Below are 71065 nucleotides of genomic sequence, written 5' to 3' on the forward strand. Positions count from 1 at the left end.
TCTCAGATTTAAAATTACCTTTGAAAAATCGGTTTCAAGATGTGTTATGGAAATAAATTTTAGGTGTAGAAAAAGTTTATTTTTAGAGTATTAATTAAATTAAATTTTATGTTATTTTTATTGAATTTTTCAAATTTTTATTTAATTAAGGATTTTATAAGTTTTTATTATGATTTTGTAGTTTTTATTAATTAATTTTTATTGAATTTTTAGTTTTTTATTTAATCTACGTAAATATTATATAATTAGGGTAATTTTAATATTTTATGAAAAAGTTTCTTAGATTTAAAATTACCTTTAAAAAATCGGTTTCAAGATTTGTTATGGAAATAAATTTTAGGTACATTATATGCTCTAATTTAATCTAATATAATAGGTCAAGATTGATAAAAATCTAGCAAATCACAATAAAAACTCATAAAATCCTGGATTAATTAAAAATCTGAAAATTCAATCAAAATACCATAAAAATTAATTATTACTCTAAAAATAAATAATAAGATAAATTAAGATAAAATCATGAAATAAACAACCTAAATCATAATCAAATCTAAAATTTAAAACAGTACTAAATAAATATAGATAAAAACTATCAAAATCTAGCAAATCACAATAAAAGCTCATAAAATCCTGAATTAATTAAAAATCCGAAAATTCAATAAAAATACCATAAAAATTAATTAATACTCTAAAAATAAATTAAGATAAAATCAAGAAATAAACAACCTAAATCCTAATCAAATCTAAAATTTAAAAATGTATTTTTTTTTTAGAATTAACGTGAGAATGACACGTGGATTTTTTTTATGAGAGTTAACGTGAGAATGACACGTCACTAAGAATTAACGTGAGAATGACATGTCACTAAATCAGCCTGAGTGAAGTTCTTCTTTTCTAATATATACGAGGATTATCCCCGTGTGATGCACGGTTTGATCAATCTACGGATCAATCTACGGATTGATACTACTATTTAACATTAAATTAGGTCCCGTTTGGAAGAGCTTATTTGAGCTTATCTGATAGCATAAGCTCTTATGCCAGTGTTTGGGAGAGTTTATGCAAACATTTATGAGACTTATTTTCATAAGCTACTTAGGATAACTTATGAAAAAGAGCTTATGCTTATATATAGCTTATTTTCGATTTATTTCAATAAATATTTTAAAATAGCGAATGAATAAACACTTATGTCATAAGCACTTATGACCATAAACACTTAATTAAGCTGTGTTTCCAAATAGGGCCTTGATTGATATCGCACACTTTTATATAACTACTAATATCAATTGAATGTCATATATATATATATATATATAAGTTACCTATGGTGCGAGAAAAATGTTCTTAATCGTAATAAATCATGCTCATTAAATTTAATTATGAATGATTATGATTAAATTATATAATAGTAACATGACACCTTTAAAATATCATGTAAATTTTTTTAAAAGTCACATGACTTAATCTTTGTAATAGTCCTGATTTATTGCAACAATTCTCATCTATAATCTGATAGCAGCTATGTAGGGCTTTGAAAATGTATATGTAACCTCTACATAAGACCTTTTGGATTACGATTGGAACACAGAAGATTCACCTCTCTTCGATCTCAAACCATCACAGAGCACTAAACTCGATTGGGTTGGAACTGAGAAGCGGTCAGAATCAGATTTATCAGGTTTTCAGTTTCCTCTATCGATCTTATTGTTGGCCCTTTCTTTTTAATCTTAATGTTTATTGCTTGCCAGGGTTTGCGATTTAAGTTTCCTTCTTGTGCTACTGAATGATATCTCGCTCGCTGCATAACATCTATGTATGAATTTCTTTGTTGCAGCGTTTTGGTTCTATTCTAGGATACGTATTTCTTTGAAGGTAATTTTGTTTCCTTTCCCTTCATTTTTCTGCAATAATCCTTATTCAGAAAGCCTACGGATGATTCATGATTGTTTTAGGAGTGAATGTTTTTCTTTTCTCAATCCAGCTCTAGAGAATGAGATGGGTCTATTAGTTGTTGCCACCAACAGAGGCATCACAGATTTTAAGAAGGACAATTGCAAGTACTGGGGTATGAAAGTATTTAGGAGCGAATGTATGTTTGTTATTTTGTTTAATTTAGAGATTTTTTTATGATTCCTTTTTTTTTTATATCAAAATGGGCACGAAAATTGAAATTTAACCGACCATTATCCAAAAATGTTCAATTTTGCCATGATTTGTGGGTCTAATAAAGCATGGTCTACAACCACCTAAGGCATTGTGTGTCAGACATGGCATCCTGATGACATTACAGCCTTGACTGAATCAGAAACAATGCATAAAAGACCCAAGGATATGGAATCATAACAGATTTGTGGGTCTCACAAAGCATAACCTAAGGTATATGATCGTCTCCATGATATTATTACAGGTTGATAAAAGACCATAGTTATCTAATAGTCAGAATATACATAAACACAACTCATACATTACAGTTTTGAAGGATCCAAAGCAAATGCAAAAATCCTTTACTGAAACTACATTCTGGATCTGCATCAAGTAGTTGGTGGGCGAGGCAGTCTTTTCGCAATTTCCTCAAATAGTTCATTTATATTATCTGCAGTCTTTGCAGATGTCTCTATAAAAAACATTCCATTCTTCTCTGCATAGTCAATGCCATCCTGAACAGCCATAGAAGCCATATTTTGAGATATTTCTATACATGGGGCATGACATTAATATGGCAAAGTTTTCAGTTATCTATTGCTCTTCAACAGCTTCAAGAGACACGCACACTTTGTATAACAATCCAAAGTGTAACACATCTGATATATCTGATTCTACAGGTGAAATTAGCCCTATAATAATTTCACACACCATGTGTATACAAGACACCAACAAGGAGAAATTAAACGTATTATATCAGTTCTTATATACCATTTTTTTGTGTCCATTTTTATTTCTTATTCACTACTTCTCCTCCAATGCTGATATGTGGATGTCCCTGATGGTGGATCAAGGTTGAGCACACTGCAAGAGTGAAGATGGGATAGATAAGATGGTTATGGATGCAGGAGATTAATTTTCGATGCAACTATTTGTGATGGGGTTGGAACTGGCTATGATGCAATTCATAGAGACCAGGAAGGGCATTTTATTGCAGCAGCGACTTAGCTGCAACAATGTGTTTATGAGCCAAAGATTGCAGAAGCACTTGAGACACGTTGGGCTTTGACTTGGGCAAGAGGTATGAATTCAATGGACTTTGAATTAGAAGCAGATTGTTTGCTACTTTTTCATTGTTTGCAAATTTTGATTCTAACTTTTTCATTTTTCATTTTTATCTGTTTTTACCTTTTCATTCAACCTTTTGCCTTTGCTCCTATTTTTTATATTTATATATGATAAAAGAAATTGGGTGGAGAATTGTTACATAACTATCGAAAGGGCTTGCAAGACATTGGAGTTTAGCCACTCATCTCTCTTTCTCATTCTATGTTTGGATTATGGTTTTGCTATTAATTAGGGCTAATAAATCTTTCTTAGCTGACAGATTGTTCTCAAATGTTCTTATAGATGATGGTTTGTGGGACTTATTGTTGATTTGTTATTAATATACATGAGAAAGTGTATGGTAGTATGGTACTATGTTTTTAAAACGACTTACTAACCACCCTCCTCTTCTGCATTCTTATTTTGGTATTGAATTTCTTCATCTGCAGTGCATGATTGACTTTGGAATAAAGATTGGCAAGCTTTCTGTTGTTAACGACACATGAGCAGGAATAGCAGTGCATGATTGACTTTGGAATAAAGATTGGCAAGCTTTCTATTGTTAACGACACATGAGCAGGAATAGAAACTCATCAAAATTTAACTTTGTCTTCAAGAGCTACTATTCTAAGGTTAATTTTTCAGCTTTTGTGGACTCATTTAAAAAGGTTCTTAGATAGATATAAGATTACCATTTTCTGCTTTTTCTTGAACTATTCATAAGTTGATGTATCAGTCTTTGTATGTTAGCTTATACCTGATGTATTCTCTTCCATTGGGGCCTTAATAATGCTCATTTTACCTGAAATCCATGTATGTTGTAGGCGTTGGGGCTTGGGATTTTCCTTCTACATATTTTCAAAATGGAGAACTATCTTTCTATTCTTTCTCTTCTTGATTGATATAAATTTACAAAGTCCAAGTGTCACCAAAATCTACAAATATTCAAAGTGGAGAGCTATCTTTCTCTCCTTGATTGATTTAAATTTTAAAAAATAAGGTAAATTGAACACGAGCACACCTACTATGTTTTCATTGATTTTTTTTTATCTACACAAAATTGTATATCCATTTACAAAACAAAAAGAAATCGAAACAACAAATAGATAAGTTTTTTTTATCATTACCTATTATTTATTGTCTCACCATTTTTTATACATCGGAAAGAAAAATTCCATCCTCCAGGGATTGATCTATCACTTGAGCTATCATTTGCTTATCTAAAAGAAAAACTTGAGCAATCATTTGAGGACATTTATTTTCTCACTTTAAAAAGCAATTTAATTTTAATTCATTAAATGTAAATAATAAATTCTTGACATAGATAGTGCCAGCTAAAGCCTTTTTGGAATCCAAGTGTTTTTGTCTTTTATTGATTCTCCAATGGATTGAGCATATACAAAATGGACTGGGCGAGCCCCTAGAGGGCCTACTCCCAAGGGTTACCCGCCAATTGGTGGTCGCCCAGCCTGGAAATTGGAGCCTCCTCTAGCAAGGCCCAACTGGCCCACCAGAGACTTAGGGGTATGAATCATCTGACATATAAATAGCTCAAAATTGTTATTTTATTTCTATGTGAGACTTATTCACATTTGATAGTCCTTTTATAATTATTTGAATAAACATAATAAAATTAACACAAACTTTTTAAAAAATAACACACGAAAAACAAAATGAATATCCCCGTGCATCGCACGGGTAAAAAATACTAGTTTTTGCATATTTACAGAGATTTAAGATAATGATCATGATTTCCTTAACAAACATAATTAATATTGGGTGAATTAACAATTCAGTCCTTAACCATCAAATATATTTACCAAATCCATCCTATTTCAGCTGGTAACTCCCATGGTTTTACTGAAGAAAATTGGGTGCTTATAATTTCAATCAGCAAATAGGTATGATTACTATAACTATAATTATTATACTTACAGTAATCAACTCTTCTGCGGGACTGTGGTGAATTGAAATTTGTTGATGAACATCTATTTCTAACTCTCTTTGTGGTTTTTCCTGGCATTGAAATGTTGTAACCAACTCTCCTGCGGGACCGTGGTGCATTTGAATCCGTGGTGCATTTGAATTTGTTGATGAACCTCTATTTCTAACTCTCTTATAGAAATGTAGTAAACAATTTAAAAATTAACCTATATATTTTATTTATGTCATTATAGCTATAAATTAAAACTTGAATGATAAATCTAAATCCCTAGGAGGTAACCTGATTTTTTGTTGGCTAACTGGCCGTATAAACAGTCTAGTTGATTGGTAACCTCTGTATAAATAAGAAGAAACAACAAAATATTAGACACATACACATACATTGATTTATGCTAAAGTTTAATTTGAAACTTGAAGTGCTAGATGAAAGATATTCTACTTGTCTTCAACAAATTAAATAAGGTACTGCACTGTAGGAGAACTCATAGAGGAAAAAAATAAATCAAACAAACCTCTCAATTTTGAAAACATCTCAGAAAGGGTACCCACGAATGGTGAAGGGAAGTGGATTCAGATCAGATTTTATGTGGGGAATTAATGGACAGAAATGGTTGGCATCACAACACTTATATACAAATCAGTGGTTAGGCCTTAAGAAATAGCACAATGTGGGCTAATAGATAGGTAGGGATATAAAATTATGTAGGTTTTTTTTTGGTATTGTAGGAATGAGCTGGAAATGAATTACATAATTGTACAATTGAGTTATAGGTGTCATTATGAATAGATAGCACAATGCTATGCTATAAATGCAGAAATTGAGCAGCAGGTTTTGTGGATCAAGTACATGTGGTATGGTCATTACTATTATAAATGAGCGTGAATAAACAATAGCTTAATCAATGACATAACTTATAAAAGGTAGAGAGACTGATGATTTAAACTGGAAGCTGAACATAAACTTTTGAACATGGAAGTTATTTAATTAATACATATGGTTGCATTACAGCATTTTCAGGATACATCCAATGCAAACTACATATACCTAAGTACACAACATCAAATTGGAGTGTGTAACTATGCTGGTAGCACAGTGGGAAGTTCTAATTCACCCATCAAAAAGACCTAATAGTAGTAGATGATAATAGTAGGAAAATAGAAAGCCCTTGGTGGCAGTTGTCTTAGAAGACAGTCTTCATCTTTTATAGCAAGAGAGGACAACTAACGTCCTCCATCTTCCATGTAGATAATAAGCTAAGATATGCATCAAGCACCAACATCATCCTCATCATCTGATATGACAATTATGTGAGAATCATCAACCATCTTGTTAAGAACTTCTTCAACTTCAACGTGGGAAACTTCAATCTTCAGATTCTTCTTAGTAGAATTCATAGTCAAGGGAGCCTCTATGCTTTCTTCTCCAAATAATGGCATAGATTTCAGACTAGAGTTGCAATTAGCTCCCTCATGAGGGACTGCGCCAGCATCAGCAGTTGCCTCAATCTTAACTGCTAACAGACATTTGTTGTTCTTGGTAGTCAATTCAACTCCAAACATAGGTGGTTTAGGTTCATGAACCACACAAGAAGTTATGCCGGTCTCTACTGCAGAATTCACAGGCCTCTAGCATCGGTTTGAGACCGAATGGCATCTGGCATATTACCTTCCCCATTAGCATCACGGGCCATATTAGAGAGAGGACTAATCTTTGCAAAAGTACCATCATCCCTACCAGCAAGTCCAGCATCATCTTCTTCATCTGGTTCAAAGTCTATCAGCAACTTCTTGCGTAAATGGTGAGGTCCTTTGTCCTTTGCATTGCTACCAGCCAATGCACTTTTTTCACCAGTCACATTAAGGCTAATCTCACCATCCTCTTCAGTTATGTCCATCTCACTAAAGGGGGAGAGAACTTTGCCTGCAGTTGAAGTGGAAATATATATATCAGTGTAGTTAAATGAATGTAAAAGTTTTCATATTCAATGGATAAAATTGAAACCTCTATAATCATCTAAAATGAAATAAATCCTAGCTATATCATGTAAAATTATAGAATAATAAATTGGATTAGATGAACAATGGGAAGTGAAAATATAAAAACCTGTTTGGGAGTAACTAAGACATCATGTTCATGGAACATTGCAATGATACCAAGGTTAGTACATATCCTAAGAATTTGGAAGCAATCATCTCGGTCATGCTTAACCCTAGAATTGTTGCACACTTTGAATAGCATTTCTTTGCCAGCTAGGCGTTCTTCAATGTCATCTGGGTAATCACCATCAGGAATGACTTTATTCTCAATCTATTACATAAGGAGGCCAAAGTTAGTAATGAACAGTAACATATGTATTGGCTTAACTCATATCAAATATCCTAACAAAATAATATCAGCCCTTAGAGGTCTACATGTGTGTTAGCTTACTTCAATAGTGTTCAGAAGCTTTTCACATGAAAAGCCCGTTAAAAGCTCTGCCTCAAGATCAAATAGCAAGAAGACAGCACTATCTCGCCCATCAAAAACCTCCACTTTAAATCGAAACCTGTTTAGTATAACAATAGCACAATGTTAGTAGTTTTTGATGCTCAATTGAGAAGCATTAATAAGTGTTTGCCGATGAGAAGAAAACTAACTGAAACGTGTTCAACATAAACATATAATGAGCAATAGCTGTGTAAACATTACACAATAAATCAGTATGACTACTCAAGAAACTGATTATTGGTTTAATCACAATACCAGTTTGATAGTTGCATTCACCACAAATAGCCAAAATCTCAGCTGAATTATTGAAAGAAAATACATTCAACAGAATCCTGGGAGCTTCTTCAATTACAACCCTTGATCTATCATTTTCAACCACGCATATATTACCTTATCTTTAGGAGCCTTTCCAATAGCATGTGAGAATATTTGAACGGCTTAGTTAGTGAAAGAAAATAAAGAAAGTGAGGAACAAAATAAAGTGGAAGAAATGGAAGATCTGCAATTGCCATAAAGTCTAGAAATAAATGCTTAGTAAGAGATGATTACAGTAGCAGTAGCATATGTTGGTTCAAAACCTTCTAAAGTATCAAATTCTCCTCAACTGGACAGAGAGACAGAGAAAGAAAGAAGGAAAAGAGTAAATGACAGGGTATTGGCGTGGTGGATATCAACAAAAAAATTCAATTAAAAGCTAATGACAACAATCTAAAACCAATGTCAAAACAGAACAGAACTTGGAAGAAGCAACTTATGAACATCAAGGTACCTGTTTGTTACATTTATACCAACAAATGGAGCCTTGGAAATACTGCGAATCAAATCAAACAACAAATAACAGGCTGTAATCACACATCAAACAGGTTGTAAATGTGTAAATTTACATTAGATCATAGCATAGGTGATAGGAAAACAACCTATAAAGCTTGCTCCACAGCTGTTTGGTAATGTAGATGCAGGTCAATAGTAGCTGCGTCATGTGAACAATAGATAGGATAGGTCAGAGATAACGATGGAGCAGAGAGAGTGATGGCGCCAGAATTCGCGGGTTGAAGATGGAAGTACTCAGTTATCCTAACCCTAGGTGAGTACAACGAAGGAATCCAGCACATAGGGATTGGGCATCGATGCACAAACGCTGGTACAGCTGGCCGGTGAGAGGGGGAAGCTCCTACATCTGTGACTGACGACGCTCCTTCATTGATGCAGTGGCGACGACGGCGGCCGGAAAACACGTGAAGTGGCAAGGAGGTTATGAGTATCCAAATTCCTAACCCTACATGAACAGTAACCTATCATTGAACCAAAGGAGCCCAAATAAGAAATAGGCCCAACAATCAAGCATCTGCAACCAAAAAAAAAATGGTGCACATGAACAGTGCAATTGAACCTTGCATTTTAAGTTAGTAGATTGATTCAGTCTAAGCATAAGCATGCTAAAAAAAATTATTAAAATATTACAAAAAATTAAAGTAAAATATAGTTTTTCTATTTTATTGTTAGATGGAGGGAAAATATTCATTTTACCACAGTTATTGGAAATATGGATTACAATATTCATTCTACATTGTTTACGTGATTGCCCACATTCATTGGAAATATGGATTAGAATGGGGGCTCTAGCTTGGCCAAATTTCATGTCCCACGACCTGAGGAGCTGGATTCAGGAGCAATCGCAGGGTGGATACAATAGTAAATTCATGACGGGAGTTTGGAGCACTTGGCGGTGGAGAAATAGTGTAGTGCTCGAACGCACTAGTCCGTCGACAAGGTTTGGCAGAGAGCTTGTCACTTCCATGATGAATTTACCAAATTTTTTGGACCCAGGGTTATTCACGAATGATGGCAGCAGGTTGTGTAAGGTTTGAATCCCTCCTAGAAATGGTGTTGTCAAGATTAACACCAATGGCAGTTTCAATGAAGTAAATATGTCCATGGGATTTGGGGTTGTGGCTCGTGATGTGGGTGGTGGGTGGTTGTTTGGCATGGAGGGCACGCTCTTGGTGGTAGCCCCTTTGTGGCGGAAGCACTGGCGTTGAAGAATGGTCTAGAGCAAGTGTGATCACGTGGGTACCGCAAGGTGGAAGGCGAGACAGATTCTGGGACCTTGCAGCAACGTTAGAGGAGGTGCAGGCAGATAGATTTGATGAGAATCTAAGAGCTATAAAGCGTTTTTTGAACTATGATTGGGAGGTGACTGTTCGTTGGATCCCTAGAGACTCAAACTCCTTTGCGGATTGCTTTGCTCAAGCAGGGGATGGACTATTCACTCCTTGTGTTAGAGTGCTTGAGGTGTCGTCGTATGAGTTAGAGACTCTCATTTTGAGAGACTCGTTGTTTATTCCTTAATTTCTTTTTTTTTGGACAAAATTCCTTAATTTTTTTGTAGTATGTAATTTTCTGATGAAAAAAAAAACGCAATTAAAAAAAAATGATTCATGGGTCAACCCTTTGATACCGCAACCCATTGAAGAAGACTGAATTAGAAAACTTGAATTTTAGCTTGACCAAAAAAAAAAATTTAGCTTGACCCAATTGCCCCATAAAAGTGGCTTGCTGCGAGCGAGCTGTCTTAAATGGGCCCGACCAGCCCAAATAATAGATCTTGGCTCTACCTCAGTATTGAATATTTATGCAATATTTCTTCAAAAAAATAATATATATATTTATGCAATATGTTGTTGTTGACAAAAAAAATACAATATTTTGTATTGACAAAAATCATACAGTACATTTTCAAATTAATTTATTATTCTGCATACGAGACCAAAAAAAAAAAGATTAATTCAACATAAAATAAATCCTTATGAACGTCATAATTCATAGGGAGTAGTAGTAGTTATACTAGTGATGCATATATTAAAAAGGGTACATCCATAGATAGATAATGTGTGTTTCACAGTTAGTGTGCAATATACCTTTTTCTAAGATGGTATCATTTTTCATTTGTAAAGGCTACGCATCAATAAAATATAAACTTTACTTACTAATTCTCTCTATTCCTTAATATCTGTCATTTTAAGATTGTGCATATGCATTAAGGAATAATATTTAATGTTCTTGTTTTATTAAAATTCTTGGGACAAAGGTGTTTGATGGCTAGAGTGTGATATTGATAGCTTGGACCTGGAGGAGGCAATGAAAGGCTCTGACCTGGGGAGATTTGAGCCACTCTGACCTGGGGAGATTTGTCCCATAAGTGGCTCAAATCCAGGGGATGCTTCATTTGCAGTGGAAGGTCTCGCTGAAAGGTGTTCACAAGGACAGTAACAAAGTTGTTGATATGTTGGCAAAAACAGCTTCTATGGCAGTGGCCTTCTGTGTTATTGATGTCCCTGACCATGAGATGGAATTGCTTTTGCTAAGGGATTCTCTTGGAGTGTTTTAGTTTATTTCTTTGTTTAGTTTTCCGATGTATCGAAAAAAAAAATTATTTAGCTCTCATATCAATTCTAACATTTCAATGTACTTACCTTCATTAAGTTAAGGGTAGAATTGGTAAAACGTAATTAATGGTCCTTTGAAATTGTAAAAAGTGATAATGGCTCTCCTAGGGTTTGGTTGCAAGTCGACGTCTATAGCCTGCATGCCGCGCCGCCGCTGACATCCGGTCGTCTGCCACCGCAATTCCCGAGTCCACGTTCCTATTTCCCCACCTGTGTTCACCAAGGTTTTGGGGTTTCCAGTTTCTGGTTTTCGTTTCAAACCAGTTTTTCATCTCCTGTTTTCGTTTCTGGTTTTCATTTTCTCTGTTTGCAGCCTCTCGTATGCAAGTTTCAAACCAGTTTTTCATCTCATGTTTTAGCAACCTACGGTTGTACGTTGTGTTTCCAGATTGCTCGTCGTTCCACGTCAAGGGCTTGCATGTGGCGCCGCCTCTGACTTCCTGGTCACACCGCCGCAATTCCGAGTCAACGCTACTACTTCCCCACCACGGGTTTGGGGGTTCCAGTCTAGTTTTCTTCTTTTCTTTCACGGTGTTCTGTTTGCACCCTGCTTTCCTCCAGTTTTAGCAACCTCTGCTGTGAGTAGTTGTGTTGTTGTTCCTGATCAATGGAGAACGAATTTGATATTGTGCTTGAAGGTGATGAGAATGAAGTGCTTAACATTGGGGATATCGTGGTCGATCCTCTGCTGGGTGAGGACGTGTGGCTCCTTGGCAAAGTCCTCACCCGTTCCATGGTTGGATTCGGTCCTCTCAGGGCCATGATGATAGGGCTATGGACTTCTCGAAACTGTTTGGAGATGCGGCACGTCGGCACCAATCTATTCTCTTTCCGCTTCAAATCCACTAAGGACCGTGACCTGGTCCTCAAATCTGGACCATGGTTTTTTAATCGATATATGTTGGCGCTGAACAAGTTTGATGCTACTAGTAATCCAATGGAGGTTCCAATGACCCAGGTCCCATTCTGGGTGCAGGTTCACGGCCTGCCTTCGACGTTCAGAACAGAAAAAGTGGCCCGATCACTGGCGAAAGGTTTTGAAGGCTTCCTCGATTGGGATAGACGTCGTGATGGGGAATGCCTTAGAGTCCGAGTTTGGGTGAATATTGGAAAACCTTTACGAAAGGGTCAGATGGTTGCGGTTGCCGGCCGTGCACCTTACAAAGAAATTTTCAAGTATGAAAAACTGTATGATTTCTGCTTCCGGTGTGGACATTTAGATCACCTTATCAAGGACTGTGTGGTGCCGCATGCTTAGGGTGGTATCCCGCATCGGTTTGGGGCTTGGCTTCGTGCTCAATCGAAAAAAGTTGTGAGACCGCGAGGTGGAATCAACAGGCCTGCTGGTGGACCAAGTAGGGTGACCAGGGAGGATGGAAGCAAAAACCGAGAGGGTGTGCAAGACTTGGATGTTGCGCAAAAGATGGCCAAGGAAACTGAGGTGCCAAACGACCCGATTGTTGATCATAAGAAGAAAGCTGTGATGGAGGATGAGGAGTACTACTCGGATGGGAATAAAGAAAATGAGGAACCGAAGGAGAAGCTGATAGGAGTTGCCTTTAAAAGTGCCACTACCTTTGATAAGGAAAACAAGGATTCTTTGTTGGTGAACCAAAGGAAGAGAGCAAGTGTTTTTTCTTCAGCACTTGGCTTGAGCAACACGGGGGTCTCTCCCCCTTTGAAGAAACTTAACTCTGATGGATTGGGATTGGCGGAGACCGTGGAGCGGTCCCGCCCACCTCAATGAGGATCTTGTCGTGGAACTGCCGCGGGCTTGGGAACCTGGAGGCAGAACGGGCTTTGCGTAAGCTCATCCACTCAGAAGCTCTCGACATAACGTTTCTCATGGAAATGAAACTGTATACTTCAGAGATGTTACGTCATCGTGGTATTGGAGGTCTTTCTAACATTTTCCCGGTTTAATGTGGGGGCTGCGGAAGGTCAAGAGTTGGTGGACTTTGTCTCTTGTGGCGATCGGAGGTTGAGGTAACTGTTATTAATGCTTCTTTACATCATATCCTTTTTACTGTAGTCCATTCAGACCATTTGGATGTACCTATGCAGGTTAATGCTATTTATGGTTTCCCTGAGGCTATTAATAAGCCAAGAACGTGGGAGTTCATTCGCCATGCACGCCCCATGGGACTCCAACCATGGTTGTGCCTTGGAGATTTTAATGATATTCTTTCCCTGTCTGACAAGCTTGGTGGTGATCCACCCAATCTGGGGCAGCTTCAGATTGCTAACCAAGCTTGTGTAGATTGTGGGCTTCATCAGGTTCCCTCTACGGGCTATACATTTACTTGGTCCAATAACAAGGTAGGGCCAGGACGGGTGGAGGAGCGATTGGATTATGCTGTAGTGAATCCGGCTTGGTCTGAATTATGGCCGATAAATAAAGTGTCTCATCTTATAAGACATCAATCGGATCATAGCCCAATCGTGTTTCATTGTGGATCTCGTAGCTCTAAGATCCATAGACACAGAACGAGGATGTTCAGATTTGAGGATGTTTGGCTTGAGAGTAGTGAAGAATGCGCAGAAATTGTTACTAAGGGTTGGGATAATCAAGGCCTATCAGCTCTCTCAAAAATTGAGCTAGTGGGGCGTTCCCTTGATGCATGGGGTCGAGAAACGTTTGGGGACTTGCCAAAGAAAATTGCAGATGCAAAGGCTTTACTTCAAAGATTGCAGCAGCAGGTTCAAACTGAGCAAGTGGTGTTGGCATACAGGGAGGCAGAGAAGGCGTTAGATGACTTATTGAGACAAGAGGAGATTGCTTGGAGCCAGAGATCGAGAGCCAATTGGTTGAAGCATGGGGACAGAAACACCAGGTTCTTTCATACAAAAGCGACTCAGCGAAAGAAGAGAAACCTAATTGAGGAAATTCATGATGATCAGGGAAGAAAGTTTGTGAGAGAAGCAAATATCGCTTGTGTGCTGAAGGGGTATTTCCAGAATATTTTTTCAACCTCTGATCCAGTTGGGATTGAGGATGTTGCCTCTCTGGTGGATGGAAGGGTAACTGACGCCCATAGGAGAGTACTATCATTACCGTTCTCTAGAGATGAGGAGGAAGAGGCGTTTTTTCAGATGCACCCAACTAAGGCCCCGGGAGTGGATGGATTTCCTGCGTTCTTCTATCAGAAGTTCTGACCTATTCTAGGTGATGATGTTTCTGAATTCTGTCTCAAGGTGCTTAATGGTGAGACATCGCCAGAGTGCGTTTGTCCCAAGAAGGTTAATCACGGGTAACGCTTTAATAGCATTTGAATGTTTTCACTATATGAAGAAGCATATTTTAGGCAGGAGTGGTATGATGGCTCTTAAGCTAGATATGTCAAAGGCTTATGATCGAGTGGAGTGGCCTTTTTTTGATGAGTATTCTCACTCATATGGGGTTTCCTATGCATTGGGTTAATTTAATTATGGATTGTGTGAGTTATGTTAATTTTTCTATCATGTTAAATGGGAAACCGCAACCAACTTTCGCACCCCAGCGGGGTTTGCGACAGGGAGATCCTCTCTCTCCATATTTGTTTATACTTTGTGGTGAAGTTTTTTCAGCTTTGATCCAAAAATCCATTTTGAGTTCTTCATTGCATGGAATTAAAGTTGCTCGTTCTGCACCTGTAATTTCTCATCTTTTGTTTGCAGATGATAGTGTTCTTTTTGCCCGGGCTAATGTTCAGGAAGCAGAATGTATCAAATCCATTCTGGCAACCTACGAACGAGCTTCTGGGCAGGTAATCAATTTAGATAAGTCTATGTTGTCAGTTAGCCGGAATGTGCCAGAGAATTGTTTTATTGATTTGCAACAGCTGTTGGGAGTAAAAGCGGTAGACAGCTATGACAAATATCTGGGGTTACCCATTATTATTGGGAAATCGAAGAGTAGAATTTTCAGTTTTGTGAAGGAACGAGTGTGGAAAAAACTTAAGGGGTGGAAAGAAAAAACTTTGTCTCGTGCAGGTCGGGAGGTGTTAATTAAAGCTGTGGCGCAAGCCATCCCATCCTATGTGATGAGATTGAGGGTATGATATCTCGTTTTTATTGGGGTGGGGATGTTACTCGTCGTGGTATTCATTGGACTAATTGGAAAACTTTGTGCCAACCCAAACGTATGGGGGGTCTTGGCTTTAGGGATTTTAAATCTTTTAATATGGCTCTTGTGGCTAAGAATTGGTGGCGTATTCAGAATTGCCCGGAATCACTGTTGGGGCGGGTTTTTAAAGCTGTTTATTTCCCTTCTGATAACTTAATTAATGCTAAGAAGGGTTATCGCCCGAGTTATGCTTGGAGTAGCATTCTTAAAACATCATCCATGATCCATGAAGGTAGTTGTTGGAGGATTGGTGATGGTAAACAGGTTCGAATATGGGATGATAATTAGTTGCCTAGCGGACCTCCCATTAATTTTCGTCAAGAGGTTGTTGATGAGCAACAGCTGGTTAAGGTGGCAGATTTACTCCTCCCGAACCATGGTGGATGGAATATTCCTCTTGTTGAGTGGACTTTTTGTCCTACTACAACTGCTCGAATTTTGGCTATACCTATTCGACATCAGGATGCGGCTGATTGTCTTTTCTGGTTGGGCACTGTTGATGGTGTGTACACAGTTAAAACAGGTTATGAGTGGCTTCAACAGTTGGTTAACCATAATTGTTCATCTTCATCACATGAGGTGGGACTTGAACCGGCTCAATGGGAAAAGTTTTGGAAAGCACCGAGTTTACCAAGAGTAAGAGAAGTAGCGTGGAGAGTGTGCACGGAGGCAGTCCCCCGGTGCGTGTAAAGCTTCGCCGGCGTGGTGTTGATGTGGATCCGAGCTGTCCTCTATGAGGTCTAGAGGATGAGACGGTGGAGCATCTTTTTCTGAGTTGTAATGCGAGTCGTGGTTGCTGGTTCGCTAGCAATTTGGGCTTCAGATCTTTAGCAGGTATGAAGATGGCTGAGTTTATGGGTTGGGTTGTGACGGAGATGGAGCTACAAGTGGTGGCTGATGTGCAACGGATATTGTTTTCTATGTGGGAGGCCAGGAATAAACTGATTTTTGAGGAGAAACCTTTGTCTATGGCCTCGATTTTGGCTCGGGCGACTACCCTAGTTTGCCCCCCCCCCCCCCCGTCATCGTTCTTCTTGGCGAATGGTGGGCAGGGTCAAGGGCCAGGGAAGTGGGTCCGTCCTGCGGTTGACATTGTGAAGGTCAACGTGGATGCTGCAGTGGGGAGGGACAAGATGGCGGGGTTTGGTATGGTGGCGAGGGACAACGCCGGTGAGGTGCTCGCGGCTGCTGCAAAATTTGCAACACTTGCTCTTTCTCCAACGGTGGCTGAAGCTTTGTGTCTTAGGTGGGCTATGGAGTTGTCTGTGCATCTTGGCTTCAGACGCGTTCAGTTTGAGACAGATTACTTACCTCTTTTTCAGGCTTGGAAGAAGGCGAATGGAACTTCTTATTTATTTTCAATTATTTATGATTGTCGTAGTTTACTTTCAGCCATTGATTATGTTGATTTTTCTTTTGTTCGCCGCCAAGGGAAATTTTGTGCTGACTATCTTGCCCGACATGCCTTTACCTTTCAGGATGTTGTTTGGATAGAGGAGGGCCCGCCAGGACTTTCTAGTTTTTTGTGTTCCGATATATTGGCATCTATGCCGGATTCTACTTGATTTATAAGATGTTAATTTGTTGAGTTCAAAAAAAATATTAAAATAGTGACAGATATATAGGAACAGAACGAAGAAATATCATTTCTAATATTCCAATTGCAATAGATGGATTATGGAAAATGTTATTAAACCTTCCTGCACTTCAGATTATTGTCCTAAGGACATACTTATAATAAGACAAAGATTGTTCATATAACAATCGTATTGCCATTGCCATATATATACTTATACATTCACAGATCACAAGCCTTCACCAAGGTGGATCATTGAACAAGAGGATACAAGGCTTTCATAATAACATTACCAGAAAGAGCATCTTACAACAAAAGATGTATTAAGGAGTGGTGGTTATAGGATAGGGTTCATTGTATATATATGGAAAATATAGTTTCACATGATTTAATATGTCACAATTTTTTAGGAAAATTAAGCAATTCAGTGTTGGGAGAGCCATATTATGTCTTGGACAGCTGACGTGGCAAGCAAAAAACAACTGATGAAAGTGAAGACTATTGATATGGCAACATGGTCACAGAACTTGTGCAAAGGTTTGCAAAAATTTGGCAGTGCTGTGTGTCTAATTCCTGTGCGATTCAGGTTGGTCACTCCAGATGAAGCCGATCCAGCACTCATCAATGCATAAGCAAATACCTGCAATTTTAATTGCAGTTATTAACAATGAGGCCCACTTACCTTGAAGAAGACAATGTTCATGATTAACCCTCAAGTCCTAAATTTACAGTAATTAATGCCACAAGCTCACAATGATAGCAAGAACAGATACTGAAGGTGAAAGGTAACATAAATAAATGGTGCATGTAATACATTTATGTTAGGTAAGAGCTACTTCTCCTCATCACTATACATTCCACCTAATGCATTGTGTCTGGTTTACTATGTTTGTTTGGATGCACACAATTCAAAGCGAAATAACTTAAGAAGCTCAACTTTACAGCTTCTCCAGAGAAGTGATTATCATTTGGATAGATATCAAAAGAACACTTATTAAAGATTATTTAGTAAATAAGTTCTAATAAGTGTTTTTTGTCAGTATCAAAACGAGCTCTACCACATAACCAAACAAACTACTATATTAACTGATCAACAATTTAGTGTATGTTGGTTTTCAATTGAAAATTACGTTTGGTGCATATGAATGCCCAATCTCAAATTCCAAGGACTTCAATATGAAAGAGGCTTCTAACCTCTGTTGGCATTCAGTTGGGGTCAACTGAAAACTATACATATTGTACCGTTGTTGGCATAATTATAGACAGAATAGACCTCATTTTCCATACTGATTGACTCTAGAAAATTTTGCATGTTACTTCTAACCTTATGTTTTGATACTCCTATATATTGACACTAGTGTAAAAGTACATCAAAATGCACTTCAAGACAAAAGTAAACAACATTCTTCTTGTGGATTGTGATGAAAACTCGTTCATTTACACTATTCAACTGATATTCAAACACACACTTAATTGACAGCTTTGGAACCGAATGAGTAAGTAAGTCTAAAGATGTGATCTTACTCCTCCACTTTTCATCACCAATATCACATTTTGTATTTTATTTATGAATTAAATTTGAGCACAAGAACCTTAAAAATATATGTGCTATATATACCTGATCCCCAGCAAAAATAAGCCATGCATGATTTCTGGAAGGAATCAAAGAAGACATCCTGAGAAATCTTGATGAGCCAATGAGTAGTTGCAGGAAGGAGTGAGCCGCAACTGCAGCAGAAACCCCAACAAGATATCTGCCCAAGATAAAAAATCAATAAACCTACTTACTAATTTATAAAATTAAATTGATTAAAAAAGTTTAGATCATTCACACAAAGAGTTTATACTGTATAGTTTCCACTTCAAGTTGTAAACTACTAAACATGAAATTTAAGTGTATATAATATACAAGCTATGTAAATGTACCAGCAGTCAAAACCCAAATTCCAAAAGCTACAAAACTGAAGAGAATAATATTACATCATGATAATACAAAACAATAGCTATAGTTTATAAAATTTACTAAAATCTAAAAAGACATCGGTGGAAAAGGGACAAAAACAAACATAAAGAAAAGTGTAAAACCAAATGAAAAGAATCAAAAGATAGAAAAAAAGGAGGATAACGCCATCACGGGCCTGACACTGTTCACTCAAAGACAAACAAACACCGCCAATGACCCATAAATTACGGTCAATTTTGTCCACAACCCCAGTTACCAAAGAATGTAAGAATATTCAATAACAAATGCAAACTGTGATGACCATGAACATTGATCTGTTTGGTTACCGAGAAAATGCAGCAAAAGAAAGGAACATGCAAGAAAATGTAGCAGCAACATTTTTCTTAATATGAATATGATCAAAACCCCATATTCAGAATTTAAATCGACCTTTTCTTAATGAAGTTATAATTTTCTTCAGATTATTCTCACTTTAAGAAACAGAATTTTGGTTAGTTCAGAAACACAATAGACATTGCTTCTTTTTTTTTCCTTTTTCTCTCTCCTAGAAAAACAAACTGAGTGGAAAAAAATCATTCAAAAAAAAAGAGGAAGAAATTAACAAACCCATTTGTCCAGAAACATTCACTCATGCTAGCATAACAAGAAGAAAAAAACTAAAAAGAAAAATTTTCATCCAGTTTCAACATCAAAATGAGAAGGAAGCAGATCATGAGAGAAAATGGAAGAAGCTTACTCGTAAGACTCAGAGAAGGACCATTTGGAGTGAACAGGTAAGCGAAAGCCATAGATGGAAACTGAGCTAGCTTGCTTAGCTGTCACCATTAACGAGAGAGAAACCACAGAGGTGGCCATGCAGAGCGCCCTCAGGGACAACTGTATCGCCTCTGCCCTCCGGCGCCGGCGAATCTCAGCGGCGGCTCCGACGAGGGAGCCGCTTATTGTACCACTGTTCTCTATAGCTACCACCTTTGAGTCCTGTAGGGCCTCCTCTGGTGTTTTCTGCTCGCTCACCATCTTTCCAAGCTTCTGCTCTGTTTTCTCTTTTTCTATTTTTTAATGGAAATGGTGTTTTCTATGTTGAAGGTTACACTGTGTGTGTGTGAGAGAGAGAGAGAGATAGAGAGAGAGAGATGAAGGTTGTGGGGATGTGTGAATGAATGAGCTTTAGGTGATGCAGGTTGTTGTTATATGTTATGTTGAGAGAGTGAGACAGAAGGTGAAATTTGTGTGTGTTGTGCAATCCCATGGGAGCTTACCTACGATCGATTTGTAGCTGTACATTTATACATGTATATACTATATAGTATATATTATATTCCTAAGTTGGTCATGTATACATTTTTTATTTTCTAAATCATATGATTCAGTTTTTGTCTTCTCTTATAAAATTAAGCTCTTGTTGCACATTTGATTTATGTGAGCTTACATATGGACAAATGAAAAGAGACTGTATATTAGATGTTCAGCGTTACTACATATAACTGAACAAAAGTGCAAGAAACACAAGAATAGGACATTTAAAATTTTGTAAAGGAATCAATGATTCACAACTTTTGTCTCGTAACAAAGAGAATTTTTATGAGATGATTTGAAAGGTGGGATACGGCATGAAGTTTTGGTTGAAATCTTTAAATAATTCTAAGAATTATGAAAATATATATATATATATATATTCATTCATCTCCCTTTTTAAGTAGATATGGTAATAGAAATGAGAGATGTAATCTTTAAAGATTTAATATGTACCAAGTTTTTACTAGTGTAACTTTGAACTCCTAAAACTCAAACTCATGTGCATAGCAAGTAGCATATGGTGATGAAATCCTTTCATGCCAATTGTCCAAAGCTATGAAGCACAGACACCGTACACGACACGACAATGGCACCGCGGCACAATTAAAATCCAAAAAACAAGACACGAGTATATATATATATATATATATATATATATATATAAATTCCTTGGTATTTTTTTATGAAGCTCTTGTCATAAAGCTTAGAAAATTGCTTTGATGTTTTCTTTGTAAAAATGCTAATTATCTACAATAGGAGCTAATCTATCAACTGGTTTTCACTCCTTTATTGATCATCATCATTGAAAATGTCTTTGAATCTGGTTCTTCAAGTAATAAATTAACAATTTATTTCATGCTTCACTCTTAAAAATTATATACTCTGGAATATTTTTTAAAAAATAAAAGTATTCTAGAGGTGTCTAACTAAGAAGAGGTGTCAGCTCAAGTGTCTGAGCCGAAAAAAAATATTTTTTTAATCAGACACTGCAAGGAAGTGTCTGACACGTGTCGTGTAGATGTCGTATGAGTGTCAATGTCCGACACCGGGACACGACATATGTGATAGGTGTCTGTGCTTCATATGTCCAAAGCAATAAGGGTAAGTGGGTAACTAAAAAAATTGAAAATCGTGGTGTTTTGTTGCAGTTTTAGTATCAAGCGTTAGCGTAATTGCGTCCGCCATTACAATTAGCGGTTTTCAGTTAAGTGTTGTTACACCTGTCGTAATTTACTACTTGTATAAAACAGACAAAAGTGCAAGAAACACAAGAATAGGACTTTAAAATTTTGTAAAGGTAATCAATGATCCACAACTTTTGTCTCGTAACAAAGAGTATTTTTATTAGATGATTTGAAAATGTGGGATAGGACATGAAGTTTTAGTAGAAATTTTTAAATAATTCTAAGAATTATGAAAGAAAGAAAAATGTATACACATTCATTCATCTCCCCTTTTAAATAGAGATGGAAATAGAAATGAGAGCTGTGATTTTTAGGGATTTTACCTAATATGTACTATTTATATAAAATGATAGTTATACTGTAGTAAGAGCATCTCCAACGGGGGTTGCTTAAATCCAGTTGGCAACTTAAGCAACGTTGCTTATTTTGGAGCACCACTGGAGCAACATGACGTGGTAGTTGGGTTGCTTAAATTTAAGCAACGGTTGCTTATTTTCTCACTCCTTACTTTTTGATTAAAAAATCATATTTTCTCTTTCATTCATGTACTTGTATAGTGTCATTACCTTGAAATAATATAAATATAAGAGGTATAATGGGACCCAACTAAAAGTAAACTAAGCAACCGTGGTTGAAGCGAATTCTGCTTGGGTTGCTTAAATCCTATGTGTCAGTCTGGACCCACCGAAATAGTTTTTAAGCAACCCAACTAGCAACTATGCATTGGAGATGCTCTAACTCACATTGTATAAAATGTATTTGCAAAAAATGGCAGTTTAAACCGCCATAATGATAAAGGTTATTTTGAGACTTGGGGTCAGAGACCTATTAGAATACTAGTGTGAGGACTCTATAAATAGGGAACTCATTGTAACATCTCAGTATTTTTTCATTATGATTGACTATTCAAATCAATATTCTAATTCCTCTGTTTGTTATGTTTGGGATCCTCTGCAGGATATGTATGTTGCTTACAAGACCACCATAAATGTTATCTTTGGCAAAAATATCGTGATGAATTGTTGTCTTATCAGCTAAAAAACATAACACCACACTCAATAGCATTTGCAATGTCCATTTCTAAGAACTAATTAACACAAAGCATCTTCTTTTGATTATTTTTACTGAAAATATTGAGCAAGAAAACTAAAAGAAAATGGAACCATGACTTCTCTCTCCATACAAAGATTAAATGTGACTTCTTAACTAGTAAAATTGAGTATTCTATCCTTTGAAGATATACAAGGAACTGGACATTTGATACTAGCTAGAGCAGCGAGGACAAAAAATAATTTCAACATTAACCTTATATTTCATAAGTTTTTGTCCATGCTCTCTTTCTTCGTCACTTGATTCCTTAATGAACATGTTTTCCACCTAACAGCACACCAAAATGAAAACTCAATTGAGCAATGAATGAAACAACAGGGGAGAGGAAGCATGTGGGATTAGCACTGCAACTTATGTTAGCAATTGAGCAATGAATGTTAGTTTTGATCTCTTAGCGCTCCGAATCAACTCCATTGGTTTCTTTCATACAGCCGAAATTGGCTGTTTTCAACTTTTTGCATTCTGATTAGCTCTTGGTCTGGTTGATCATGTGGCCTTCATTTGCTAGTTTTCACCTTTTGCCGATTATCCATCAACATTTCCTTTTCTCGACAAAATTATATATTTCCACCAACAATTGCAAGGAACAAAAAAAAAAACTGACTGCTGGGATAGTGTACTCTTTTGAGTTTTGACATTCATCCATCATGGAAGCACACTTGCCTAGTAAAAATTCTATGCCCCTTGACTGATTGTAGTTTGGTAGTATATCTGAATTCTGATTATGGACTATTATGGACTGTTATGGACTATTATGGACTGTTATGGTCTTATGGATACTACTTACTAGGGAAATCTTTGCTTTTATTTTTGTTGATTGTGGTCTTTAAGTCAAGAAATTTAGTATCTGTTTGAGGGGTAGAAATGGAAGGTACTTGAAAACTGCTACTTAAGGTCACTTTGGAAGAAATGACCCTGACTTTATATATTTACCTAGGAGGTCTTGAAGTGTTATTTAAGTTAACACTGTTTCAATACAGTAGCTGTTGCCTTGAATATTCTGCTTGAAAGTCAATTATCATTATTGAATGATTTCATCAGTTATCTTGTGATTTAGTGTTGCTTACTGGTGTTTGTGCTGTGACTTGCTCTGGTGTATGTATTGGGTCGCAACTAATGAAGATTATAGAAATCATTGTTGGTTTTACATGTGATCATATATATGTGGTATTATCTCCGGTGATGAAGTTAGTTATGAATTGTAATTTGGAAATGCTAATTTAGGTGATGAGTTAGATCCTTTGTTGGTTTCTTGAGACTCTTGACTTGAGTTGTTGAGTATCATACTGGCTTGACAATACCTTTGACATCGTGTTGCTATGCATTTTGGGATGGATCAAAGACACTCCTAGCAGTCCTTATCCATTCCAAAATGCACAATATATGGGATGTACTACCAAGCCTACACGATAGCCACAAAGATAGTCACCAAGTCAGACCCTCAAGGAACAAGCAAAGAACTCTAACTCATAGCCAAAATTAGCATTGTCATAATTCGAAACTTGAAATATTAGCGTCGGTTGTTCGAACAATGTGAATATCGTAGTGTCTGACCTACATGACCAACACTAAGATACTAGCTTCGAGTCATTTAATGTGGGACATGATGTTGACACTAAATTGGTTTAGTGTCCGCTTTTAGCTCCTTAGCATTGGCTTTTAGCCAAACTGAGGCTAATAGAACTTATTCTTGTTGTAGATTGTCATTAATCCTTCAACCCCTACAAGGAGGAAGAGGAGTTCTTAAGCTTCTTCTTTTTTTCCCTTTATGTTGATGTTTTTTAGTTTTTATATGTGCAGATATCATAGGAAGATTGGCCTACTAGTTGTACATGCTAACACCAAGGCAATCCCATTATCCATTGAGTCATGAAGTTGTGCAGACACAGAGTCATGCCTTTCACAAAAAATGAAAAGCATTATGCATGTGGTTAACATATGAGACTTGAATGGAAATCACTTCTGACCAAATGACTAGTGTTCCCCCACATCCCTTAAATCCCACCCAATCCTTCACCCCCAAATTAAACTCCTACCCTTATAAAAAATAAAGAAAAGGTAAAAATTTATTGCAATGTCACCAATGTGCATTCGATCAGTAATTAATTTGCAGTTACATTATTAGCAACATTGGTATTACAACATCACTTAAGTCTTTGAAAAAGAGGGACAAATTTACAAGGATATAACGCAAAATCAAAATGGTGCAGAAAGGGGCTCTTTTAGGCTAACATGAAAATGGTTTTCAACAGAGCACGAGCATTGGCAATGGCAGACTTTCTCATCAGCCACAGCCTCAGACTTCTCTGTGCAATCTATTAGCTTCTCAACAGGGCCTCCATTTTCATCCATATGCGACGTCACCTCCATTATTGGATGTACAAGCCCCTTCATTAACAAGTGTTATTCCATTCATAACAAAAGTCGTCAATAAGAGGAAAATGTTGGGTAAACACTTAACATGTCATAGACACACATAGTGAGAAATGAAGAGAAATAATTGATGTGATGGTATGGGGTCTGCATTGTATAAATGTGTAAAAATCATAAGTGACATTTAAAAAATTCTCCTAATTAAGCATGTACTATACGTCCTCCTAGCTTGGGAAAATATACCTCAACAAATACAGCTGAAGCTTCACTTGGTTCCAACTTCTGAACTACCTCTGCAGCTACTTCCTGTTTTAAGCAAGAGAAATTATCAACATAAAACTTGATCGATGTCTTTTTTATGTACATGTTAACGAAAATGATTGCTGAACATGCTCATATATACAACAGACATAAGAATTAGCGGCGGTGCGCTAATGCATATGTTTGATGTATGTATGCAAAATCTGAATGTCTACCTATAATTAGCTCATATGTTAATTCACTTCTGTTATTGATCAGTGATGAATAGTGAAGGGAGAAATTACATACCCTTGCTTGGGTGAGCTGCACTTGACTTAGAGTCTTAGGCTCCAGTTCAATGATGCAAGAGGCATTTGCCATAGGTAACAAAGAAACAAAGATCAAATCACAAGATTCCAGAGTAAAAAATTCGATAAGCAATTGCAGCTAGCCCATTACCAAAAAGCTATGTCTCTTCACTTAGGCTGTTTCCAGATTAGCCAATATATTTATAACCAATGAGAAGTATGGTGTTTTCAATACATTCACGGGGTCTTTTGGTTTGGGGAAAAAAGTTTGTGGCCATAACCAAAGTAAACTTAGATGGACCCTTTCACATCCCGTGCATGGCACGGTTAAGGACAAAGTTTCAACCTCGATTGTGATATCACTGTTGGGAAAGCCGAAGAAAAAATAAAATACAATCACAACACAATAAAATTACGTGGAAACTCTAAAATTGGAGAAAAAACCACGACCGTTGCCTAAATCGGCAACCAGTACAACCACACTCTCACAAAGCAAATATTTAAACTAAGTCAAATATAAGCTTAAAGTGTTACCGACGGAGGCATCTAAAAACAACGAACATAGGTCCAATATATAGCCTTGGTCTCCCCCTTACTTCACCACACTAAGCCATGTGAGACTTCTCCAATAGCTAATTTTTAACCTCCTTCTTTATTTTAAAAACTTTGCAATATGAGACTTGACAATCAACCCCAACAATCAAATGCTCTTAAATGCCATTTAACATCTCAAAGTCTACCATTGGTTTGATTGTAACATTAGACAAAGGGAAAACGGTGCACACATGCACATCAGTCATCAGGTCTTCACTCATCTCTGTTTTTAGAATCAATTCTGAAACCTAGAAGCGGTAAATAAAAACTTCTTCTCGAAATTAATTCTGACATATTGTAGAAGAATTTTCAAACATACACTAAAAAATTAAATATCTTTGGCAACTGAAGAAACAAAATTGTAATCACATTCAGAATAACACAGACAAATGTCATGAGCTTTAATTTAATACAGACTCCGGCAATGGAATCAATCTTACACATTGAAAATTTAGCTGTAAATTTATATCTCCTATATTTATAATCATAATACAGGATAAGTGGATAACAGAACAAACAATGAAAGTAAATATGACAATTTTTTTAAAATTTTTTGGGTTTTATTCAGCATTAATATATCTGATTTAATACAGACTGTGGATATTGTTTTGGTCAAAAATATAATTTTTTTTTGGGTCAACAGTCAAAAATATATTGGCTTAATACATTATTGACAAAAAGTTAGGCCCAAAGAGGTGCACGTACGGTTTTGATAATTTTGTACGAATCAATAATTTTTGGGCTTGATTATGACTCACAATCGGGCTATGCATATCTCGAACCTTATTTTTTAAATGGGTCTAATTATGGAACTTTGTTTTGTCTGAAAAAAGAATAATAACGATGTGCTAATTGACCAAAAAAAAGATGTGATCACACCTCTAAAGCAACCGATGATTCTAAACACATGTCCTGACTCGTGGTGCTGACCAGAGCTGAATTTATCGAAATTTTTATTCATCGGTAAAAGACGTTAGATGTGCTCGTGTTCTAATTCTCTAAAGAGATGAAGCACAGTTTCTTCAAAAAAAAATGAGAAAGCGTGGAAATGAGATATATGAAAATTTAAATTCAATCCTGCCATACATAGTCAAACCAAACTGTGTATAGAGTTGTAGCCAAACCTGCCATACATAGAATATGGCCTTTTGCATTTTAATTTGTAGCAAGCAACCTTAATTATTTTATAGAGTGATGATATATAATCAAACCATTGATGTGATACTTATTCAACAGCTTAAGCTTTTGGGATAAGTGGTTGTTTGACATGGTATTAGAACCAATGGTTGTTTGATCATGGGCCTGAGCCCCTATCCTAGATCCATTTGTAGACTCCCCATATTTGGGTCACCCGTTTCATTCCACGCTTCAGATGTTTAACACTGGGCGTGAGAGAGTGTGTTAGAGTCTTACATTGGTTAGAGATATAGCCAAGCAAGTGCTTATATTCTAACACCTATTCATTGACTTAACTAACCGGGTCATATACATATATATATAATTTTTATTTCATGTGGAAATCGATAGGTAAGAATAATATAGTAGGTGATAGCTGTAGTTGAAAATCTAGGTCTATATGAACCTACTTAGCTCTCTAGTCTCTATATCTCTGTCTCAATTTTAATTTAAACCTAGTAGCTGTTATTTTTCGTATGCATATGCCTTGGTTTTCCTCCTTAATTTATGTCAATGACATACATTATAATTAATCAAACAGTAATGATATATACACACCTCATTTTTAAAACACTTCATTTCCACATCTTTTTGTTTCTATCTATATTCTGTTATCATCTATCATATCACATATTTTCTCTCTCTTACTCTTTCTTTTCTTCCTATCTCTCTCATCATTTCACCTCTTCCACCTCAAAAGAGAGGTGTGTAAGTAACATTACTCTTTCCTTAGCACGTGAAGCCAAGATTCAAAATGACAGCATGTTCCTTCTTCAAGTCTCTTCCTCGTTCCCTCTCTCAATTTGACCTTAGGCCTTAGCCATTTCTGTTCTAATGCAACTGGGCACTGGCGGCCACACTTATACAATGGTTTTTTTAATTAACTGGTCTAATTCAAGTAGAAGCAAAATTAAGGCTCAAGATGCAGGTACATCAATTTGGATCAAAGAAATAAGTCGTTCAGAGAATTCCTCAATCCAAACTAAAGCACCCAAAGAAAGCCAAACAATATTCTGTCAAAAGAATTTTCAGTTTTATGAACGAAAACCAAATCAACCATATAAATGAAGAAACTAAATCATAATAATTCTGATTAATTGAAGCACAATAAGAACGTTCTCTCACTACAAGGAAGTTCATTTTTTGCGACTTTTTTTGCGACAATAACGTTATTGCCGCTAATTTAATTATAAAATAAAAAATTGCATCAAGTGGTGAGTAGTAGCCAGTAGGTAATATTTTTATGGGTTAACTAAGGTTTTGGTACCTTTATAGGCGAAGTTTGAAAATAAAATGGTCCTTCATTAAAGTAAAGTTTCAATTTAGTTCCTAATATTTGGAAAATTACTGGTCCTCATTAGAGTGGTGGCTCCAGCCAACTTGTCAAGGTGTACGGCGGCACTAATGTGGTGACGAGAGAACAGGGTCCCAAATAGAGCGATTGTCATAGTGATCCTCATCTTCATGTGGAAATTATCATCGCTAACTATATCATCAATTCATCTAAGAAATAAAACAAATTAAATAATAGAATTGAAAGAAAAATACATCATAACAAGGATACAAATTGAGGATGAGGGGATAATATGGAGAATGGAATATCTAGCAATGAAGTTTTTTGTTCCTTGCCCCTCACTCATCCCCACATGTGAACATTTTCAAGGGATTACTCAAGTGTTAGGCCCTTAATCTTCTTTGAACAAAAAGAAAAGAAAAACATGACAAGTGATAAAAAGAAGTAAGTAGTCAAATTAATCATTGAGTACAAAGTTTCATAGTAATCCAAAACTACATATATAATAAAATATGCTTGAATAATATTTTTGTCCATCAAACCAATTCTTAAATATGTATTTTATCAATCAAACGAGCTTCATAATTATTTCTAGGAATCACTTAGTCACCACCGATTTATATTATTCATATTTCATCATCAACTCTTTTTATAATTTTAATTTGCATGAACTAAATTAAATAACTCCCATGATATCTTGCAATGGTCAATTACAAGTATACCCCGGTGTGTTGTGTGTTTTTTGCCAAAACATTCAATTAAGTAAGAAGCAGCAATTATTAAAAAGGGCTCAAAATAAAAGAAGGGTGATGCAGTGAGTAAAGGCAAATACATGGAGGGAGTGGGGTGGGTGGAGGGAGGGGACAAGAACCCATAGTTTTTACACACATAACATGAAAAGATCCCTTGACAATGGGCCATGCAGCAGCAGCAAAGCCATATCTTGGAAAATTTTGGATATATATTATCATTCAGCAAACAAACAGCAACAGAGAGTGCTGCAGGCACAAGGTAACAGTCATGCACGTCACGTACCGCGCGCATGTGCTCGGTTTCATCACCCACATGCATAATCACTCTCACTCACTACCATATGTTGTTGCGTTGCTTCTTCATCTATCATAACTTAGATAGCACCACTAGTAGATGTGAAACTAATATCTCATCTCATCATTAGCACACTAAGTAGGATCAAAGATTTTGTTATATATATATACATAAGAGTTGGTAGACGAATCATAAAAAATTTACGACAAATAGTGAACAATTTATAAAGTGTTGAACCACTAAGTTCATCGATGTTGATACGCACCACCATCTTATATATAATATAAATAAATAAATATAATCAATAAATGCAATTGGGTAATGCCGACATTGGCCATGGACCAATGTGTACATACAGTGTACTTTGTATGTACCATTTCCTTGAACACATCGTCGCTTTGTGAAAGGTTGGAAGCTGAAAGTATGTTAGGCTTAGGCGGAATATCCTAGCCAAGCAATATACATTGCATGAAAAAACATCATATATAAAACGTTTTTCCTTCTCTATTTTACTTTTGTTTTGAAAAGTAAAATATACAGTGTGATATGACCTCATGGATGCTTTTCATCTTCTCCAATAGTGCACGGTTATAATGGATCTTTCGCCACAAATATGAGATATTGACACGGTGGGAGAAGTACTTAGAAAAGCACTCAAGTCGGTATGAGAACATTGAGTGATAAACTAAAAATGATAGAAGAAACATGAAATATTAAAATGAGTAATACTTATGTTCCTAACATACATTTATATGGCCATGGTGAGAGTCATCATATGTACTTAAAACACTAAGTCTTAATTAAGCATATATGGCTTCCAATATAATAGATGCTAGCTCGATAATTTTGTGATTGTCTTATTAATTAATATTCCAGCTATTCGAATGCTTGTTGCAATCAAGTTGAACTCACTTTAATTTAGTCATCTCGGCTGACTAGTATAGAGTTTATTTATTTAACTGTGGATCATTTGAGCCAACTCAAACAGTATTAGATTTAGTAACCTTAGTCCACTGGAACACTAAGCAGTAGTGTAGTGGTGGAGAGAATGTATTTTGTTAAATTTTAGTAACTTTTAGTCAACTGAAACACTACGCAGTATCATTGACGATTTATAATTTAGTCATTACTACGAATAGTATTTGTGATGATTTTTAATTTGGTCACTGTTATGAATGGTATTTGTGATGATTTTTAATTCGGTCGCTATTATGAGTACTATTAGTACGAAATACCAAATGGTCACAAATAATTGATATTTAGTGACAAAATCAATAATTGACACTAAAAGATTGTCACCAAAAGATATAGTTCTTGTAGTGTGTATTTCTCTTTTTTACTAACAAAAAATTAGATATCCAATCACATTTGTGCTTTTTTTTTTTGAGGTTTGAAAGTTGATAGTCAGAATCACGTGGTCCATATGTTTTAAAGTTTTTTTTTTTTTGAAATGCATATGTTTTAAAGTTTGATAAAACTAAATGTGTTATACATAAGTTTGACAGAGTTAAATTTGTCAAAATAAACTTGTGTTTAAAGTTTTTTTTAAATTAACTTGTGTTTAAAAGTTAACAAGTAAAAGTAAGTTTTAAAATTAAAATTTTCTTAAGTAGATTAAGATTATTGCTGTTAATTTTCATGTTGGATAGAGGATATTATCCATAGATTTGTTTCCTCTACTTTCTGCTATGTTTCCTCTTCTTTCTGCTATGTACCTTAGTTTTCTTCTATTGATTCCCTTATGTTTCGTTGTCTTCATTTTCTTTATCATCAACGACGTCCACCATCGACGTTGTCCTCGCCTTTTCTCTCTCATTGTACCTGATCTAAGTGTAGAAGCTTCATATCTCCTTCGGAAGAAGAGGAGGTCTCATCACGGCGGAAAAGCAATCTCATCACAGTGGACGGGATCTCGTCATGGTGGAGGGGATCTCGTCATGGCGGTCACAAAGGCAGTTTTGGTTTTGGGTTCCTCCATGGTTTTGACTTCCTCTGTGGTTCAAGAATCTCCATGCAATTTGGTTGTTTCTATTGATAGCTTATAGTTGAGGTTCCTTTATTATGAGCTAGAATTTTCTAAAACTCATGTCAAAATGTTATTGGGTCTCCTAACCTATAATCATCTTATTCAAAGTAAGTTTGAGTGATTTAATTTATTAATAATCAACGTGATTCCGTTTGTTGCCTTGTTGGGCATTTTATTTTCGCAGCTATATATGATTAGAAATGTTCTGAGTAACATTTTCTTGGCCTCCATATATCTCATGATCTCTTTTGTTTTTATTTCTAGTTTTCTACTACTATAAAGGAATTCATTATTTGTTCATCATTGTAATTACTTTATCCTATATATATGTTTCCAATTTCCACTTTTGTTTCTATAGAAGCCAAGAAAACAATTACAACACAGTGCACAGAGTGAGCCCATGCCTATTTAAGTGTACTAGTACATCATGATGAAACTTGAAATAGCTAAAACTTGACTTTGATTATCACCGTGGTTAGTGGCAATTAAACTAGGAAGAAGAAGAAGAAGAACTCACACGTTAAATTGACCCATGAATAGTGTTAGTTACTGTGTATATAGCGTGGAGCCCATGGAAGAGGAAATGTCTAGGATCGGGTGGACAGTTATATCACCAGCCCTCGATGTGCACCTAATTTTCTTTGTTTATTCAATTTAACACTTAACACTCACTCACTCATCACAACTCAACTCACATGATCTTGCTTCTTTCTCCATTTTGCAAGCGAAGCAGGCACCAAGTTAATTATTCTTCATTTTGAATTTAATTTCTCTTTATTAATAATTTTTCAGACCCGACCACGTTGGTTATCATAATTCCATTCTATCACTTTACTTTAACGCACTTCCATGTTGCAAATGGCACCGTACAGAGGACGATGTGTAAGTTGTAACTGGCCAGCGACGACTAATAACAATGAAATCACTGAAATCCACGCACGCAATCCACACCTATTTCAGAACCCTTCCCTAATCCCAACACAATTTGCGCGTCTTCCTCGGTACTCAACAATCAAGACACACCACAGACACACACATGCACACACACAGACGAAGGATTCAATTCAATTCGCCCTTCAAATTCGTTACTCTGTGTGGGTGAACTCCACATTTGTCTGTTAAACCAGTGTTCAAACTTCAAACTAACAATATCGAGATGAAATTGAAAAAACAAGTTACTCACATACATAAAGTTGTTTGAATTCCTTTTTGAACAAAAAGCAAAAATGCAAGACTCACATCAATCCAAGAGTTCATGGAAATTATAATGACCCACCTTTTTTGATAAGGCAAAAGATCAACACATTGCTTCATCATTACCAATTGACCAAATTGCCAACCAACCATCTTTTGCTGCTCATTTATTATTTGTGAATAGTACTCATGCAAATTCCCAGGTATACCACCAATTGGGCTCCATATACACTTTTCCACGGTCCATACTAATCTAGTCTTTTTAAAAATTTGGATGAGTTATACTCCAATCATCAACACGAGTCAGGGCATTGCATTGCTTCTGAGATTATAAACAACTTATTGTAGATCATTAATCAACACAATCATCATATCAGTATCACAAATCAAACACACCGCACCAAAAGTACTATTGTCAAATATTGTAGAGGATATTATAGTGTAAATTTTCAGTTTACAGAACAGACAAGGTCAATTAAATACTAGTATTACTCATAGGAGTATTTTCTTCTTGAGTTTTTATTCATGCTTATTTCCAATAAAACAAGATTTTGATTCCAAATTTGCCAAATTGGGCAAGGAGGCAATCAAGAGTAGATTCTCATTCTACAACCAAATGCAGTTGTTCTTCCCTAGTTTACCCCTCCCCATAATTCAACAGTTCTTTTTCTTTTTTACTTTTCACTTTTCTGACTTTTTGCCACGAAGGAAAAAGAGTAAAATTAGAAAAGCTACAAAATTCAAATTTATAAGACAAAATTTTCAGATAAAAACAAAAGAGTGCCAAAGCTGAAGATAGTTAATTAAAACTTAAACCTCCACCCTAAATTAAACTAGGCTAGCACTCACTAGATAACATGCCTAAACTCTGGCCCACAATGCTGCTGCTGCTGCTGCTGCTGCTGCTGCTGATGGTGATGATGCTGATGATGATGACGGATCATGAACTCATCTCCACCGTTGGATCCGCCGAAAATCGAACTCTGACTCATCAGTTGCTGCTGCTGCTGCCGCTGCATGTCCTTCTGCCTCCTCAGCTCCAAAACCTTCCGGTGAGAATTCGAGTGCCGCGCCGACACAAACGTCGGGCTCGCCGCCGGACGATACTCCGCCACCAACCTCCCGGACTTGAACCTCACACCACACGCATTGCAGAGGGTCTTCGGCCCCATCGGCCCCGTCCGCCACTGCGGCGTCTTCTCCGCGCCGCAGTGGAGGCATTTCCTCCCGGTGCACTCCGTGTTCAGCCCCTCCCGCTTCTTCACCGGCGCAACCTTCTGTTGCTGCGAAGGCGCGTCGGAGGGAGAGACCAAATGGAGGAGGCGCGTGGACCAGTCCCCCGGCGCCGGTCGCGACCGCTTGCTCCGCGCCTTCCCCGGGAGCGGGGTTTCCGAGATGAGGAACGGCGCGTTGCGGGTGCTGTCATCCGCGGCGAACGGCGGGAGAGTGTCGGTGGAGGAGGAGGATTCCGGAGTCTGCGGCTTGGTGCCTACGGTGGTGGTAGCGGCGGCGCCAGAGAGAAGCTTCAGCGTTCTCAGCTCCTCCTCCGCGGAGAACGAGTCTTCCACGAAATTCGAGAGCCATTCCAGTTCAGCCATTTCATCATACTGCTAACAGAATCACACAACCCAGAAAATTCAGTTTTCAATTTTCAAATTAATTCAAAATTCAAATTGAATTGTTCAAAATTTCAAGTTAATTTAATTTCAATTTGGGGGGTTTTGTTTGAATTTCAATTTAAATTCAAATTCTGTGAAATGTTGTGAATTATTACCGGAACACAGAGCTCGCCGGAGAGGTGGAGATCACTGGCGAAGCCACGGGGGACAATGGCGGCGGCGAAGCGGTTGTTGTCTCCGCCGGAAATTGAGGAGTTGCAGCTGTCAACGGCGGTGACGGTGGAGGAGTCGGTGGAGTTTCCGGCGACATTGTCGAAGAAACCATCGGACATAATAGCATCGGCATTGGAGAAATCGAAGAGGTCGTCGATGGCAAAAGGCTCGCCGGGTTTCTGGTCGGTGTGGCGTTTCTCCGCCGGCGAGAATTGGTCCTGTCCTCCGGCGCCGTAATAGCCACCGACGAAGTATTCCGGCGCCTCCATTTACGTACAGAGAGGACAGGGAGTGGGTGGTGGTGTTATTGTTTGGAGAGAATGGAACGCAGCGTTTTGAAAGCGAGTGTGAGAGTTTGGTCTGAGAGAGATGGGAGTGAAGGTGGGGTTTTGAGGAGTAAAGCAATGGCACTATTGTAGTTTATTACACATTGGAGCATCTTTTTGCATGCACATAGATACACACATTTAATAATAAATTAAATTAAAAAAATTTAAAATAGGGGAAGTGACTTGCAAGTTCTGTAATCTGTAAAGTTAATTAAATCACACTTTCATTGTCTTTAGTTTACTGCTATGAATTTTTTGCTTTTCTTTTCTACTTTCTCTTTTTTACTTTCTACTAATTTTAAATAATCTCTTTGCCTTAGAAAAATTAATATTCATAATCTCTTTAGACAATTCAAATTTGTCCAAAAAAAAAGGCAATTCAAATTGATGCTCCTCTTGCTTCTTCATTTCAAATTTTCCATTTGGCATGTGTGCACTCTTCTTAAACTTAGAAGATTACAATAGAAATGGGTTACTGAAGCAGTTCCCTACACATGTTAGAATGAGGCAAAGTAAAATCTGGTGATTCTCTTTTAAAAGGATAATAATCCAACTATATTGCATACTCCGTTTCAAAATAATTATCCAGGAAGAGAAATTAACATTCTTAATTTTTAAAATAAATTATTTATTTTCCTATTTTAAATTAACACACATATTAAGAAATGCAACTAATATTCTTAATTTTTTAAATAAATTATTAATTTCCTTATTTTACCCTTTGAAATATATTTTTATCTCTCCTCATTTAATATTCTTATATGGACATTTTCATATGGAAAAAGTAAAACATTAATAATACTTCACCAAATTTTTTCTCACAGTAGACTAGGCATGACAATGGGTAGGGTCTGGGTAGGGTACTATAGTACTCATCCCCATATCCGCGTTATAAAAAATTACCCGTACCCGTCCACATACTATATATTATTTCCAAAAACCAAAAGTGGTAACTCCGACAAGTGTCACTCCTCATTCTATCTCTTTATTCATAAGTTTTCTCTCTCATACTATAATTAGTAGGTAGATGATGTCATATTTATATTTTCTGACTTTTTAGTAATTTAAATATTGAATAATTTCATACTCCCTCCGTTCCTAATCTTTCGTTGTTTTAACTTTTGGCCTAAATTCCAAAACTTTTGTTGTTTTACAAATCCAATGCATTTTTTCTCAATTTATTCCATATATACCCTCATTTAATACTATACCTCTCACCTACCACCTCTTATTTTCACCAATCAAAATCATAACAAATTTCTTAACCAATAACTATAATTCTCTCTCTTCACTATAAGAGAACATTAAATAGGGGTGCTTATGTCAACAAATATATCAATGATTGCACTCTTAAACAATGTGCATAACCTTAAACAACAAAAGATCATGAACGGAGGGAGTATTTTTAAAATAATTAATGTTTTAATATTGCATTTAATAGTTATTAATGATATTATAATGATTAAAAAAGAAATTGTGACTTTTTTGAAAATAATTAATGTATTAATTTGACATTTAATGGTTTTTAATGACACTAAAATAATGAATAAAAGTCAATTGTGACTTTTTTATCATTAAGATATATGCTGACAAAGTCTTTTTTTAATAATTATGATTATTTGTTACATAACAAAATAAAAAAATTAAATGTAATATATTACGTTTAAAATGATATCAAATATGTCATAAAAAATTGATATTAAAGTTTTAAATGATTGATTTGGAAATTAACTAAATTTGTTGTATTTTGTAGTTCTTTTGATTGACTGCATTTTGCTTAAAACATGTAGTGAACATGTAGTACAATTCTTGTGTCTGATGTGCGACCATATGATTCAACATCTGGAGCAACATGTTGTGTTTACGTATGTTGAAGTTTCAATCTCTGAAACCGAGTTGTTTGTTTGGCTGCTGTTTGTATGAGAGTTCAGAAGACTTAGTCAATGTTATGCGTTTTATGGTTTTAATATCTTCTGAAGGTTGGTTTATTTTTTAATCTTGGCTGAAGTAACAAGATTGATACCGTGTGAACAAGTCTATCTCAAAGTTTGAATTTTCGTTTTTACTTGGTTCTGTTTCTTTATGCTGGTAAGTTTTGATTCCTTGAAGATTCTTTTCGGAAGTGCTGTTGTGGACTCTATGACATTCAGCCCATTGAAGATTCAAGCCTAAAGTGAGTGTCTATATAAAGGAACTTATAAACCCTAGCAGGATACAGATTCTGAGTGAGAGATATTGAAGTTAGGGTTTATTATTTGTGAGTCATGTTTTGAGTATTGTAACAACTTAGTGCTTTCTTTGCTTTTGCAAGTACTAAGTTGTGTTTAGTTGAGTGCTAGTCTCAGCAACCTTGTTATTGCTTTTGACAAGTGAGATCACTGAGACAGTGATTGAGAGAAAGAGAGAAGGGGTTCTCATACTTAGGGGGAGACTTAAGTATTAAGTCACTGGTAGCAATAGGTAGAAAGGTTTAGAACTGTGTTTTTTCTTTGTGAACCTTTTGTACGTGCTTGACTATTATAGTGGATTATCTTTCTCGGGCAGTTGCCCTCCAGACGTAGGTGATGTTCACCGAAATGGGTTAACAACTCGTTGCGTTCTTTTGTTTTACTGTTTGTTTAATTTTTGGTACTCTGATTGTGTTTCGTTGTTATACACATTATTGCAACATTATGTAGCACATCTGTCCTAGGTGAATACGAATTTCATATTTGTTTTCATACATACATCTGAAAGATTAATACTAGTTAAGATTAACTTTATTAAAAATCAATTGAGATATATAGCAATATGATTGTCGTACATGTGGGGCTTCAACTACCGATCGACATATGCAAATTATGACGATTTTTATCGCCTCAAATTGTTGAGTATAAAAAAAACAGTTTCTTGCTTCTTGGGAGCATGGACTGACCATCACAGAATTTACATATTTATTTTGCGGATATTTAAAACCACCGCTTAACGTTTTTTTACTCTTCACCTTCAACGAATGCTAAAAAACTACCAGTAAATACTACTAAATGCGTATGTAAATTGAATATCCACAATTTCTAAATATATTCTACATATAAGAACTACATATAAGAACTCAATATGTTTTTTTTATAAGCAATATGAATTATATTGAAAAGAAGTACAAGGGGTACTTCAATCCCAATACAAGAACTCAATAGGTAATTCACTGTTATATTAATTAGTTAAAATATTTAAGGGGTTAATAAATGTAAAGGAGTTCTAAAAAAACATCACTGATTGGTTGCTTGATATATGAAATTGTCAAGTTGTAACTAAATGAAAAATTGAATTAAATAATTGAAATTCTAAGCTAATGAAATAGCACAACTAAACACTGGCATGTTACTAACAACTTTCGTTTCGGGTACTTTATCTTTGAAGAATTGGCATGTTAGCAGAGTATATTGCTAATTGCTATTACTAAAAAGTTTTTGTAAGAAAAGTAAAAGATGAACAGAGAAAAAGAACAAGGATTAGTTGATGCAATGAATAATGATCATGTGGTGTGAGCAGGAATCAAGTGTTAAGTATAGCAGCACAATGGTGGGTTGTCACTCAGAAAGAAAACAGCTATGGCCTCAGCACAGACACTAAAAAAAAGTAAAACCACTGGGCAGAGAGTCAGAGACATTAACAATAACATACTAGTTTATTCATTAGTATTCACAGGGTAAATTATTGAATGATTAATACCTTAATTAACAATGATTAACAGGAGAAAAACTTAATGTGAAGCAAATTCAACCCCTTAAGAATCGATCTCTTTGCAGGTTTTGTCGCTGTGACTTCACCAATAGTGTCCAAGTTTACAGCCGGATTCCCCTGCTGCTAATAATTTTAATTACTTAGGGAAATGTGCAGAGTTTTAATTTATTTCCCTCATTCTGATTTATTACAATAGTTTAGTTCAATTAATTGTACTTTCTACCCTTATCATGGCCTCGTATTATATTCCCCTTCTCACGTTTCAGCACGACGCTTACAGCTCAACTTAATCCAAAACTGGCCATGATCTCATCCACGTGGCTTGTTAACAAGTGTTTTTTTTACTTTAATCAAACCTGCTACATGGCTAAAATGGTGGTCATTCTATGATTACTGAATTTTCGTTGTAGTACAGCCTTGTAAGTTTTCACATTAACGATATGCTGTAGCTTATAACCCTTTTGTTAACAGCTAACATGGAAGTTGGAAGTCTAAGAATTTTTTTGGGGTCATTAAAATAAGGAGTTTGGTAGTTCCGTAGCTATCATTTTTTCTCGTTCATAAGACCTGCATGTGCCATTTGTATGTGAGTGTTTAATTATAGACTTGAGTGATTTTACTTTTTATTTGATCGATACAAAGCTTTTGGAGAAAAAGAAACAACATGCAATAAGAATGAAAAACCCTAAGACTAGCTCTAACAAAACTAGTCCCTATCAGGAGGAGGGAGCCCAAATTCACGAGGAGGAGTCCTAAACTAGAAGGAAGTCCAACAGCTCACGAGCTCCATCTTTGGCCGGCCAAGAAACCAACACAATCATTCTCTTCGTGCAGGGTATGTATCGGACGCACATCCCAAACTCTCGCAATCAAGTCTCTAATATTCCAAATCAACACGGCATGCACATGGCATGCAAAGAGTCCAAATAACACACGACCTGACGAAAACCACGCTCTTGAGCGACATGGAGCCGGTGAAAAATTGCAAGGAGCTCCATCCGAATCACGTCTGTGGCACTCGAGGCCGACGAGGGCAAGGTGTGATCGTCGATGCAATGAGAAAGTACAGACAATGAACGACTCCTAATAAGACTTTTATGTAAGACATATGAATTAACCGGTCTCGCACCCGAATGAGGGGTATTCCAAGGTTGTATAGGTATAAGACTATACAATTGCGGAAGGGTGTAGAAGATTTAATTGGTACTACTCATAACAACAAGATACATATTCTTTTCGATAGCTCAAATCATTAAACTTCAAGGTTAATGAGGTTTTCCTTTAAGCAATATTGGGATGTGTGACCTCTTGAGAAGTTTTCTCACAAAGCGCGTGATTGAGGACAAAGCGCATTGGAAAGACTCGTGCTATTAACGTAATGTTGGTCATTATGTCGGGATGGTACAAATGGTATTAGAGTCCACCTCTCACAGTACAGTGTGGTTCATGAAAGAACCAAGTGGAAGCTGGTGGGTAAGCGACACTCGGGGCCGACAAAGGTGGGGAGTGATTGATAGATTTGATGGTTTACTTTTTATTTATATCACTTCAACTTTTTGCCACCTCATGGGGGTTTAACTTTTTTCTCAATATCTTCAAATTTTTCGCACACTATAAAAATAAATACTTTTTTTCCTTTTAAAAATATAGATCTCATTGGTCTGCTGATTGATGTCTTTAGAGAAAAACAATGGGAGAAAACAAAAGAAAAAAAATATATTGTTATCGAGCTTGATGTCGATGGGCGAGTGTTCATTAATATTTTTGTACATGAGTTATCAAATAAGAGTTAAGGGAAATCTCTTTTTCATGTTGGCATATACTTTCCAAGATCATTATTTACTCACGATCAATTGTATGTGACGCTTTCAAGAGTTACAAGCAAACAAAGGTTGAAGATTCAATGATGAAGGAAACACATGTTCAACAACAACGAATTTACTTTATAAACATGATTTTACTATGATTTGATTTAACTAATTTTGAATGTTTTTATGATACACACGTGTTTAATTTATCTTTAAATTATAAAGTCATGTCATACATACTTCATCCATGCATGGCACAGGTTCATTACTGGCAACTAATTAAAGTCAATTTTACTTATTATTTGAAATATTTCCTCAAGTTGTGGTTAATATGAGAAATTGAAAAAGTTTATAATTAGTAATTAATATAATGAATAACATAAAAGTTTATTAATTAATAACCAACTAATATTGTTGTTATAGTGTAACAAAAAAATATATTGTTGTTATTGTGAAGGTCAAGTCAATTTTACTTTTATTTTTTTCTCAAGTTATATCAACATTAATAATGAGAAATTGAAAATTTGTAAAATTAGTAATTAATATAATATAAAAATATTAATGGTTATTAACAACCAATTACTCTAGTCAATTATACTATTACTTATTATTATCATTATTACTTCTTATTTTTTTCAGAAGTTGTTATTAATAATGAAAAACTCATCAAAAATTTACAATTAGTACTTAATATAATGAATAATAGAGTGAAATTTTTATTAATATCTAAATATTATTTTTATTAATGTGCAGGTCAAGCCAAATTTAATTTTACTTATCCTTATCATTATTTTTATTTTTTTCTTAGTTTATCATTAATAGTTAAAATTTAAATAATAATAGAGAAACTGAATTTTTTAATACAATGCTTAATGTTAAAATTTATTAATAAGTAATTAATACTGTTATTAATGTATATTGGACAAGTAAATTTTAGTTATATAAAAAATTTCCGTAATTTTTTATCAATAATTAAAATATGAAGTCAAGTCAATTTCACTTTTACTTATTATTGTGTTTATTTTAATTTTTTTTCTCAATTTGTCATTAATAATGATATATAAATTGAAAAGTTGTACGCAATATTATTAATTAATATAATAAATATTATTTTTTTTTCGAAAGAAGAAAATATATTAATGAGGAAATAGGCATGAAATACACCAGTTAGCAAAAGTAAAAACAGCTCCAAAAAATAATATTATTAAAGATTACTCCCTCCGTTCCTAATCTTTTGTTGTTTTAACTTTTGGCCTAAATTCCAAAACTTTTGTTGTTTTACAAATCCAATGCATTTTTTCTCAATTTATTCCATATATACCCTCATTTAATACTATACCTCTCACCTACCACCTCTTATTTTCACCAATCAAAATCATAACAAATTTCTTAACCAATAACTATAATTCTCTCTCTTCACTATAAGAGAACATTAAATAGGGGTGCTTATGTCAACAAATATATCAATGATTGCACTCTTAAACAATGTGCATAACCTTAAACAACAAAAGATCAGGAACGGAGGGAGTATTTTTTTGAAACATATTATTAAAGATTATTAACAAAAAACTAATATTATTTCTAATGTGAAAGTCAAGTCAACTTTACTGTTACTTTTATTATCATTATTATTTTAAAATTTTTTCACAAGTTGTCATTAGTAATCAGAAAGTCATCAAAATTTTTCCGGTTAGTATTTAATATATATAATGAATAGTAGAGTGAAAAATTTATTAATATCTAATAATATTGTTATTAATTTAAAGGTCAAGTCAATTTTTTACTTTTATTTTTTCTTAAAAAAAACTTTTTTCTTAAGTTGTCATTAATAATTGAAATTTAAATAGTAATACTCATAATTATTTTTAAATGTGAGAAACTTATTTTTTTACCATTAGTAATTAATATAAAATTTAATCAATATGTAATTAACATTGTTATTAGAGTTTAATGGATATGCACTGACAGTGTAAAATAGTTTTACACAGACATCCAATTGAATTCCGCAAAATCATAAAATATCTTATTCTTTTAATTAAAATTAAAGTCAAATGTAATTATCTCTCCTATGTGGCATGTTTTTATTGGATGACTGTGTAAAACTATTTTACACTGTCAGTGCATATCCATTATTATAGGCCAAGTCAATTTTACTTATATATTATTATTATTTTTATTTTTATTAATGGGAGAAAATTTTAATTTTTAAAATTTGTCTCAAATTATAATTAAAAATTAAATAATAATTTTTTAAAAATATGAAAAGATGAAAAAAAATTACAAGTAGTAATTAATATAATGAATAATATAAAATTTTACTAATAACTAATTAATATTGTTGACTACTTTTTTGAAAATTTTACTAAAGTAGTGCACTTTTTTTAGTTATACAAATTTGTATAAATCGCCACTTAGAGTCGCGATACCTTATTAATTTTTTTTTGAAATTGCCACTGAAAATTGTGACATTTTTTTTTACTCTCTTCATTAGTGACGAACTGTTTTGAAAGAAGATATCTGTTGCAAAGTATATAGCGGTGAAACATTCTTTCCGTCACAATATCCTAGTGAATTTTAGAAAATAACTTGGCTACGGATTTTTGTCACGCAATGTTTCCGTTGCAAAAATAGTTAGCGTTGGAGTATAGTTTTGTGAGGGAAATTTTCTCTACACATTCTGTTACTAATTTATTTTATCACATTCTATATTAGGACTTTGTGACGAATTTGTTTCCGTCACTAATAAAGAAAGTAAAAAAGAATCAAGTTTCGTTACTTGCACTGGCAATTTCAAAAAAATAAATAAGGTATAGCTACTTTAAATAGCGATTTATACTAGTTGTGTAATTAAAAAAGTGCACGATATAACTTTCTAAAAAGTACATTATACAGTATATATGTACAAAACTTAATATTGTTACTAATGTATAAGTTAAGTGAAGTTTATTTATATACTTGATATTGATTTATAATATAAATTTATAAAGAAGTGCTTTGTTGCAAACCACACTATTACAATCTTCCTCTGTAATTATGATGCTCTTAATGATGATTCTGCACGTATTTTGCGTCTATCTTACTGCTGGTTTTAAAAAACCTCGTGAATTGACTTGGGTTACAGGTGTGGTTTTGGGTGTATTGACCAAAAAAGGTGTAACTAGTCATTCATTACCTTGGGACCAAATTGGTTATTGGGCAGTCAAAAATTGTAACATAACCAAAAAAAAACCACACTATTACAAAACGCAAGAATAAATGAATACATTGGAGATTTCAAACAAAAAAAATATATTAATTACATTGGAGAAAATTCACGAACCCCCTCACCATACAACTTGGAACTTTTTTTTTTCTGAAAGGGACTTGGAACTTAATTAAAAAGGATTTTACAAATTTAAATTAAAAGTTTTCATAAGTTTGGATTTAGCACTTAAAGTAATCAAAAAACAATTTGTAAATTGAACTAAATATATTTTTACGGTAACTCTCAACTATATTTAAATAGACAGTAATTGTACCCCAAAGTTTGGAGTAAGCGTTTATGTCACTTTGGGTCCTCCAATCCAAAGCTTACCGACTCTCCAAACTCAAAAACATTTTGATGTAAAATCATGTGGATGTTGTTGGCGATAGAGCATGCATATTTTACATTATTCTTTTGTTATACATTGAGATAAAACAAAGTTCTGAGTTGGGTCATGCGATTCTGATCCCCAAGTAAATGAATGAACGACCACTGGTAACTAGTGGATAAGGTTTGCTTGCTCAATTATTACCGTCACATCTTTCCCAAAATTTAAAATGCATTTTCCTTTTGCTGTATTCACTATTCAGTGCTCGCTTGTTGCATATTCTAACTACATATATAACGTAGAGAAAAAGCTTAGTGGTCGTTTAAATAATATAAAAATAAAACATATGTTGAAGTGGTTTCCCTTTATTGGTATGGTTTGCCATTAGAAAAATGGTGAGTTGCAGGGAGCACGCGAGAAAGGAAGAAGCGTGTGTCAGCTATCATGTGAGTGTGAGTTATTTGGGTGAGGCTTCTTAATTAAGCTTGGGTAGAGGTCTAGAAGATATTTTGGATTTTTCTATTTGAAAGAAAAATATAAGCATTTTAATTTTAAACAGGCTATGAATCACTTGTAACCAAAAAACATAAAGACTATATGAATCACTTAAAATAAAAAATGAACAGAGACTCGAGTTTGCACAATTGCAATGTGTTGAAGGTTGAAGGTTCTTGCATATAGTAAAGTCTCAATTGGTGGGTAATTCTTTTTAAAGAGATCTTCTAACGCTTTTAAATTTAAGTGAATATTTGTTGGACATCCTAGCAGTTCACTGGTGTCCTACCAGTAGTTGAATGTGCTTTATCTTTGTTCTACAATTTTTTACAATTTTCTTTTGAAAAATACATTTTAATAAATTATGATTTATTATACATAATATTGAATTAATGCAATCTTTTTATCAATTGTTGAGTTTTTTTTTTCAAAATTGAAAGCTCTCGATTAGGCAAAATCCCTAAATTTTAGGGGAGTTTTTTCTTCCCCACTTTCTTTGCTGCTTCCCCTCACACGTGTGTAGTCCTCTCATGTCCTATTGCTAACATGGTACCACATGCACCGCACACAATAAATAAATAAATATTACACGCGTCATCATCTGAATATTCCTTTGTCTTTTTATTATTTTTTATAATTTTTTGTCAGCAAAATATTTTTCTTTGTCAAAACAAAACAAAACATTTATTTATTGCCAGCAAAACATGAATTAACAGTGTAAACAGAACAGGCCCAAACTAGCAATGATGGCCTTGGTGTTTGCTATTTTTTGGTTATTATGCCGAAATGGACTATGAGCAAAAAGTCCAATGGGCCAACTATGTAGACGTTTGACCTAGAGATGAGATTGGGCTATTTAAGAGTTGTTTCTTGTAAGCCATCGGGCTTTAAAAACAATTGTGACGAGATGGGCCCAGTTTGGGCCTCTTGTGAAGAAATGTAATGTATTCTATTCTATATGATGTTTGACCAAGAAAAAAAATTCTATATGATGAATTACATAAAAGAGGTCCCTATATATACAAGTTTCTCTCTTAGCCTTGCATATAAGAGTTTTGTTACAAAAAGGTCTATATATCCACTAAACGGAATGCACTTGTATAATTGAATCAGCTAATTGTAAAATGAATATTTTAGAGGGAAAAAGGATACCAAATTAATGATGACTCATATATGCAAGCTTCCTTCTATAAACCTACTATCAAAATACACCCCTCAGCAAGTTTATGTTTACCGGATTAAGGATTGAACTTTGGACTGCTTGGTCATAAAAGCTCTGATACCATGTCAAACAACTAGCTATCCTAAAAGGTTAATTAAACTATTGGATAAGAGTCACATTAATGATTTTATATTATTATCTTCACAAAAAACTTGTATATATATCTACCAATTTCTCAGATGATGAAATTGGAAGCTAGTGAATTAACCCTCTTTGAAGTTGTTACCTTAAAATTTGAAAATATATTTCTATGTGACTTGTACGCTCATGGAAGATAACGCTGATTGCAATGTGTCTACTGTCTAGCTGACTATCACAGTTTTATTATGTTAGTTGCTCAAAGGGAACAAAGATTTGCTAACTATTGAATTTCACAAATAGCAGCGATAATTGTTCAATGCTCTATACTCCATCTCACAATAACTCTTTGATGTGATATTCAATTTCTTCATGTGATATGAGTGAATTAATGCCAGAAAACCGTTTTTTTTTATAGGCCAAAACATTGCATTGAAATAGCACAGGGTGCCAACCCAAATACAATGAGAGATGATTCAATCAAAAGATAGAACCAAAACAGAAAAGAAGATGCAATTTACATGGAAAGAGGGAGAAAAAAAACAACAACATAAAACAACAGAATCAGTCAAAATCAAAAAACCTAACAGCTAATGTTATCCTGTGTTTGTTACAACAAACTCAAATACGCAGCATGATCTCCTCATGGGTTGCCTTCAGCCATAAACAATTCCAGCCAGTACATATTATGTGAGCCACCCAGTATAGCAATCAGAATTGAATGAGCGTGCCATTTAAAGGGATAAGATGCACACCGTAACTAATATCCTTGGGTAATGAGTATCTACAAGTTCTAGAGAGGTCATAATAAGCCTTGAACTAAGGAATATAATTACATGAAAAAAAGTAAACCATGACTTTGAGCTCCCTTTTACATCTCAAGATTTGGAGTGCAGCGTTATAATGAGACACTACTGACTTGAAAATAATTTGAGACAATTGTTGTAACAAAAAAAGACTTTCTATAGTCGGTTATTCGTGAGATACATCCACCCTCCTATATGAAAGAACATATCAGTATTCCTCATCACCCATAGATGAAAGTTTTTTGACATTATCAGTTGGGGTTGTGGATGATTTCAGGGGCGGAGGCATGAATTTCAGAAGGGAGTGATTAAGATTTAAAGAAATATAATTTGTAAGAAAATTTCAATTCTTATCAAATAAAAAATGTGGCAGAAAAACATAGGTATTTTGATGTAAATGTGTAACAACTAAGAAGTAACAAGTTGAACTAGTCAACTAGGATTTCACTTTGGCTATTGTATATGTAGGAAACTAGTAGTTATCTTTTTGTTTTTGTTTTACAGTAAAAGAACTTATTTATTGAATACCAAAAATTATAGGAACACATCTCTCTCATGTGAGAAATCCACCCCTAGTACTTTTGGAGCATTGGACCTGTATGATATGGGTTGTGCTATGTCATAGTTTAAACGCATGACTAGGGGTGTTTTGCTTAGTCATGTGCTTTGTTATCTGGTGTTGGTTTATGGCTATTACGCGCTCTCTGCTTGATCCGACACTACTACTATAAATTCGGGTGATAGATGACTGCATTTCCCTTTTCACCTCCTCACAAACCCACCATATTCAAAAACACCTCCAACCTGCAATAATCAGAACCCAAGAACTACTACTCAACCCACTAGAATTAACAATTGTTATTCATAAACAATTGACTGCCCGTTCACACCTTGGCTCAGACATAAGTCAAAAATCTTCCCCCCCACCATCTTGCCTTCACGACAGAAACAACCCAACACCACAAACAAAACACCTCCAAACATATGTTCAGCTCACAAATTGGCCAGCCCCCACAAGCGTAAAAAAAAAACACATCTCATAATACCTGCATATAAGCCCTTAACACCCCAAATCCTCTACCCTAAAAAACCAATTCCACATTAAGACTGTCACAATACTGTAGAAAAACCTAACACGAAAGGATCAAATCAAACAATCAGACAAATAGCAAGAACCTTATCAATCAGGCAGCCAGGTAACAGAAGGGGAGAATTGTATTGGAACACTAGAACTCTGCTTCAATTTTTTTTCTTGAGAAATTCCAAAAATCCAGGAGTGACTAAGGAGAGGGAAGTCGCCCATGTGACTCCGCCCCCGACTGATTTACATGCTAGGAGACAATAAGAATGTTTTTATTGATAAATTTTTGGAACCCTAAATTTTTTTAGGGTGTTAAGTGATTTATTTATAATAAGAAGAGTAAAACCCCCTTTAGGGGAGAAAAAATCAAAGAAATCACCATATATCCGCAAAATTTGAGTAACACCCTGGGAAAAAAAACATAAAAAAGCGAACAGGAACTGAGACAACACCAACAAAAGCCCCAAAAACTAATAAAACCAAAAGAACGACGCAAGGCCCCTACAAACCAACATGCCAATTTTCTCTGAGGTCTTCTGTTGGACCACAAATGGCCTCTTCATCACTGTTGGGGATTACCATACTCGCAATTGTAATTAAAAAACTAGACTTGGTGTAAATGTTTTAATTAATGGGAACTAGATTTCGTGGAGACGATGAGAATAGTAAAAAAATTAAACACAAACAACAGAATTGGACAAGTTCATGAAAACACAAAAAAAAGTCTTACAGACAGAGATGTAGGGTGCCCCACCCTAATAGAGAACCCTTAAAACACTGACAATCATGAAAAACAAAAGCCTAGAATAGTTACATCAAAACAAAGGGCGATGTCTATGACATAACAGAAGTTCACACCAATACACAAAATCAAAGAGTTCATTAACGACTAGAAGAACGAATGACGAAAATGTGAAAAACACCTCTCTCCTTGGTTGGCATGATGCCTACTCTGTCTCCGATAGCCAACTCATTTTCTTTCACAAATTCGTACCATCCTTTCCCCAAAGCTTTGATACATATTTGTTGCACGCCAAAGTACCTTGCATTGAAAATGATAATCATATTCACGGGTATCATAGGAGATCAATGTGCAGGATTGCAATGATGGATCCATCCACATGCGAACAAACCACGCTGGTATTGCCTGCATTGAACACATTATATGGCGTAAGGATAATGACATGTGAATGTAATAAAAAAATACTCATGGCATTGTAAAAGATAATAAATAAATAAGTTAAGAGACCAAGGTTTGAGTCCCCCTGGACTGAGTCTTGGTGATCACCATGAAGAACCCTGGTTCCAGTTGTGATTCATAACCGCATTCCTCATCTGAATCATAGGCGGAACTCATGGTGTTAGATGGAGATGAGCTCTACGGAAAAGAAGATGAGAGTAGATGATGATAGTGGGGTTGAGTTATTATACTAATGGTGAGTGGGGGTTCAATACTGTGTGATTGTCAATTAAAGAGTTGAGAATTCCACTTTTCATTATGGCCGCTCAAAGTTGCAGAGATTCGGGTTGACTTTCGACTAACCATTAAATGAAATTCAATGACCATTAAATACAATTCATTGGTGGATAAGGATGACCACAAAAAAAAACACACTGAGAATAACCATTGTGCGCTTTTTTTTTTAAATGGAGTAGAATGTGGGGATGGAGAGGGAGGCTGCGCATATGGGTCGAATGACCCAAATAAAAGTTGGGTAAGTCAAAAAAATAAAAATTTTCGTCGAAAATTAGTATATCCATGTGAGCCCACCATTCCAAATTTAGTTGTATTTTTACCCTGAATGAAAAACATGGACTATTATGTACATTATGGAATATGCAATAATGAAAGAAACTTATTTTTTTTTGTCTAAGTGAGCTTTTATACTATTATTGAAGGTGTAGAAACAAAAATCACTAAATTTAAAATGTGGGGGTGGGAACTGGGAAGAGAAGCCACAAATAGGCCGAGTGGCCTATTGGATATAAGGTAAAAAAACTTTGTGAATTGATGATTATCACAAAAAAAATAGTATATCCATGTGATCCCACCCTACTAGTATAGTTTTCATTTTTTCTTATAAAACGAAAAAAATATATTGGACTACTATATTATTCAAGGTGCATCATCAACTTTAGTCGAATATATCGAGTTAAATATCAACCATAGTTATACAATCAACCAAAGTTATAATACTTGTAAATAACAACTAACTCCATCAAATCAGCCAAATACTTACATCATTAATGCGTGCCTGTTATTTCACCTTGACAATGCACTACACAATATTTTTGATAGTGATCACCTACCTCACCACAAATAACATAGTTTTTTTTATAAGCCAAAGAATTGTGTTAAGATGATGCACAAGGGGTGCTCCAATCCATAATGCAACAGAGAGAAAAGAGAAGAAGTACATGAAAAAAAACTCAAAGCCGGAAAACCAAACATACCAATAATTAGAAACTTAGTGAAGCAAGCCAAAAGACTAGATAGCTTAACAACCCAACAAACCGGCGAAATGCAACAAACCCAGCAGCCAAGAAAATTTCCCCACGATGCTATCTCCTAAACCAGCAGATAACATAGTAAGTGATACGCTTCCCTCTTGCTCTTCCCTAGGATGCACTTGCTCAATGTCCCTTCACCCTAAGTGTAGTTGGATTATGTGCATATATTTTACCAGTAACATTCTCATTAGTGAACTCTTGATTCTGCTATCCATGAATCACTCCAAGTTTCTCACTTTAAGTAATTATCATTGCGTTTGTCGCACCAAATGGCTTCAGTGTTATACATCCTACCGTACACATACACCTACAATTTTCTTTTTATGTTAAAAATATACAAACCATTAGGGTCCCACACACTTGCTTGATCCTCGTTTAACCCATAATTCCTTGGCATTTGCTGTCCATCTGCCTAGAATTAACTATTTTAGTATTTCAACCTTGTTTAGATAAACCATAACCGCAACAAAGTGATCACATGAAATACGATAAGATTTCGTCCTCATGCAAGAACACTTAAACTCCATACTTGATAACCACATAGAAACATGTCATTTTCAACGAAATGTAAGTAATCGAATTCATTTGCGAGTAAAAGTCTGAAATTGGTACATGATTTTTTTTAGTGAAAGAGAAGGAGTCTTGTTTTCTTCGGTTTTATGGATTTATTTTTCATGAGGCTGAGAGTTTGGGTGATAAGAGTTTGAAGGTGTTCTATATGAAGAAAGGTGATTTAGTGGTAATGAGTGTATGAAATTTTGAGAGGATGTATTTCTTGGTTAAAGGCGATTTTTCCATATTGTTGGATTTGAGTTATGGATAAGGAAGAAGAAGGAGGAAGAAGAGAGAATGACAGTGATTAAAAATATATAGAATGAGGTTAAATATGTTCGAGGTCCCTGAACTATAGCGAGAAATCGATAATCGTTCATGAACTAAAAATTCATGAGTTTCCATCCCTTGACTTATTGGATGATCATGGTATTTTTATTCCACGTGAGAAAAATTAACCAATTCAATTTTTATTTCTTCATCTTCTTCCCCAACCCCATCTTCTCTCTTCATCATTTTCCCAAAAACAACAACATTGAAACCTGACCTCCAAACCCAACAAGCACAAACTAAAATATTTAAGTTTAGGGACGAATACAGATTTCTCGCTATAGTTCAGAGACCCTGAACATATTTAACCTTTAGAATGACTAAAATTGATGTGAAAAGTTCACGTGGTCACCTCTCAGTTGACTAAACCCATCATTATTGACTAGTCAAAATTGAAAACACGTCATCAATTGAATCTACTCCATATATTATACTTTTAAAGGATCGATGGCATACGATTATTTTATAAGCACCAATTTAAATTCCCCTTTAAAAACTAGGGATAAAAATGTATTTAAGTAGAAATAGTATTATAAGTAAGAGGAGTTAAACTGGAAGAAACAAGTCATGTAAAGATGACAATGATAAATCATTTTAACAATTTATTTGGGGAATACAATCTCTTGAAGGTATATATTTATGCTACATGACAACATAACATCATGTAGATATGCTATTGCCATCCATCCATATCTTTCATATTTAGCATTTACATTTATTTATTTATAATCTGAACTAAATACAGGTTGGTTTGTCTACTTTTTTGTTTTTGTTTTTTATGATAAAGTTTATTTAATTGTTTAAAAATTAGAGAGAGAGGCGCATGCAAAAGGGTCATGATTGTGTCCTTGTAAGAGGCACGCAATCGCAAGCCTTTTGTGTATTTTAAGACTCTGAACTGCGCATTATCTTCCCTCAACGCCCTCCATCCCATTCTTACCATATTTAACTGTTCATTTTTCCTTTTCTTACATTTTTTGTGTTCCCTCTCAACTTTCATCGCTCCGGTTATCACTCAAACACTTCTTCAACCCACACAAATAGATCCTACCCCACCTCTGCATTGACACTTTTGCCCTTCAACTTAATAAATTTAAAAGCTGAATCAAAGCACTTAGTTAATCTATAGATTAAATTACAATAGAATCCTTTTCAAAGCTAAGTTGTTAACTTGTTATCATTTACTTTTAGCATTAAAAAGTTACTTTGTGGTGTAAAAGAGCTAACTTAGCTAAATTAAAAGTTAATGAAGCTTAACTTAATAGTACAAAAAAATTTAAAACTTCGAGGAGAATATTTTTGCAATAAAGAGCAAAATCCATACAAGATACTCCCTCCGGTCATATTTATAAGCAACAAAAAAAAAAATTCACATAGTTTAAGAAATGTAGTTAAACTAGATAAAATGCATTAAATTTGTCTTAAATTAAAATGAACTTCCAAAATTACCCTTTGTTATTAGTGTTGGAAAGTGGAAAAGAGAGAATAATTAATGAGACACATTTTACAAGTTAGAATTAATAAGGACATCATTGGAAAAAATTAATTAATATAGCTCAAACTTTCATTTGGTTCTTATAAAAAGGACCAAGATTTTTCTTCTCTTTCATGCTTATAAATAGGACCGGAGGGAGTACATGAGGACCAACATATGCACATCTAAATGAAAAGTAACTTTTTGGATGACAATAAAAAGCATAAAAATGGGGTCAAAATGATTTTAATATTATTTTTCAACTTTCAAAGAATATATACCCAAAGATTTGCTCGCGTGGAAAGTTGGGTAGCGGGAAAAAGGACAATTTGGTCCAAACAAAGTCTTGTCCTACGCACTTCACTTTTTGAAAATAAAATATTAAAAAAATTACAGTGCTGTCACGAACCAATGAAGAAGAAAGAAGGTGACCAATTCTCACTGAGACAAACCACACTCAACTCAACCCCACCACCGCAAAAAGCAAAGCTTCTACCTCAACTTGCACCTCACCACACCACACCACTGTTCTGCTAGGGTTTCCTCTCTCTCTCTCTCTCTCTCTCTCTCTCCCCCCACTCTCTCTCTAACACACAGCAATTTCTTCAAAGCATGCACAATCTCACAGCAACTTCCATGGAGATCGCTGAACCGGTGTCGTTTCCAACATGCTAGAGGTAATCATTTTCAACGTTTTCACTATGTTCATCGCGAACCAGATCGTCGATGTTGTTTGTATGATGATGAACTTGATGTTGATGTTGATTCTCGAGCTTTGATCTGCAGAGGTTTTATTTGTTTTTCATTTTTTTTAGGTGAAATAGTGGTAGAGGTAGAAACTAGAAGCTAGTAGTAGAAGAAGGGGGTGGTTCGTGTTGTGGTGTGATTGGAATTGAATTGGCTAAGGCAATGTCCTGCAAGGATGGAAGCAAGAACGCGATGGATATTGGCAAGTATGTTCGTTACACGCCGGAGCAGGTTGAAGCCCTCGAGAGGCTTTATCACGAGTGCCCTAAGCCCAGTTCCATTCGCCGCCAGCAGCTCATACGCGAGTGCGCTATTCTCTCCAACATTGAGCCTAGGCAGATCAAAGTTTGGTTCCAGAACAGAAGGTAATCTTTGTGTTCTTTACCATGTCATGCTTAGGTAGCTCAAGTTTTTGTGTTTTGCAATATTAAATGTGAATTATGTTGCTGTTTTAGTCTCTTAATGCGAAATGAAGCGTTTGGCTTTTGTGAATTCAGATGTAGAGAGAAGCAGAGAAAAGAAGGTTTTCGTCTGCAAGCTGTTAATAGGAAGTTGACTGCCATGAACAAGCTGCTGATGGAGGAAAATGATAGGTTGCAGAAGCAGGTGTCTCAACTGGTGTATGAAAATAGCTATTTTCGTCAAAACACCCCAAACGTAAGAATTTTGTTTGTTATATTCGCTGGTCTATTTTCAATTTGTCTTGCAATTAATGGGGCATCAATCTAGAAGATTCCAAAATTTCAATCTTTCTTGTATAATTTTAAAAATTTATGGGTTCATTCTTCTTTTACCCTTCATAGTCGTTCTATATTACACTCGAATTGAGTTAGCATGGTGTTTTCACTGCAGACTACGCTGGCAACCAAAGACACAAGCTGTGAATCAGCGGTGACGAGTGGTCAGCACAGTTTGACAACTCAACATCCCCCGAGGGATGCAAGTCCTGCAGGGTAAGTTGGAATATCATTGTTGAGTCCATTTCTGTCTCTGGTCTGTGATAACTTGGTTGTGCATTTCAACTAATGGAATCATGACCTCTATTTTTTTCAGGCTTTTGTCCATTGCAGAAGAAACTTTAGCAGAATTTCTTTCAAAGGCTACTGGAACTGCTGTTGAGTGGGTCCAAATGCCTGGAATGAAGGTATGCCAAGAATTCTTCTCATTGGCTGACCAATTTGTTGTTTTATTCTTTAGTTATTTCATAGGGATAAGCCATAATCAGAATGGCAGGAGAACTGTAAATTGTCATCTTGGATTACCTTATGATCCCATGTTCTCATAGTCTTCTTTTTTAATGATTTCTCTTCTTTTGAATGAATTTGTAGCATAATGTTTCAATAAATTTTTATTTATTTTTTATAAAATCATGTTTCTGCATTAATTCTTGCTGATGTACACAGCCTGGTCCGGATTCCATTGGAATCGTTGCTATTTCTCATGGTTGCACTGGTGTGGCAGCAAGAGCCTGCGGTCTAGTGGGACTAGAACCCACAAGGGTAAGTGCTCAAGTTTTACTTACCTATATCACTAATTATCTGGCTTGAGTTTATGACTCACATGGTCAAACATACACTTTCCAGGTCGCTGAAATCCTCAAAGATCGGCCTTTGTGGTTTCGCGATTGCAGAACTGTTGATGTTCTCAATGTGCTGCCCACCGCAAATGCTGGAACCATTGAGCTGCTTTATATGCAGGTAAAGTAAAATTTATGATGCTTGAATTAAGGCTCTGTTTCGCAATGGATTGGCAATAAATCACTTGTTTGTTTACTTATTGCCTTTGATGATCAGCTATATGCACCAACCACATTGGCACCTGCTCGAGATTTTTGGTTGTTGCGCTACACTTCTGTTTTAGAAGATGGCAGCCTAGTGGTAAGTGTTTTTATAAAAAAAAGCCAAAATTTGTATTTGATTAGAGATATAGTTCATAACAGACTTCACTTTTGCAATGGCATAGTCCTACTGCTATATTTTATAGTCCTCCTGCAGCACATACATGTCTAAATTAGTCTTAATGTGTACCTTAGATCTGTGAGAGGTCTCTTAAAAATACTCAAAATGGTACTAGCATGCCTCCAGTGCAACATTTTATTAGAGCGGATATTCTTCCCAGTGGGTACCTGATACGAGCTTGTGAAGGAGGGGGTTCCATCATCCACATTGTTGATCATATGGATTTGAAGGTACATTTATTTAACTTTGTTGATTTAATTAATTTTTTGAACTTGAAAATAACTTAAGAATGTATATATTGTTGTTAGCCATGGAGTGTGCCAGAAGTACTGCGTCCACTGTATGAATCGTCAACAGTGCTGGCTCAGAAGATCACTATGGCGGTATGGTTGTTGTATCTCTTTACGTATGGGACAATCTTATATTTAATATGTTCCTTTATGTTCCTATTTAAGTCTAAATTACAAATAATGTTATCAACTTTCTAGTAACTATGACAATGATTGGTAGGTTTAAAAAGGCTATGGCATCTTTTAAGTCTTTCTCTTTTTTCATTAGGCCCTACGTCAGTTAAGGCAGATTTCACATGAGGTTTCTCAGCCTAATGTCACTGGGTGGGGTAGACGTCCGGCAGCTCTACGAGTACTTACCCAGAGATTGAGCCGGTACTTTATACTAAAGGAACATGATTTTGGTTGAAATTCTTTGCAAAGAAATTTGGAATCTCACATCTATTTCATTGCAGGGGTTTCAATGAGGCACTCAATGGATTTACTGATGAGGGATGGCCAGTGATGAGCAATGACGGTGTAGATGATGTTACTATTCTAGTGAATTCGTCCCCTGATAAGTTAATGGGTCTGAATCTTTCCTTTGCCAATGGATTCCCTTCTGTCAGTAATGCAGTGCTATGTGCTAAAGCGTCAATGCTACTACAGGTCAGGGTGCTTATAAATTACGATGGATTTCCTAAAAATGATAAAATAATTATGAAAAACCAAATATGTCTATGTTGTTACTCTAGACAATTTTTAGACAAGGATACTGGTCAAGCTCATATTATTATTTTGTATTGTAAACATCTACCACTTAATGTTTACTGCATGGTTTCGTTGCAGTAGTAGCTGAGTACATGTTCCATTGGAAAAATAAATAAATTTGAATGATAGTAATTCATCAATAGTGGCTGCCAAATGCCTAGTTTATAAAACATTGCTCAGATTGGTACATACTACACATAAATACTTGTTTGATCAGTCGTCATCCTTATTATTCCTGTCTTTTGCCTGTCTTGCTGGTTTCCTAATCAAAAGCATGACCCTGAGAAATCGTTAAGATAAGCCAAGAATGGTTTCATTTGCACACATCCCACAGTTTAAATTTCAATATTAGCTTTACATTTCTACATTGCCATTTTTTGCTCAGAATGTGCCCCCAGCTATTCTCCTAAGGTTTCTACGGGAGCATAGATCAGAGTGGGCAGACAACAATATGGATGCTTACACAGCTGCTGCCATTAAAGTCGGCCCTTGTAGCTTACCAGGATCTCGCATGGGAAATTATGGGGGTCAAGTTACACTCCCTCTAGCGCACACTATTGAGCATGAGGAGGTGATGAATTGGTGCTAATTATGAAATAGAGCTGTTACTAATTTTATTTTGGCTTAAAAGCATTTTTGGTCCCCCACGAATGCGATGAGTGCAAAACGAGTCCCTAAACTTAAAAAATAACATTTTCGGTCCTCAACATTACACTCCGTCAACGGTTTTGGTCCTTCATCGATTTTCCGTCAAAAAAGTAACAATTAGAAGGACAAAAATGTAATTAGACCTAAAAAATTAATTATAAAATAAAATAAAAATTAACAACCCAGGAGTTTTCTTGAGCTTCATCTTCTTCCTCTCCATGATCACCAAATTCAACACCCCTATCATCAATATTCCTAAGCTACCTCCTCAGCCTGATCGGAGCCACCGCAACACACCATTGCCGCATCTTCAGCCACAACCGTCGAAACAGAAGTGCCACCACAGCCAGATCTGGAAAGACAGTGGCTTCGTGGTTCAAATCTGGAAGAGGAATGGGGATCAGCGGCGGTAGATCTGGAAGAGGAGGTGGTTGTGATGGTGAATCCGTGGTTGTGGTGGGTTTTGCATTTGGATCTGTTGTTACTGCATCTGAATCATATTTGTGTCTCTTGGGGTGAGTAACTATGAGAATGCATCTGAACCAGCACAACCGCACAACAATACAATCCTTTTCCTGGGCGTTTCCCTCCTGATGCCTTCTAATGCAATATATTTGTAGAGTATTATCATAATCCAGGCAGTAAAATAGTTGTATCCGGTTGATTGATTATATGTTTTTTTATCCACAAAAAACATGTATTGTTTATTGTTACAGTTTGTGTAGCTCTTGTAGAACAAGGAATTGTAAGCGTCTTAGTTAAGGGGTGATTCAATCTTATCCATGTGGAATAGAATTTGACTTTATAAGTAAGATTATTCACAAGTTAATGATTCCGTTATTTATCCTCAATAAATATATTTGACCTTCTTGGCTGGTGTGTGTGTGGGTTTTGCACTTGGGTTTGCTTCCTGGATTTTCTGGACAAAATGATGAAGAGGATGGATGAATGTTTGAAGATGATGAATATGTTCTGGGTTTTCCAGAAAACGTTAATTTTTTAACAGAAAGGAGAAAAGGGACCAAAAATGTTAACTGAGTGTAACGTCGGGGACCAAAAATGCTATTTTTTAAGTTTAGGGACTCATTTTGCACACATCGCATTCGTGGGGGACCAAAAGTGCTTTTAAGCCTTTTATTTTATTAATATACATTTACCAACTTTTATCTTATTCATGCTAGTTATTGGAAGTCATTAAATTGGAAGGAGTTGCTTATTCTCCTGAAGACACAATAATGCCCAGAGAAGTATTTCTTTTGCAAGTAAGTTATTTTTTCATCATTTGCTTGTTGTATGCTTTACCCTGTTATAGATGTTACTTACCTTGCTTCCTTGTTTCGTTTGATGTGGTACTAACATGTAGAAGGCATATTTTTCTGAGCTGCTTATTATACTTATGTGGAATTTGGTAGAGGGGACATAAGGTTCATAGTTCTTTGCCCTATAAATTGTGTTGTCTATATGTTTTGAACTAATTAGGGATGTTAAACTAGCCATTGTACAATACTCTAACCAAAATGCATATCAGAATTCACTCTTTGTAGGACCGGGAATCATAACTGGGAATGCGTATCAGTCGTCCTTATACAATTTATGGTTGCTAGGATACATTTTTCGTGACATTGTTTATAACTTGTTTGATTTTTTGTTGTTGTTGTAGCTCTGCAGTGGAATGGATGAGAATGCTGTTGGCACCTGTGCTGAACTTATATTTGCTCCAATTGATGCTTCCTTTGCTGATGATGCCCCACTTCTACCTTCTGGATTTCGCATCATTCCTCTTGAAGCTGGAAAGGTTAGCCTCATCTATTGTTGAACTAGTTTATTTGTTTGTATGTACCTTTCCATAAGGATCTTTTAACCACTGCAATGAATCATTTTTACAGGAAGCTTCCAGCCCTAATCGCACCCTTGACCTTGCATCTGCCCTTGACATTGGCCCCGCCAGAAACCGAGCTTCAAATGATAATGCTGGAAGTTCTGGCTGTACCAGATCTGTGATGACAATGGCATTTGAGTTTGCATTTGAAAGTCATATGCAAGAGCATGTAGCATCTATGGCTCGTCAATATGTTCGCAGCATTATTTCATCAGTCCAAAGGGTAGCATTAGCACTTTCTCCTTCTCATTTGAGTTCACATGCTGGGCTTAGGACACCATTAGGTACTCCTGAAGCACAAACCCTTGCTCATTGGATCTGCAATAGTTATAGGTATGTAGACTGTACTATCTTCATCTGAGGCGGTGAAAAGTATTTTGCTACAATAAAGGTTGCTGTATCTTGCTTGATGCTCTCATTACATGCTGATTCGCTTTGGCTGTTTGTGAAAGCCATTGTTATTCAATATTATCATGGATGAGAACTAAATATGTCCTTTCATCCAATAAAGAAACTGCAGCTCTTAATGATATGTTTGATGAATTGCAGTGAGTGGAATATCCTCTTTCTGGTTATTAGTTTTTTTCCTCTGTTGACCCCACCTCCTGCCTCTTTTTTGCATTTTTTTTATAAGCCACCTCTTTTTGCATGCTAGCCCAAAAAGATATTGCTAGCACAGGTGCTGAGTCTGTAAACATAGATGTGTTGGCACCAAGTTCTGATGTTTTGCAGTTCGAACTTTCTTACCGGCTGGCAGTCATTCAAATCCCTGATCTAATATTGCAAAACCTTGTTTCGTCATTTCTCATTTGTTATCAAATGCTTCGACATAGATTTATTGAAATACTTCCATTTGAAAATCAAGATCTGTATATGTATTAGATAAATGCTTGTTTTGACTTTGTTCATTAATTCAGAATACTCTCAACTTTTTATATGATTTTTAAAAATGGCGTGAAATTAAAATATGATTATTAATTTGGATAAAGCTTAACTGTCTAAAGAGCAAATACAGTTATATTCAGGTATAAACAGTGCTGTTTTGTGGTATTTGTTTCTTCCAACTTGTATGTTCTAGTAGAGAAGAGCTCTAAGAAATTATTCTAATTGTTGTCTACTTCTGTTCAAGTGTCACCTGGTTAAGGTTTATTGCTTAAGTGCCCACTGTATTTGTAGGCAGGATCTGTTCTTTTAAAAACACTGCTGTAGTTTGACCATATTTATTTTGTAGGTGCTACTTGGGTGTGGAGCTACTTAAATCTAATAATGAGGGGAGTGAATCTTTACTGAAGTCCTTGTGGCATCATTCGGATGCTATATTATGCTGTACTCTAAAGGTATGCTTGAAATTCATTTCAATTTCATAGCACATGTATCTGTTTCATGGACTTTTCTCCTCGAAAGTGACGGAGTCACTTTAGAAGATAAAGATATTTGTTATAGCCTTTTTTTTATAGGCAAATGTTAGTTGTTAGTAAATTAGTACAAATTATCCCTCCTCTGGGTTTGAACCCTGACCCTTCACCTACAATTATCCTTAGCTCAACTAAATGAGCTACCCATCCCCCCGATATTCGTTATAGCCATTGATTCGAAACAGTTGAAATTTAAACAACTACAGAGTTTATCATACATGTTCATGCATACTATGACAAGAACCTCAACTTGTGATTTTCAGATCCATGGTTTTTCCAACTTTATCTTTAAAATGACTTGCTCACTTTAAAAGAGACAAATTCTATTATGTTCCTTCCCTGTCTGTAGTTGAGCTTTTTATCTAATGTGAAAACTGAAAATGTATTAATAAAAAGCTGTACTATGAAATAAAAGTATCAGAAGGGACCAAACCCGAATAGCTTGATAAATTTGTGGAATGGATTAGTATTCTGCTGGCGCTAGATTTTTTTTGCCTGGCCGGACTTCATACTAGCCCGAATCGAAATGCTGCAATAGAGTTAAATTTCTATTAAACTATGTGGATTATATTGTATTTTCCCTCAACTATAGATCCTTTTCTATTTACCTTGAAAGGAGCTTTACCAGTCCGGGCTGCAAGCCTATTTACTTATTTGTGTTCGCACTATAAAAAGTTAAATTATAGCACAAGATGGAAGAAAGGTCCTCATGTAGTTGTATTCTTATCTAATTTTCTTATAACAGTGGTAATGACAATGAACAGTTTCAAGTTTAAACATGTAACTATAATTGTAATATCCTTCTATCTTGTTTGCAAGCACATTCACTGAACTTTGTTTACACAGGCATCACCAGTATTCACTTTCTCAAACCAGGCGGGGCTTGACATGCTCGAGACTACCCTGGTAGCATTACAAGATATAACTTTGGAGAAAATATTTGATGATCATGGACGAAAAATTCTCTTTTCAGAGTTTCCCCAGATTATTCAACAGGTCTGCTAAATTTTCATTGAAATAAATCATTGATCCCACTTCCATATTGCTTGCTATGGAATTTCTTACTTCTTTTATTATAGATGTATTCCAATACACAATCCTTTTATGTGTTGTACTATTATGCTGCTGTCTCAGATTATGTTCCACGTGTCAATTTTGTTTTGCACTGGCTTAACTTGTTCTTTCTTCCCAATTTTTTCTTCCTTCCCCTTCAATAATGCTTGAAACTAATTTCTCATCATTCTGTTTTTATAGGGTTTTGCATGTCTTCAAGGTGGTCTTTGTCTCTCAAGCATGGGGCGACCTGTCTCATACGAGAGAGTTGTTGCTTGGAAGGTGCTGAATGAAGAAGAAAATGCTCATTGTATTTGCTTTATGTTTGTGAACTGGTCTTTTGTTTGACATGATGTTCTGTATTGGCGTCGAAGTGTTAAGATGAAGATTTGCTCCAAGACATTCATACTTTGTTGGTTTTGTTTTTTCTGAACTTGCTGTGAAGAATTGGATTGCATGTAATATGACTATTTATGTTTTGACCTCTTTTACATGTTTCCCTAACTAATCACCACCTAATATGCGGCGCATTGTTAAGAAGTGTCTTGCACCTTGCAATGTGATATAAACCCTTATGGATGCCCTGACGCATATTAGAGGGGAATACTATTCATGCTTGTTTGTTGTTTGAACTTGAGATGATTTCTTTTTATATTTTTGGGCTGTGCAATTTACAATTATAAAACAAATTGGGTTCTCACAAACTAGCAAAATGTTCAGTAACAATCAAGTAGGTAACTTCATCAAGAGGCAATAGATTGTTTTGATTAAGTGAGCCCTTCTTTTGACAAGCGATGCTTATTTACTAGTTTGTTAAAGAGAATAATAGATGAGGAAGTTTCATCCACTATTTATCTACGCCAGAATTAAGGTTAAGGCACAACAACAACAACAATGATAATTATAATGTGTCAACAATGATAATTATAATGTGTGGAGGGATGATTTTCTCAGTCACGTGAATTAGTTAGACTTAGACTAGATACTATTCACATATTCGAATTGCTTACTAGTGCCTGTTGTATACGCAGCTTTACTACTTTATGCATGGTCTTCAATTCAGTATGAGAGACAGACACCCATCTGAGACAGACCTCAACTTTATTTGATTAAATACCCTTCCATTCAATTAACTTCAACTACTTTCCTTCCTTCTTTTTATGACACATTGAGCTCCCCGTGAAGTGAAGGTTCATGTATGTGGAGGAAAGCTCGTATACCTAGCTACAAGCCTACAACCTTTCCTTCTTTTTTCGTATAAATTAAGTAACTTTACCACAAAAGAAGAGAGCCATGACAATTATATACGGTTTCACCATGGTGGCATGTGACTTCCTCAAGTTGTTTGGGGTGCTCAGTTGGCATTGGACCACATATCATCTGTTGCTAAAAGGAAGAACTTTTTAGAAGTGGAAAGAAACTTTTTTATTCAATGAATATACTGACCTAAACATCATTCTAACCAGAAAGAGAGTTTTTGAATTTTTATAACGTTCATATATGAACTGAACATGAAAATACTCCACAATCACGTTTAACTTTTTTCTTTAACTTTCAACTCTGTGGCAGTAAAAAACTCCCACAAAAGCTTACGAGAGATATCCTCATCCATATAAAAATAACTATGGGATTGTGAAGAATGACCCCTATAATTATGAGAATATATATATATATATATATTAAGGATTTTTTTGTTGTTGTACATAGTTCTTTATTTTTTATTTTTTTCTCATATGCTATAGTTGGATTTTATTTCTCTTTCATACACATTAAATTGAAAAAAAATAATACCCCCGACATACACTTTTCGCGGACATCCTTTCGACACACAGTTTAATGGTGATTTTAAGCTAATATTTGTGGGGGTTAAAAACCACCATTAGACCAAGTGCAATGGTATGTTGAGAGAGAGGTTGAATTTTGTTGAGGGTGTGTAATGGTTGTTGAGGTTTTGTTGAAGATGAGGTGGAGGAGAGAAGTGTTGAGAGTGTTCAACAAAGTTGAGAGAGCTGGCCCGGAGCCACGTGGCGCGTTGCGTGTGGTCACGCCAGGCGCGTGCACCACACGCGCTGACAGGGCGCGTTAGCGCCAGTGGGGGGAGAGAGAAACGACTGAATGGATAGATAAGGGACGCGTGGCAAAGTCTGATTCGTTGGCCGGATTTTTTTTTAAATCTTTTAAACTCAATTATTTCGTTGAAAAAACCAAAATTCATAACTTTTTTTCCTCTATAAATAGAGACTTGGTTCGTTTGATTTGAACACAGAAAAAAAAAATCAAGTTTTTCACCATCTTATTATCTTTCTCACCATCTTATTATCTTTCTATTAGTCTTTGTTTTGAAATGGATCCCAACAATTACCATTTCAACACCCAGAATTCTTCTAACTACCCATATAACTACCAAAATCTCAACAATTATCAAGATCCAAATCAATTTTCCAGCCAACGTTCTCAAAATCCCAACAATTATCAAGATCCAAATCAAACCAACGTCCTCAAAATCCCAACAATTATCAAGATCCAAATCAATTTTCCAACCAACGTCCTCAAAACATACATAATTTTGGTTTTGCACCAAATTTGAACCAATCATCCTTTCATCCATCTTATGGATCTATGAGATATCCATCTCAAACACCCCCGTTTAGTGGTTATATGCCAATGGTGAATGAAAATTTTTCGAGTGTTGATGCACCTGAATTTCCCGAATTTTCAACACAAATGACTCTCGGTGGATCTAGTACACCGCAACCATACTCGACCGAGGTGTTACCCGCTTTTGCAAATCATGTGCGTGCTAGATCCGAGTTGCGTGATCCAAATGTTCATCACGAACTGCAAGCAGATCTAGTGAAGCACATATGAGCAAAGTTTGGAAATGTTTCGTGATTGAAGATGATTTGTATCGTACTAATTACGTTATTTGTGTGTTGTGTGCTTAGTTTGTTGTCTTGCATTTTAAGTAATTAAGAAAATAAAATAAATTATTGTGTGCTTAGTTTGTTGTCTTCCATTTTAAGTTAAGGAAATAAAATAAATTATTGTCTATATTTAAAAATAAATAAATTGTTAAGTGTTTATTGTTTTAATTTAATTTAAATTGATAATTGTAATTTTATGTAAATAATAAAAACAAAAATATAAAATTAAATAAAAATATGAAATAAAAAAGTGGCGGGTAGGGTGAGTGGTGGGGTAGGGTGTTGAATGAAAAACCATTGGAGTGAGTAAAAGTTGAATGAGTGTTGAATTGAAGAGAAAAGATGATGTTGAGTGTTGGGAAGAGAAAAAGTGGTGTTGAGAGTAAGTAAATTAAACAAACAATTGTACATGGTTTGTCTCGGTTAGATGTCTGGTAAAATTTGTATATTCATACATAATTATTCTATTCTGAAACAGCTAATCAAGGAATAAAAATGAAACCTGTACTTAGAGGAGTAAGAATAACGGGGCATCTAATTTCCTTACCCGTATCAGCCAACGAAAGAAATCATGCTTTGCATGTGTGCTCTCCTCACCCTTTTTTCTGAGTCACAACTACCAAGCAAGCATATATGAAAGTTCACTAGGAATTAAAAAAAAAAAGAACTAGGTCGACGTCACAAACCTTTCAGATCAGATATACATTTAATTCAAATTTGGAAAAGCTACACAAACCATTGCTTTCTCATTTAGCTTTCTCGAAAAATCTACCAAGTTCACGACCATGGAAACAGACTCTTCAATTTCTAAGGTCCACCCAAGTTTACTACAATGTTAGATTCCCAGAACCAAGGAGAGAGATCTTTTATAAATAGGATTACTCGTTCCTTCTTCAGCTATACTAAGACACTGTTAAAACTCTCATTGCAAAGTGCATTCCCGTTTCCAAATTCCAAAACACCACTCTTCTCAAACCCTATTTTTCTAGAACCAAGGTTCAATTTCATTCTTCATACATGACACCCCATGGAGAGTCATTGGTTAAACCTTTCCCTATTACCAACAACAAATTATCTAAGCCACCAAAGCTCTCACCAGAGCACCTTCAACGAACGTTCTCCGACATCTCCTTCGAGCTTATAACCAAAGAAGCCATCAATGACCTGAAAGAACTCCCAACAATCTCCGAAGTCGAGGACGCGAAGTGCGAGTGCTGCGGCATGTCCGAGGAGTGCACGCCGGAGTACATCGACCGCGTTCGTGACAAGTTCATGGGCAAGTGGGTGTGCGGGCTGTGCGCAGAGGCGGTGAAAGAAGAGTTGGAGAAAAATGGAGGAAAAAAAGAAGAGGCTTTGAGTGCACACATGAATGCTTGTGTGAGGTTCAACAAGTATGGTAGGGCTTTCCCTGTTCTGTTCCAAGCTCAGGCCATGAAGGAGATGCTGAAGAGGAACAACCTCGATGGGAGAATTAGGGCTAAGTCTATTAGTCCAAGGGATAAAGGAGGGGTGAAGAATATTAAAGGATCTCTTGCTCGTAGTTCAAGTTGCATTCCAGCACTTACAAGAGCAATGAATGATATCAAAATAACCAACTAGTCTTAGTAGTACTACAAGTGTATATGGTTTTGTTGTGTCCTTAATTTGCTATGTATGATTTTCAGTGACTGACTACACTAGGTTCTTCTGTACGTGACGAGTCCCACATCGGAGTTCTCTGGTTTTCCAAATGCTTCCATGGCTATCTTTGGGAAAATTAAAGGAATGGTCTTATATGTCTCATGGGAAGGAGCCATGAAGTTGCCATTATGAGGTTTTTTGGGTTAGTAATTAGCTAGCCTTTCACACTTCTTCATGGTGAGTCCTTGTGAGATATTGTTTGCATTTCCTTCACGAGAGGGTTCTTCTTTGTTTTTGGTCAGTGGTTAGTTTTATCTTACTATATGAAAATTATTGTATTCTAGATCAAACCAATCATGTAACGGAAATAAAGTTTAATTAATTAATTATAAGTTTGATATATTTATGTACAATTACTTCTTTGTGTTTGTTTCTTACTTAATTTCTTATTTGTTTATTTGTTTACGTGTGAAATAAAGAAATAATCTAAGAGCGAGTTCGTTTGGTAGATATGATGGGATAGGAGCATGATATGATAAATGATTGGATAAGGACATGACATGATAAGAGCATGATAGACTTTTATCCTATCCTGCGTTTGAGGTGGACATGATATTGATAGGATAAGATAGAAACGTTGAAAAATATATTAAATTTTCCTATGAAATTAAAAATTCATATTATGATATCTTATCTTGTCTGGATAATTTCTATCCTAACTTCCCCCTCAATATAACTTTTTTACACATGAACAAACAACATATTACAGTTCATATCCTGTACTATCTGTTTATCATGTCCACCAAACGGGCCCTAAGAGTAAGCTGAGACCAGATTAAAGGTCATCTTTTCGGATTCTTAAACTTAGTGGCATGTAATTGGGGTTTTGGTCTTTTAATGTTGTAATGGAGCCTAAGGGTCCGTTTGGTGAACAGGATAAACAGACAGATAAGATAACAATAATCATATTCAATTGTAATATGTTGTTTGTTGCGTCAGCATGATATGATAACATTATCCTGTCCTTTATCCTATCATGCTTATCATGTGTTAAAGTTATCCTGAGAGGGAGTTAAGATAGAAATTATCCTTACAGGATATTATATCAGTTTATGAATATTATGAATTTTTTATTTTAAAGAAAAATTTGATACATTTTTCATTGTTTCAATCATATACCATCAATATGCTGCCCACTTTAAACGCAGGATATGATAAGAGTCTATTAAGTTCTTATCCTATCATGTCCTTATCCAATCATTTATTCTATTATGTTTTTATCCTATCCTAACCATCAAACGAGTCATAAGGACCTGAAAGAAATTCAAAGCTGAAGAACCACCAACACCAACAACTGTATGAAATTGGGTCTAATTTTAGTGTTATAATGGAGGTGTCAAAGACCTGAATGAAATTCAAAATTGAAGAACCTCAACCACCAACACCAAGGCATATATCCAGTTATATTACTCATGATATTCATTACAAATTGTAAAAAAAATTATATCTCAAATTTAAAATTAAATATTTAAATTATTTAAAATTTAATTAATAATCACAACTTGAGAAAAAACTTAGAAAATTCAAAATTAGTAATAAAAATGAGTATAATGGACTTGACCTTTACATTAATAACAATGTTAATTAGTTATTTATAATTTTTATGTTGATTATTATTTTTGAAAACTTACCTTTATATATTAAGATTAATATTATTTTAATTTTACTTATTAACCATAAGCTGAGGCACTTCTAAAAATAAATAAAGTAAATATAATTAGTATTTTTTAAATATAGAAAATGTATTAAGTTATTTTTGGTAGATAATATATTAAGTATTAAATTTAATTATATATATATTATAAATGTAAAGTTCACTTGAGATTAATTAGTTATTCAATTTCATTTTCATTGTTATTTATATATTATTTTTAAAACTTCTTATACATATAACTAAAAATATTTAATATATTACCAATCTTAAATTAGGAAAAATATTACTATACAAAGTAATATTTTTTTTTATAAAAAATATTATATATTAAAATTAAGTCAATGATAAAATTCCTTTTGTAAATATATTTAAGAAATCAGTTGAGGGTCACGCCGGTTTCGGAATTCCTTGCTAGATCAGAATTTGTGGTCTGTGTCGCTAGTAAGTCAATGATTGATCATGTGCATAGTGATTCTTCTGTTGAGCTCTTGGAGGGGGATGATCTTGGTAGTCTTGAGCCCTTCGATCAACATGGTGCTCATTCGGACATGCCGCTTCGTGTGGTTTTTTCTCGTTTTGATGCTTTGTCTGCAGAGGGGCTTATTAGCGAGCCACGTGATGAATCTATGACTCCTTTGCGTCGTGTGAGAGGTCGCCCAAGGAAGATCTGTGGTCGTGGAAGGAATAAAAAGGTCCTTGGTTTCTCTATGCGTCGTCGAAAGAAGAAGGTGATGGAGGATCTTATTTCTGAGGACATGCAGTTGCCGGCTTTATCAGTTGCCACACCTGCTAGTGTGGAGAGTGCGAATGTGCCCTTTGTTGGTAGCGTCGAGTGCGTGGCCGAGAGAGCGGCTAAGGTCTGGAAAGTTGGTAAAGCTTACAGCTTGGTTTTTTCAGGAACTGACGAGGAGGCTATTGAGGGTCTGCGAATCACCAAAAGTAAGCCCAGTAAGTAGAATATTCCCTCACTTATTTGGAGAAGTTGTTACCTACCAACATAAATGAGTTTTTTCTAAACTGCAGCCTTCTTTACCCAAAAAGAAGTGTAACCCTTTTTTAAAAGATTGAGTGTAACCCTCTAATATTTTTCTTCCAATGTGACTACAGAATGTAATGAAATGTCCATCAAGGTCAACAACATCCAATATAAGGAAAAACAATGATGATGGAGTTGAGACTAAAAATTAGTCGAACAATATTTTGGATGAAGCTATTTGTGAATGTTTATGGATGAAAACCTCAAAATGTTTAAGAGGATTCCTATGTTTAAGTTCCATTGAAATGTATGTACATAAAAATGCCTCCGAGCACATGAAGCAAACACAAGTATTAGGATTTTGGATGGCAAGACAATATTTCGGGATAACTCATTCCTCAGATTAACTTCTACTTTATGCCTTGGATTTTAGGGCCGGGCGGGTACGTAAGAACAACTACAACTTCAGACCTCAGAGTAAATTCAATGAGTCAAGGACTTTCTTATTATATGTGTTAGATAATATTAGCTCACTTTATTATTTATGTGTTATGGGTAGAATAGTCTTTTACTCTTTGTCTATTTATACTTTGATTTGTCTCTTATTGTATCTAATGAATACTATTGTTTTGCCTCCAATGAAACCCTAGCACATCTTTTCTCTTATGCTCTCTTCTCATCTTCTCCACTTCTCGTAACATAGTATCATAGAGCTAGGTCGGTCCACAACACTAATTATTTGTAGATCCCTATTATGCTACTGCACTTTTAATTTTGTGATACTTTGCTGCACCTCTCATGCTCCACCATGTGATTTGGCTTGCTTTGGTTGAAGCGTTGGGTTTGTTGCTGAAAATCAGAGGTTGACCAAGCCGTTGTTTCCATCTTTTGGACCATTGATAGCCAAGTGTTGTGCGTTTCCATGTTTTGGACCATATATCTTTGGCTTCAAAATTATGATCGTTGCTGAAGTTTGCAAAGAATTTGAAGAATTAGTGCCCCACAACACTAATGATTTGAAGAATTTGCTTTGGGCACTTGTTGTTTAATCATCTAGTTCTTCCTCTGTTTTGTGCTCTGCTTCGTGTCTCTTGCATCGGATTTGCATAAGCTTGGTAACACTCACACTTCTCTCTTTACTTGTATTTGTTCATCTCGATCTATTTGCAGTGGTTGGTGAAAAAGATGATTCCCTTCAAGCTATTAGTGTGCAATTGAATGGTAAAATTATCCATATTGGAGCTATGTACTGAAAAAAAAAAAAATTTGAAAGGCAAAGGAAGGTGGGGTTATGTTTTTGGAACTTCTCAAACACCAAAAGACAATAAAGATGGAAAATATGAAACGGAGCTCGAATCTTGGGAAGTAAATAATTCAAAGATTATTACTTGGATTAATAATTCTGTTATGCAGTCTATTGGATTTCAGTTAGCAAAATTTGAAACAGTGAAGGAGGTTTGAGATAATTTGAAAAAGTTGTATGCGCAGTCCAATTTTGCAAAGCAATATTAGTTGAAAATTTTCATTCGGGCTCTTCAACAAGATAACATGAGCATTCAAGAGTTCTATTATGCTATGTCTGACCTCTGGGACCAGTTGGCTCTCACTGAATCTGCAGAACTAAGTTCTTTTGCACCGTACACTAAACGTAGAGAGGAACAACGTCTAGTTCAATTTCTAATGACTCTTCGGAATGATTTTGAGGGGAACGTGGGTCAATTCTGCATCGTAATCCTCTTCCATCAGTTGATTCAGTGGTTAGTGAATTGTTAGCTGAGGAAGTTCGCTTTAAGTCCCAATATGATAAAGGAAAGGTCGACAAAAGAATTCTCTCAAGTCCAAATTCTTCTGTTCTTACTGTTCCTCCTTTTAAAGGAAAATCTCAGGGAAAAGTTGGTATTGATGAGTGTAGCTTTTGTAAGAAAAAAGGCATTGGAAAGCCCGATGCCCAAAACTGATGAACAAGGCACAACAAACACAACAATCCTCTCAATGGAAACCCCCGAGCCAGTTCAACCAAAGCAACTTTAAGAACTTCAGGCCTCCAACACCTAATACTAATGCAGTTACTCATATGTTTGATGAGAGAAAATATGTTTCTGGTCCTTTCTTAGATGATCTTGCTGAACAATTCAACAAATTTCTTGCTGCACAATCGTCATCCATGCCTGTATCGTCTTCCACACACTCATATGTCATGTCTGTTATGTCTGCCTCACAATCTTCAGCCGAGTCCAACATAGGTTTGTCCTCCACTACTCCCCCAGGTATATTTCCATCCTTGTGGATCCTTGACTCTAGAGCATGTCATCACATGTCACCTGATTTCAAATCATTTGTGTCCATACGCCCTGTCTCAATTGTACCTATTGTAACTGCTGATGGCACACCTTTTCCTGTAGAAGGAATTGGTTGTGTTTCCACATCTCGTTTAGCTATTTCAGATGTCTATTGCATTCCTAAATTATGTGTGAGTCTTATTTCTATAAGTCAGTTATGTGATTCTGGTTGCTTACTTTTCTTTACCTCCACCTATTGTTATGTGCAGGATCTGCGGTCTCAGAGGCTGATTGGGACAGGGCCGTAGATATGGGGGACTTTATGTTTTGGAAGAGCTACGAATTCTAGCTGTTGCAGCTACTAGTGCCGACTTGTCGTCCTT

General features: G+C 35.5%; 7 protein-coding genes and 1 long non-coding RNA gene across 20 annotated transcripts; 4 read left to right on the plus strand and 4 right to left on the minus strand.

Moving 5' to 3' along the window:
- Window positions 1-1495: 1495 nt before the first annotated feature.
- LOC130745935 (uncharacterized) lies at window positions 1496-4138 on the plus strand. Of its 4 annotated transcripts, none has more exons than XR_009021952.1 (5): window positions 1496-1681; window positions 1838-1875; window positions 1985-2068; window positions 2826-3226; window positions 3702-4138. It is a non-coding gene; the product is annotated as an uncharacterized LOC130745935 (long non-coding RNA). The 4 variants fall into 4 exon arrangements; XR_009021954.1 differs by having other exon boundaries at window positions 1498-1681; window positions 1985-2092; window positions 3000-3226; XR_009021953.1 differs by having other exon boundaries at window positions 1499-1681; window positions 3000-3226.
- A 2015-nt stretch (window positions 4139-6153) lies between these two features.
- LOC130745936 (uncharacterized) lies at window positions 6154-8969 on the minus strand. 9 transcript variants are annotated; one of them, XM_057598384.1, is made up of 6 exons: window positions 8602-8965; window positions 8454-8495; window positions 8234-8288; window positions 7625-7742; window positions 7301-7504; window positions 6154-7117 (listed from the first exon to the last, which is right to left on the minus strand). In XM_057598384.1, the coding sequence occupies exons 3-6, from the start codon at window positions 8245-8247 to the stop codon at window positions 7082-7084; spliced, it is 372 nt and encodes a 123-aa protein (XP_057454367.1). In that variant the 5' UTR covers window positions 8248-8288; window positions 8454-8495; window positions 8602-8965; the 3' UTR covers window positions 6154-7081. The 9 variants fall into 9 exon arrangements, 8 of the variants coding, with proteins under 8 accessions (XP_057454367.1, XP_057454363.1, XP_057454368.1 ...); XM_057598380.1 differs by having other exon boundaries at window positions 7940-8288; XM_057598385.1 differs by having other exon boundaries at window positions 8454-8526.
- Window positions 8970-16077: 7108 nt separating this feature from the next.
- Window positions 16078-16800, plus strand: LOC130744733 (uncharacterized). The gene has a single exon (XM_057596893.1). It carries the CDS (start codon window positions 16078-16080, stop codon window positions 16798-16800), a length of 723 nt encoding a protein of 240 aa, XP_057452876.1.
- Window positions 16801-16855: 55 nt separating this feature from the next.
- On the minus strand, window positions 16856-20036 carry LOC130745937 (CASP-like protein 3A1). Its single transcript, XM_057598386.1, has 3 exons — window positions 19511-20036; window positions 18430-18565; window positions 16856-17451 (listed from the first exon to the last, which is right to left on the minus strand). Exons 1-3 carry the CDS (start codon window positions 19789-19791, stop codon window positions 17236-17238), a joined length of 633 nt encoding a protein of 210 aa, XP_057454369.1. The 5' UTR covers window positions 19792-20036; the 3' UTR covers window positions 16856-17235.
- Window positions 20037-24412: 4376 nt separating this feature from the next.
- On the minus strand, window positions 24413-25523 carry LOC130742641 (uncharacterized). Its single transcript, XM_057594746.1, has 3 exons — window positions 25287-25523; window positions 24981-25043; window positions 24413-24752 (listed from the first exon to the last, which is right to left on the minus strand). The coding sequence occupies exons 1-3, from the start codon at window positions 25356-25358 to the stop codon at window positions 24561-24563; spliced, it is 327 nt and encodes a 108-aa protein (XP_057450729.1). The 5' UTR covers window positions 25359-25523; the 3' UTR covers window positions 24413-24560.
- Window positions 25524-33104: 7581 nt separating this feature from the next.
- Window positions 33105-34819, minus strand: LOC130745939 (GATA transcription factor 9-like). 2 transcript variants are annotated; one of them, XM_057598391.1, is made up of 2 exons: window positions 34391-34819; window positions 33105-34223 (listed from the first exon to the last, which is right to left on the minus strand). In XM_057598391.1, exons 1-2 carry the CDS (start codon window positions 34715-34717, stop codon window positions 33465-33467), a joined length of 1086 nt encoding a protein of 361 aa, XP_057454374.1. In that variant the 5' UTR covers window positions 34718-34819; the 3' UTR covers window positions 33105-33464. The 2 variants fall into 2 exon arrangements, with proteins under 2 accessions (XP_057454374.1, XP_057454373.1); XM_057598390.1 differs by having other exon boundaries at window positions 33105-34226.
- Window positions 34820-52847: 18028 nt separating this feature from the next.
- On the plus strand, window positions 52848-61656 carry LOC130745940 (homeobox-leucine zipper protein ATHB-15-like). Its single transcript, XM_057598392.1, has 19 exons — window positions 52848-53106; window positions 53245-53541; window positions 53674-53833; window positions 54029-54129; window positions 54230-54320; window positions 54580-54675; window positions 54760-54873; window positions 54970-55053; window positions 55209-55364; window positions 55443-55517; window positions 55693-55799; window positions 55880-56072; window positions 56560-56745; window positions 58004-58084; window positions 58483-58617; window positions 58709-59034; window positions 59933-60038; window positions 60963-61112; window positions 61371-61656. The coding sequence occupies exons 2-19, from the start codon at window positions 53339-53341 to the stop codon at window positions 61515-61517; spliced, it is 2511 nt and encodes an 836-aa protein (XP_057454375.1). The 5' UTR covers window positions 52848-53106; window positions 53245-53338; the 3' UTR covers window positions 61518-61656.
- A 3251-nt stretch (window positions 61657-64907) lies between these two features.
- On the plus strand, window positions 64908-66126 carry LOC130742642 (uncharacterized). The gene has a single exon (XM_057594747.1). The coding sequence runs from the start codon at window positions 65111-65113 to the stop codon at window positions 65690-65692; it is 582 nt and encodes a 193-aa protein (XP_057450730.1). The 5' UTR covers window positions 64908-65110; the 3' UTR covers window positions 65693-66126.
- Window positions 66127-71065: the final 4939 nt, after the last annotated feature.

The sequence above is a fragment of the Lotus japonicus genome, chromosome 3 (genome assembly GCF_012489685.1).
Source record: "Lotus japonicus ecotype B-129 chromosome 3, LjGifu_v1.2".
NCBI lineage: Eukaryota > Viridiplantae > Streptophyta > Magnoliopsida > Fabales > Fabaceae > Lotus > Lotus japonicus.

What these genes read in the sequence shown, in the direction of transcription:
- LOC130745939 (XM_057598390.1), bottom strand. Translation starts at nt 34,717, where the DNA reads ATGGAGGCGCCGGAATACTTCGTCGGTGGCTATTACGGCGCCGGAGGA. An exon ending in CCGGCGAGCTCTGTGTTCCG is followed by an intron (nt 34,227 to 34,390) that starts GTAATAATTCAC and finishes TGATTCTGTTAG; the next exon opens with CAGTATGATGAAATGGCTGA.
- LOC130745937 (XM_057598386.1), bottom strand. Translation starts at nt 19,791, where the DNA reads ATGGTGAGCGAGCAGAAAACACCAGAGGAGGCCCTACAGGACTCAAAG. An exon ending in TCCTTCTCTGAGTCTTACGA is followed by an intron (nt 18,566 to 19,510) that starts GTAAGCTTCTTC and finishes TATCTTGGGCAG; the next exon opens with ATATCTTGTTGGGGTTTCTG. An exon ending in TTATTTTTGCTGGGGATCAG is followed by an intron (nt 17,452 to 18,429) that starts GTATATATAGCA and finishes TTAAAATTGCAG; the next exon opens with GTATTTGCTTATGCATTGAT.
- LOC130745936 (XM_057598378.1), bottom strand. Translation starts at nt 8,663, where the DNA reads ATGACGCAGCTACTATTGACCTGCATCTACATTACCAAACAGCTGTGG. An exon ending in GGTATAAATGTAACAAACAG is followed by an intron (nt 7,743 to 8,453) that starts GTACCTTGATGT and finishes TATACTAAACAG; the next exon opens with GTTTCGATTTAAAGTGGAGG. An exon ending in TCTTAGTTACTCCCAAACAG is followed by an intron (nt 7,118 to 7,300) that starts GTTTTTATATTT and finishes CTTCAACTGCAG; the next exon opens with GCAAAGTTCTCTCCCCCTTT.
- LOC130745940 (XM_057598392.1), top strand. Translation starts at nt 53,339, where the DNA reads ATGTCCTGCAAGGATGGAAGCAAGAACGCGATGGATATTGGCAAGTAT. An exon ending in TTCGTCAAAACACCCCAAAC is followed by an intron (nt 53,834 to 54,028) that starts GTAAGAATTTTG and finishes TTTTCACTGCAG; the next exon opens with ACTACGCTGGCAACCAAAGA. An exon ending in TGGGACTAGAACCCACAAGG is followed by an intron (nt 54,676 to 54,759) that starts GTAAGTGCTCAA and finishes TACACTTTCCAG; the next exon opens with GTCGCTGAAATCCTCAAAGA.
- LOC130744733 (XM_057596893.1), top strand. Translation starts at nt 16,078, where the DNA reads ATGGCTGAGTTTATGGGTTGGGTTGTGACGGAGATGGAGCTACAAGTG.
- LOC130742641 (XM_057594746.1), bottom strand. Translation starts at nt 25,358, where the DNA reads ATGGCAAATGCCTCTTGCATCATTGAACTGGAGCCTAAGACTCTAAGT. An exon ending in TGCAGCTCACCCAAGCAAGG is followed by an intron (nt 25,044 to 25,286) that starts GTATGTAATTTC and finishes TGCTTAAAACAG; the next exon opens with GAAGTAGCTGCAGAGGTAGT. An exon ending in CTTCAGCTGTATTTGTTGAG is followed by an intron (nt 24,753 to 24,980) that starts GTATATTTTCCC and finishes TTGTTAATGAAG; the next exon opens with GGGCTTGTACATCCAATAAT.
- LOC130742642 (XM_057594747.1), top strand. Translation starts at nt 65,111, where the DNA reads ATGACACCCCATGGAGAGTCATTGGTTAAACCTTTCCCTATTACCAAC.